At 32.6% G+C, this 69,314-nt stretch overlaps 3 protein-coding genes and 1 long non-coding RNA gene across 4 annotated transcripts; 1 reads left to right on the top strand and 3 right to left on the bottom strand.

Annotated features, from left to right (window-relative positions):
* Positions 1-10,592: 10,592 nt before the first annotated feature.
* On the bottom strand, positions 10,593-44,031 carry LOC132719968 (zinc finger protein OZF-like). Its single transcript, XM_060703936.1, has 2 exons — positions 43,951-44,031; positions 10,593-12,594 (listed from the first exon to the last, which is right to left on the bottom strand). The coding sequence occupies exon 2, from the start codon at positions 12,560-12,562 to the stop codon at positions 11,537-11,539; it is 1,026 nt and encodes a 341-aa protein (XP_060559919.1). The 5' UTR covers positions 12,563-12,594; positions 43,951-44,031; the 3' UTR covers positions 10,593-11,536.
* Positions 28,226-41,093, bottom strand: LOC132719971 (uncharacterized). The gene is made up of 4 exons (XR_009624293.1): positions 37,193-41,093; positions 35,907-36,029; positions 32,934-33,098; positions 28,226-32,636 (listed from the first exon to the last, which is right to left on the bottom strand). It is a non-coding gene; the product is annotated as an uncharacterized LOC132719971 (long non-coding RNA).
* On the top strand, positions 33,094-35,881 carry LOC132719970 (uncharacterized). The gene is made up of 2 exons (XM_060703938.1): positions 33,094-33,693; positions 35,087-35,881. The coding sequence occupies exons 1-2, from the start codon at positions 33,172-33,174 to the stop codon at positions 35,837-35,839; spliced, it is 1,275 nt and encodes a 424-aa protein (XP_060559921.1). The 5' UTR covers positions 33,094-33,171; the 3' UTR covers positions 35,840-35,881.
* A 17,057-nt stretch (positions 44,032-61,088) lies between the features above and the next one.
* On the bottom strand, positions 61,089-63,996 carry LOC132719969 (zinc finger protein 271-like). Its single transcript, XM_060703937.1, has one exon. The coding sequence runs from the start codon at positions 63,541-63,543 to the stop codon at positions 62,452-62,454; it is 1,092 nt and encodes a 363-aa protein (XP_060559920.1). The 5' UTR covers positions 63,544-63,996; the 3' UTR covers positions 61,089-62,451.
* Positions 63,997-69,314: the final 5,318 nt, after the last annotated feature.

The raw sequence follows: 69,314 nt of genomic DNA, 5'->3' as shown, positions 1-69,314 counted from the left end.
TTAAAGTTTGGTTTTTTTTTTTAACAATTAAGTTTGCAAAAAAAGTGATCTTTATTTAACTTTTACAGTGGTCTAAAATTGGATTTTGTCATCAAACACAAATTTAAATGTAGACATCAAATAATGGATGGTGAGTTAATGTAGCTATAATTTTTTAATTAGCCTTAGAAATATAATTTTTTAAATGTCAGATATGGTTTAAGAGTCATGATAAATTAATTTTAAATGTCTATCCCCTATAGAACTTTAATTTGGTAAACATTTTCCATGATTTCAGAGAAAATGGTAAATTAGAATAAAAAATGTATGTTTTAAGACGTTAAAAGAGAGCTTAATTTGGGCCATATTCTATAAAGAATTTTCTGATTATGTTGCGGCTGAAAAAAGTTTATTTTTTTAAATTAAAAAGGTTCCAGTAAAAAAAAAAAATGCTTAAACATAATACATAAAAATACATAACAGTATCAATATCATAAAAAATCACATAATATTCAAAAAATTTTAACAGAAATTTTAAAAATATGTATTGCAATATGTTTTTTAATAATTTAATATTATGTACAGCAAAAATTAAACGTTGGGCATTGTCAAATGTTGAAAGAAAAAAAAAAGAAGGAAAATGTAATTGATCAGTTTTTTTTGCATTACCACATTTATAATTTTCATAAGTTGAAATTGTGTTTGAAGATAAAATATTAGTGAAATAATTATTGCAAGATACGTATATTAATTGTCTATATGTGATGAGTGTGTGATTACACTACTTTTTGGGGAAAAAAATTCTGAAGGTTAAAAATTTAACACTTATGTTTGATGACTAGTGTGTAATGTCAAAATTTTAGAAAAATGTAAAACTCACATTTTTTTTCCCTTAAATGTTTGATAACGCTAATATGTTTGTGTAGAAATATTTATAAATTTTACATCTTGTTTCTTCTCCCCAGTATGTTTTTCCATGTATTGAAAAAACAAGAGGGGGCCCTGATGGCCCTAAGGTCCTCACCTTATGTAGGGCCCGGAGCGGGGCCGTTTAAACCCCCGGGCTTTTTTTTTGAACAAAATTTTTAAAAACACTATAAGAAGAAGTTTCATGATGTCGCCTTATAATGAAAAAAATGATCTGCCCCCCCCTCCCCCGCAGGGGCCAATTTTAAAACCAAGGGGTTTTATTTTAAACAACTTTTAGACACCCCTAAGAAGATGTTTCATGCTAAAAATCTAAGCTGTAGCTCATTGTGTTTTTTTAAAGAAGATTTTTTAAGTTTTTTTTCTATACCTAAAAGTTAAAAACAATGACACCCCCCGGGGGGGGGCCAGTTTTTGACCCCAGGGCTTTTATTTGAACAAACTTTGTAGACCTACTAGAAGTTTCATCTTAATATTAAACTCTAGCATTTGGGTTTTTTTAAAAATTTTTTTTAAGTTTTTCCTATACCATAAGGAAAAACAATGACCCCCCGGGCAGGGCCAATTTTTGACCCCGGGCTTTTTTTGAACAAACTTTGTAGACATCACTAGAAGATGTTTTTATGCTTAATATCTTAACTCTAGCTATTTGGGGGTTTTTTCAAAGAATCTTTTTAAGTTTTTTATATCCATAAAAAAAGGAAAAAAATGACCCCGGGGGGGGGCCAAATTTTGACCCCCAGGGCTCTTATTTGAAAAAACTTGGTAGACACCCATTAGAACATGTTTCATGAAAATATTTAGCTCTAGCTTTTTGAGTTTTTTAAAAGAAGTTTTTTTAAAGTTTTTACTATATGCATATAGGGAAAATAAATGCCCCCCTGGGGGGGGCCAATTTTGCCCCCGGGGCTTTTATTTGAAAAAACTTGGTAAAACAACCATTAGAACATGTTTTCATGCTAAATCTTTAGTCGGCCCTTTTTGAGTTTTTTAAAAAAGAAGATTTTTTAAGTTTTTTACTAATGCATATGGGAAAAAATCAATGACCCCCTGGGGGGGGCCCAATTTTGACCCCAGGGTTTTATTTGAACAATTTGGTAGAATCACTAAAAATGTTTCTGCCAAAAAATATCTAAGCTCTGCTCTTTTCGGTTTTTTTAAAAGAAGATTTTTAAAGTTTTTTTTTTTGGGCCATGGAAACCAGAGTTCTGCATGGAAAATTAAATTCTTTGAAAATTTTTAAAACCACCAAAGGAAATTCCTGTGATTTTGGTGAAATTGGGGCTTAGTGGTTTATAGGAGATGCATTTAAAGAAAAATTTTACGGACGGACCCCGGACGAAAAGTGATCACAAAACCACCCTGCCCCTTTTGGACGGGGTAGTAAAATAGAAATATATAAAATCACATTTTATTCATTTCATTTTGCCAATTGTTGATAAAGGGGGCCCTGGAAACTTTTTTTTAATTTATTTTTTATAACACTCTTTTAACTTCTTCTTGGAGTTGTATTGCAATGTTTGCACCCCCGTTTCTTCTCGCCGTTGAAAATATGTACTGTGTCTCATAAGTTAGCCTGTTAAAAGTTTTTTACATTATCCAATGTTTTTTTTTTCACCCAAGTGTATTGTCATATGACTGGAGGTTTAAAATTCTTTCAAAAAAAATGCTTCTTGAAGATTTTTCTAACCAAGTTTATTTTTCATGTGTAAGAACTTTGGTGTGAAAATGTTTTTATCACCATGTCCATCTAAAATTCGGTCGCCAGTGTGTTTGTCATATAAATGATCAAATTTATTTTTCGTCGAAAAATGTTTTCCACATACTTTACATTTATGACTGTTCTTCCCTTGCATGTGTTGTCAATGTTTGAAAAAATATCGTTATTGAGGAAATGCTGAAAACATATTTTATTTAATGATTCATCTCGCCAATGTGTTTGTCATATGTGTGATCAATTTACCTTCGTGAAAAAATGTTTTTCACATTTTTTTACATTTATTTGTGTTTTTTCTCGTCAGTATGTTTTTTGTTACAAATTACTTCTATTAAAAAAAGTTTCATCAAATATTTTACATATATTATAATTCTTGCCAGTGTTATTGTCAATTTGCGTGATCGAATTATTTGATGAAAAAGCTCTATTTCATGTCACATCTATGTTTTTTCTCACCAGATGTATTGTCATATGCTGATAAAAAACTTTGTTGAGAAAAGCTTTATCACAAATTTTATAAAATGTTCTTCTTGCCAGTATAAATTGGGTATATGCGAGAAAAAAATTAATTCGTAAAAAAAGTTTTATCACATTTTTTTACACATATTATTCTTCTCGCCATTTGTGTATTGTCCAATTCCTATCAAAGAACTTCGTTGAAGAAATTTTTACCCAAAATTTTACATACATATTCTTAGTCTCACCGGTATGTTTTGAAATAGAAAAGACCAAATTGTTTGAAAAGGGAAAAATGTTTTTTTCACACACTTGAAACTTTTTCACAACTCTTTTACCAGTATGTTTGGTCGTTTTTTTTTTAGAGAATAACTGTTTAATGCTTTACCACAAAAATTACATAAATGCCTATTGTCGCCAGTGTTTTTTTGCATATGTTAATTAAATGACTTTTTTGAGAAAATGCTTTAACACATATTTCACTTGATATTTTTTTCTCGCCAGTTGTTTCCCCTCATATGTTTGTTAAAATTATTTCCGATGAAAAAGCTTTCCCCACATATGTTACTATATGATTTTTCTCTCCATAGCATTGCCAAAATTTTATAAGTTTAAATGCCGTTTTAAAATGCTTTATCAAAAATTCTACATACATGATTCTTCTCACCATTTATAAAATTGTCATATGTGTTTTCAGAGAACTTCGTCGAGTTAAGTTTTTTCACAAAAAAAACATGTATGGTCATTTTGGGTTGACTGTCAGTTTCAGTTTTTTATTTCCTTGCTGGAAGTAAAACCGGGAAAATTAAAAAAAATCCATCACATATTTCACCTACTTATTTCACTTACTTATTTCACCTTATATTTACATATCTTATCATTTTTTTAAATTTCCCACAAACACCCAGGGTCTTAAGGTTTGCTTTTTTTTTGTACAATGTACTGATATTGGGAAATTTATCTTACTAAGTAAAAAGTATTTGGAAATGTTGAGGTCAATGACTTCAAACCATTGCCCCTTACCCCCTTGGGTTCAAACCCAAAAAGGGGCTTTGGGGTTCTTTCATGGAGGAAACTATCCGCTAGCTTTTCAGAACGTCGGTTTTTTCTACTCAGGTACCCATTTTATCCTGAAATAATGTACGGGGAATCACCGAGGGCTTCCTCCACCAAAAAAAAGCGGAACGCGCGTATGACCTATATTGTGTCGATGTACGTAAAACCCCCCAAAAAACAATAAATAAATGTATACATGTCATGCGATGACTATTCAGTTTTTTTAGTAACCCCACCCAGAGCATGCCCATTGATTGGCTCATTTTTGCTGGGGTTTACTTATTGTGACAGCAGAGAAAGTGAAAGCGACAGAAAAATGTCAAAATTAAGAGGCATGGAAAAGATACCTTGTTTTAGAATTTACGATCACAAGCCCTGACACTGAGAGTCATTTCTTTAAAGAAGATGACTTGTGGAAATATATCTTTTAGCAAAATTGAAATGAAAAGTCAACAATTAATTGCTGTTGAAATAGTTCATTTTAAAAAAAGAAATTACATAAACGAAAATCGAGATTAATTATCATTTTTAGAAAAAAATATGCAAAGCAGGTGATAATGACATTTTTAGTGGTTCAAATATACCTGATTATATCCTTTATCCGATTTGCCTTAAAGATGCAAACAGAAAAAAATTAAGTCAAATAAATAGATTTTAAATAATTAAAGTTTTTTTTTTAAAAATCTTGAGAAGTTAAGAATGGGTTTTTGGAAAAGATATAACACACATTTTTAGCCACTTCTTTGTAATACGTGTTATATTTTTTAATAATTACAACGTCACCCAATGTAGGTGCGAACAATTTTTCTCTTCTCAAAATCCATAAACATTGATAGGTGTAAAATTTAAAAGTTACATAAATTAACATTTTAATAACGGTAACTGATTAACTGTATCATGATATTTAAACCGTCCCGGTTGAATGAAAAAGCGTTTGACACTTGTCGCCTGACCAATCCAAGTTATTTTAAAAGGAAAGTGTACAAGTCGAAATTGTGTAATTTATGTAATACAGGGGTAATAAAATTTTATCTTTAACACTGTGCTGTTTTCAATTTAAAGTTACTGATGGAAAAGTCATCTAATAATACCTTAAGCAAAGACATGTGGTGTGCCCGTATTTTAGACCAGTTGAATTATTAGCTTTGTCCCACACATTTTCCGTAGATCTGTTAACAATAAATTCACGTTTTCAGTACTTCGCCTTAAGTCATCCCAAGAAGTTAGATGTTTTTTGGATTGATTAACATAAAGTGCATCTATTAAAGCCTTAAACATTGTTTAACTACAGGAATCGTTTATTGGGTTTTTTGCCCTATGCAGAATGCGATGTGCAAAATGCAATATTTGTTGGCTTTTGGAAAATTGTATTGAAAAGGTTCTATACTTATACAAACACAACATAAACAAATATAAGGATGTTATAAAGATGAAAACACTGATTCATTAATATGAATTTCCCCTTCAGAGATGAAAAAGACAAAACTTGAAAAATACAAAAAAATTGCAAAAAGGACAAAAATGTTTATTGCAAATGATATAAGCCACAAATGATATTAAATTTATGTAAAAAATAAACCAAACTTCTGTAAATCTACATTTTTTTCGATGTTATTGTTGATACGGGCCGGTCTAAAAACGCAGACGCTTATGCAGACAATATAGAATAATAGTAAAACGCAGACCAATATAGATATAGAAGATGTGAATTAGACTCTAACAGCTTGTCACCACTTTTTTTTTTCAGATTAACTTTTTAAAATAAGAGATTTATGAAGAATTATTATTTGATATAAATCAATAACTTTTAAATTAGAGATTAGAAACTGTTTTTTATTTTAAATGTTTTAATTAGTTATCATAATATCAACAATAAATAAATAAATAGTGATATAAGAAAAGGTTTTTTTATTTATGTTAGATTTTAATTAATGATTAATGTGAAATAAAATATTTAATACTAGCTGCTTTGCATAATTTGTAACATAAAAGAAATGTGGACAAGAAAAGTAATTAATGGCTAATGCTTTTTGGGCTGTCTTCTACTATACTGTACTTTATATCTATATTGTCTCACTCAATGCGTTTTTTACTATATGTTTCATATTGTCGCATTTATCAAAGTTGTACTATATATCTATAGCTGTCTGCATTTTTACTATACAATGTAAATATCTATATTGTCTGCGTTTTATTTATATGTTTCATATTGTATGCATTTTATCAAAAGTTGTACTATAATAGCTATAGTGTCTGCAATTTTACAAAGTGAATTTAATCTTAAACAAATATGTTCTCTTTTATATCTATAGTGTCTGCATTTTAGCTATATCTTTCATATTGTCTGCATTTACTATATATCTATATTGTCTGCGTTTTACTATATTGCTACATATTGTCTGCATTTATCAAAAGTTGTACTATATATCCAAAGTGTCTGCATTTTACAAAATGAATTTTATCTTAAACAAATATGTTCTCTATTATATCTATAGTGTCTGCATTTTACTATATGTTTCATATTGTCTGCGTTTTACTATATATCCTTTATTGTCTGAATAAGCGTCTGCGTTTTAGCCTGTTCCTGTTGATACAATGATATTTCATTTATTTTTTTTTACAAAAAATAATTGATTTATTTCATATTAAACCAAAAAGGCCAAAAACAAAATACCCCAGAGCTTCTACAAACGGCGTTTAGCTAGGTTTTTGAATTCATGAATAATGTTTATACTCTCACAGAAAAATAATATGTTTCTATCAAATGAAACTAAACCTATAAATTTTTACCTATTATTTCTATGAGTAAAAACTGTTAAACGAAATTTTTTGTGCAAGGCAATAATCTGTTTCATAAATCGGTGATCGTATCACGCTTATATCCCGGGACCCCCCCCCCCCCCCACACACACACACAAACTGTACCGTTACAATCTAATGTATCGGATCTTCAAATTCAATATGTTATTTTCTTCAAAGGCTTGTAGACCTTTCAAATGAAACTAAATCTATAAATATGAAACGTTCTTTTACCTGATATTATTATTAGAACCAAGGATCCGTGTTAGATTCAACGAACGTCGATGTCTACTTCGTTGATTGTGTCGAGAAACCCCGTTGAAGTTGAACTGTTTTACGATAATTTAGTGCAGGGTCAATGACGATCATTTACCAAAGGGGAGTAACTGTGCAAGAATTTAGAGGTCACGTACCATGAAGTATAAATAAATAGAGGATATTCAAGTTTTGTCTATAAATACATGATTTATTTTTATCGAGTGGAATGAAAATAAATATTTCATGAGTGGCGGTAGCCACGAGTGAAATATGGTAATTTTCATGCCACAAGATGAAAATAAATCATGTATTTATATACAAAACTTGAATTTTCTGTTTATTATATACATTTTTCTCTTTTTTGACATTAAAATTTGAAAGACTTTCCCTTAAATTTTGTGTACTGGCAGAATTTTAAAAAAAGTAGTCCGGCAAGACACCAGTGAAAATACGGAAAATATGTTTCACTGCAGTGAAAAATAAATTTTTACAGTGAAAATACGGAAAATGAAAATACGCATTTTATTTCATCAATATTTCTCAATATTTCATTTGTAAGTATATAATAAATGTATCTTTTTGGAGGTTTGGATTTTATTTCGGGTATGTGATAAAATGTTATATTATACTCATGTATGTTCAAAACTGACTTCACTTGTAGAATAACAAATAGTTTGGATGAAATTGCACCAGTAGTTTATGAGAAGTAGTCCGGACAAGTTTTGTGACGGACGGACAGACAGATGAAGGAGAAGTGATCCCTATATGTCGCCACTACTCCGTAGAGGCGACACTAAAACGTCATTTTTCCATTTTTAGTTAGATAGGAAAAATGACGGTTTTAGAATACTTCAACGTTAAAAAAATCGTTACATTCAATAGAATTTGAGCTCAAGTATAAACCTCTCAAAAAGGGTTTTTTAATCCCGAAACCAAGTGGCCTATGATATAAGTGTGAGTAAAGCATGTTGTATGAGAAACACAGGAATGACAAACATAGTTTATTCATTTTTGGACGATATATTTACCATACACTAAAATCAATATTAAGTGTAAAAACAAAGTATTATCTGCAGGACCAGATCTAAAGTTCACTTCATATTAGTTAAAACATTTTCACGATATCACGTGTTACCAATATGAACATTTACCAACTATCGTTTGAACATGATAGCAATGGCACAAATCAGTCGCTGTGTATTATAGAGTACATGTATTATAAAACAAGTAGCCGGGATATTATCTAAGCTCCGTCTATATTTCATTTCCAAATTGACACATGTTACAATCGTTTTTATGAACTGACTCACGGATTTATATTACATCATATAGTTATATAAATCCGTGACTGACTGTAATCATTGAAGAGCAGATCTCGACTTTCTTGGAGAATCCTGTGAAAAATTGACCACGAAAAGTAAACTTAAAGTTCTGCCTATTCTTTTAGGCAGCATACCTTAAGTAAAAAGGTTTTTATATTTAAATGATAAAATCATCTTATCAGTATTGTCAGAGGTTTGATAATTAAGATGAATTTGTTAAGAAAACGCTAAAACACTGCAATTAAACTTCTGTTTCTCATCGCCAGTGTGCATTGTCACTGGGACATAAGATTATGTCCCAGATTGTCATAAGTGTGATAAAATGAATTTCTTGAGAAAACATTTAATCATCCTCTTCAAACTTACGTTTCATATCGCCAGAGGGTATTTTCATATGAAGGTTCAATGCACTTTGGTGAGAAAATGTTTTTTTCACACACTTGAAACTTTTTCACAACTCTTTTCTACAGTATGTATTGCAATATGTGTTATCAGAGAATATCGGTTCGAAAATGCTTTATCACAAAAATTGCATAAATGCTTATTCTCGCCAGTGTGGAATTGTAGGACAAAAGCCCTCCCTTACAAAAGCCCTCCCGTCCTAAAATGACATGGCGGACAAAAGCCCTCCCGTTAAAATTACAGGGCGGACAAAAGCCCTCCCATAAAATGACAGGGCGGACAAAAGCCCTCCCGCAGCAAACACATATATGTACATGTGCGTTGAATAGTTTGTATTTTCTTTTCAATGCACTCAACATATTAAAATTGTAATCATGAATATTATTGTTTTCCATTGGCTTAAGCATGTTTGTATAATCTTGAGCACATTCCTGACGGGCATCGGAATAATAATGCTAAAGTCTGTTAATACATATTTATTCACGTAAATATTATGTGCAGTTAAGATTAATAGAGTAATAAATGATGAAAAGAAGTTTAATTTAACTAAATTTTTTAACTATAACAAAGACATTTACAACGTGCCTTGTAATGAGTCAATTACCTTGTTAAACATTTCAGAAAAGTATATTCAGAATGAAAGGTGGTTCTAGCTCATACACATACTTAGGCCAATTGAAAACAACAACAACAAATTAATATTTTAAAGCTTTAAATTGTTGAGTGCATTGGAAAAATAACACAGGTATTTAACATACATATATTTTTTGTTATGGGAGGGCTTTTGTCCACCCAGTCATTTCCACAGGAGGGCTTTTGTCCGCCCAGTCATTTCCACAGGAGGGCTTTTGTCCGCCCTGTCATTTTCACGGGAGGGCTTTTTGTCCGCATTGTCATTTTTGGACGGCAGCTAGAGCTTTTGTCCGGGAGGGCTTTTGTCCGTTTCCCATAAAATTGTCATATGTCTAATTAAATGACTTTTTTGAGAAAATGCTTTAACACATATTTAACATTTATGATTTTTCTCGCCAGTATGTGTTGTCTTATGCCTGATCAAATGACATCGTTGAGAAAATGTTTTGTCACATATTCCATATTTATGATTATTCTCGCCAGTGTGTATTGTCATATGCGTTATCAAATTACTTCGATGAGAAAATGCTTTATCACATATTTTACATTAATGATTCTTCTCACCAGTATGTGTTGTCTTATGCCTGATCAAATGACATCGTTGAGAAAATGTTTTGTCACATATTCCACATTTAAGATTCTTCTCGCCAGTGTGTATTGTCATATGTGTGATCAAATTACTTCGATAAGAAAATGTTTTATCACATAATTTACATTTACATGTATGTATTTTCTGGCAAGTTTTGTGACGGACGGACAGACAGACAGACATATAGACGACGGAGAAGTGATCCCTATATGTCGCCACTTTTAACTCCATAGAGGCGACACAAAAATGTCATTTTTCCATTTTTAGTTAGATAGGGAAAATGACGGTTTTAGAATACTTCAACGTCAAAAAATGGTTATATTCAATTTGAGTTCTATAGACTTCTCAAAAAGGGTTTTAAAAACTTTTTAATCCCGAAACCAAGTGGCCTATGATATAAGTGTGAGTAAAGCATGTTGTATGAGAAACACAGGAATGACAAACACAGTTTATTCATTTTTGGACAATATATTTACCATAAACTAAAATTAATATAAAATGTAAAAACAAAATATTATCTGCATGACCAGATCTAAAGTTCACTTCATATTAGTTAAAACATTTCCACGATATCACGTGTTACTTAGAGGAACATTTACCAGCTATTTGTAATGAACTCTGTCAGAAAATGTCCTTTTCCAATCTCACTCGTTCTATTTTTCATTTATATTTGGCATTAAACACAGGCACTCTTTTATGCGGATGTACTTTATGATTGGGGCCAACGAAAGGCAAATAACTGTGGGCTGATTCCTATTTAAATACTTTGGTCTTGGATGGTTTTAACATGAATAGCAATGGCACAAATCAGTCGCTGTCGTTTATAGAGTCCATGTATTATAAAACAAGTAGCCGGGATATTATCTAAGCTCCATCAATATTTCATTTCCACATGTTACAATCGTTTTTATGAACTGACTGTAATCATTGAAGAGCAGACTTTCTTGGAGAACTCTGTGAAAAATTAACTTACGAAAAGTAAACTTAAAGTTCTGCCCATTCTTTTATGCAGCATACCTTAAGAAAAAAAGGTTTTTATATTTTTAAATTTAATAAAATCATCTTATCAGTATTGTCAGAAGTGTGATAAGATGAATTTGTTAAGAAAACGCTTAAACACACTTCAAACTTCTGTTTCTCATCACCAGTGTGTATTGTCATAAGTGTGATAAAATGAATTTCTTGAGAAAACGTTTTATCACACTCTTCAAACTTACGTTTCATATCTTCATATCGTCATAGGGTATTTTCATATGAAGGTTCAATGCACTTTGGTGAGAAAATGTTTTTTCACACACTTGAAACTTTTTCACAACTCTTTTCTACAGTATGTATTGCCATATGTGTTTTCAGAGAATACCGGTTAAAAAATGCTTTATCACAAAAATTGCATAAATGCTAATTCTCTCCAGTGTGTATTGTCATATGTCTAATTAAATTAATTTTTTGAGAAAATGCTTTAACACATATTTTACATTTATGATTTTTCTCGCCAGTATGTATTTTCATATGCGTTATTAAATTACTTAGATGAGAAAATGCTTTATCACATGTTTTACATTTATGATTCTTCTCACCAGTGTGTATTGTCATATGCGTAATCAAATGACATCGTTGAGAAAATGTTCTGTCACATATTCCACATTTATGATTCTTATCGCCAGTATGTATTGTCATATGTCTAATCAAACTACTTTGATAAGAAAATGCTTTAACACATATTTTACATTTATGATTTTTCTCGCCAGTATGTATTTTCATATGCGTTATCAAATTACTTCGTTGAGAAAATGTTATGTCACATATTCCACACTTATGATTTTTCTCGCCAGTATGTATTGTCATATGCTTGTTCAAAGAAGCTCGTTGAGAAAATGATTTATCACATATGTTACATATATGATTCTTCTCGCCAGTATGTGTTGACATATGTATTGTAAGATTTTGTTGTTGAGAAAATGCTTTATCACAAATTTTACATACATGATTCTTCTCGCCAGTATGAATTGTCATATGTGTTTTCAGGTAACTTTGTCGAGTTAATGTTTTATCACAAATTTTACATACATGATCTTTCTTGCCAGTATGAATTGTCATATGTCTTTTCAAATTACTTCGTTGAGAAAATGCTTTATCACAAATTTTACATACATGATTCTTCTCACCAGTATGAATTGTCATATGTGCTTTCAGGGATCTTTGTTGAGAAAATGCTTTATCACAAATTTTACATACATGATTCTTCTCGCCAGTATGTATTGTCATATGTGTTTTCAGGGAACTTTGTTGAGTAAATGTTTTATCACATATATAACATCTATGGGTCATTTTACATAGGCTGAGCATCTTATTTCTTTGAACACCACTTTTTTGCAAATCAGGTGATATTAACTTCTCACAAAATGTGTCTTTACTGTCCATCATGTCAGCTTTTATTTCCTTGCTGAAAGTTAGACCTGGAATTAAAGAAATCATCACATAATTCACTTGTAAAATTCACCTTATATTAACAAATTTTAACATTTTATATTTCTTCAGACACACAGAGTATTAAAGTTGCTTTAATTGTACAATGTACAGGTATGAGGATATTCATCTTACTAAGAAATGCATATGGATTTGTTAATTTAAATCGTTAGAGTAATTAAATAATAAACAAACATGCTAATTTAAAACTTTTTGCTGATGTTTCAATTTATAGCTTTCTCAAAACTGGGCATCACCCTAAGCACGCAACTCCTTCATAAAAGAAGCCATAATTTAGTCCTCAAAAAAAAAGCAACTTATTTTATTTACATGTAAGGAGAGGTGGACAATAGCCCTCTCGGGCAAAAGCCCTCCTGTCTAAAATCACAAGGCGGACAAAAGCTCTCCCTTGAAAATAACAGGGCGGACAAAACCACTCCTGCAGCAATAATATATATGTATGTTGAATAATTTTATATTTTCTATCAATGCACTAAACATATTAAAATTGTAATCATGAAATTTTTAGTTTTCCATTGGCATAAGTGTGATTGTATAAGCTTGAGCTAGCATATTCCTCAGGAGACGGCCCACTGTCGAATTTTCGTACTATATATCCTATAGCAAATCCATTACATTTAAGGCTAAATTCTGGACAAAGCAAATCCAGTACCCCTTGACCCCAAAATCAATAGGGGTCATCTGCTGGTCATGACCAATCACCATTCAAAGCTTAAAGTTCCTAGGCCTAAGGGTTCTTAAGTTATTGATCGGAAACCGTTTTTACCTACAAGGTCAATGTGACCTTGACCTTTGACCCCTTGACCCTAAAATCAATAGGGGTCATCTACTGATCATGACCAATCACCATATCAAGTTTGAAGTCCCTAGGACTAAGGGTTCTTTAGTTATTGATCGGAAACCGTTTTTACCTACAAGGTCAATGTGACCTTGACCCCAAAATCATTTTGTCCCTTTCCCACATGTTAGATGAATGTTTGCTCAATATAGGAGAAGATCTGTTGCATGCTTGAAAATGGTGTCAAGCATTTTAAGAATAAACTGTTTTCTTGAGATGACCTCATTTTAGCTATTAGAAATAAGTTCTAATTCCATGCGTAGTCATAAGAAAATGTCATTCCTGTCCATTATAAGTATAATATTGAATCCAGGAACATGAAATATGCATTGTCTGTGACATAACTGAGAGGAATATCTGGCTCTCTGAGTACAATTAAATGGTCAATAAATTCCCTCAGGTCAAATTGTTAAGTCTGCACAACTTGTAGGTGTGCAAGGGTATTATATTATATAGCAAAATAGTTCAGACATTTAAATTGCACATAAAAGTTAAGTAAGAGTTTGCAGAGGATTTTTAAGTGCTAATCAAACAGTCTAATTCTATATGCTCGCTTTAAAACAACACAAGTATGACGCCTTTAATTATTGAATATTGCATTCTTAGATAAAACTAGAAATGTGTCCATAGGACACGGGTGCCCCCACCGCGACACTGTTCTGTCAATCTTTTTACTAAGTCAAGGGAAATAACTCTACAAATACTGGATAAATCCACAAGCGAAACCCCAGGTGCAAATCTAAAATATGCTGAGCAACCTACCCATAAGGTTTATTGACTATGTCAAATCCTTTTTGAGAAACTTGCGACACAAGTTGAAAATTGCAAAAATTTTCTAAGTGAAGGGCAATAACTTTTAAAATACTAAATAAATCCAGACGAAAAAACCTGGTGCACAACTGCACATGCTGATCAATATTCCTGTACAGTTACATGACTCTAGGTCAAATACTTTTTGAGTTACGTGCAACACATCTTGAAAATTGCAAAATTCTACTAAGTGAAGGGCAATAACTCTGAAAATACTTAAAATATCCAGACGAAAATACCCAGTGCACAACTACACATGCTGATCAACATTCCTGTAAAGTTTCATGACTCTAAATCAAATACTTTTTGAGTTACATGCCACACATGTTGAAAATTGCAAAAATTTTACTAAGTCAAGGGCAATAACTCTGAAAATACTAAAAATATCCAGACGAAAATACCCAGGTGCACAACAACACATGCTGATCAACATTCCTGTAAAGTTTCATGACTCTAGGTCAAATACTTTTTGAGTAACATGCGACACAAGTTGAAAATTGCAAAATTTTACTAAGTCAAGGGCAATAACTCTGAAAATACTAAAAATATCCACAAAAAAATACCCAGGTGCACAACTACACATGCTGATCAACATTCCTGTAAAGTTTCATGACTCTAGGTCAAATACTTTTTGAGTTACGTGCGACTAAAAAGTGAACGGACGGACGGACGGAAGGACGGACGGACAAGGGTAAATCTAAATGCCCGCCACTAACGTTGGGGCACAAAAATTACTCCAAGTTAAATATCGAAATAGAAATGTTCCTATCTGAAACATGATTTAAGTATCATTCAAGAAGAAAGGCCAAATACTTAGTGTTAATATAATTGCAACTGATAGGAATATTCGTCTTTCGGGTATCATACATTTGTAAGGCATCTTATGGCTGGAACTCGACATTGTCTTGTTCACACTTTATTTAGTTACCATGGGGCTAATTGCAAAATATCCAAGTTTGTTCCAAACTCAGTGTAAGATATTTGTGGTGCACTACCTGTTTAAACACTAAAAACTCCTGTCTCGTATGCAAGGAAAATTTATCTTAACCACATTTCAAAAAGCAAACAAATCAAAGGTTTATAAAAATCTTTAAAAATGATTTTAAAAAATGACCAAGTTAAGAAAAAATGACAAAGTTAAGAAAAATATAATCAAAATTTAATCAATTGATGGTCAAGGTCATTTTTTAGGTCACTGTCAGAGCTGCATTACTGGTACTGGTACTGGTACTGCAGTATGTACTGCAGCGATTTTGCAAGTACTGGTACTGATACTGAATTACTCTTACAAAATTTTGCTACTACTGGTACTGGTACTGTATTACTGTCTTAAAAAGTGGTACTAGGTACTAGGCAGTACTTTTGGTTTCGATAAAAATAGCATCAATTTTTCTCAAAAAATAAAGCTGTAAATTACATTATTTTATTTTTGTGAAAAAGTAAGTTATCAAATCTATAGATAATTTGCTGCATGTTAACATAGTATTCATCATAAAAAAAGCACCAAAGACTTTAAGTAAAAATTAAATTGAGATAAACAGACTCAATAACTATTTACCCTAAAATATCCTTATTAAAATCTGTTATTACTTTGTATTTAATAGTAAAAGAGCAAAATAATCACTAATTAATTGCTTCTGTTCTAAATAATCCTATTTCAAGTGATATTGTTAGCACCATAAAAAATTGTTATTTACTTTGGTATAAATTGAACAGAGGTGTGAAGGTGTGAAAGGCAACAAAAGACTGTTGTGTTTTAAATGAAAGATGATTGCATTGTATTACAGTTGACTGGTTACTAAACCATCAAATATGACATGAATATATGTTGTAAATATTGTTTGCAAAAACTATAAAGTTGCAAAAATGTTATGTTAACTTTAAAGTAAATTATGATTTTATTTCTTTGCTGAATAATATTTGCAATTATTTGTTTGACACTGTGTATTTATTCAAATGTTGATGAATATATAAAAGTAATGGTACTGCTACTTAATTACTTCACCAAAAAAAGAACTGGTACTGCAGTACCGAGCTAAAATCTAGTACTGGTACTGGTAATGGTACTGCATAATTTGCCAAGTACTGGTACTGGTACTTAAGTATTACACCCTTAGTACTGATGCAGCTCTGGTCACTGTCATATCTAAAATATTCAGGGGCGGATACAGAACATGGTTTCTTGGCGGGGGGGGGGGGGGGGGGGGGGGGCGGTTGGGGGGCTGACATATAGGTGGACACTTTTGACAAAATAATGCAACAGGCGAAAATTGTGCATGTTTGAAGATAGGGCCAATATCTTGTTCATGTGACAAAAATTATAATTAATGTGTTTTATAGCTCATCTTATGAGTGGCAATGTACTTTCGCCTAAATATGTGTAAACTAATTTTCAGTAAATATTTAGATGATATGAAATTAAGAAAATATATGTAATTGGGGTGGGCCTGGGAGGGGTGTCCCCTAGCTGCCATAGACTGAGAAATTTTTGAAATATTAGGTTAACAAGAGCCACCGCCGGGCGGGGGCAACGCTCGACTTTATACTTTTTCTAAACGCAAACATAGAAAGGTTTGAACATATCTTAACGTTTCCTTTTTATAAATTTAGTTGGTCTGTCTTGTCACATTAGTTTTGTTTATCTATGTTGTATATATATATGAACATAAACACACAATTCTATAAATAGAAACATTCGTCAATTTCCATCAATAGAAACATTAGGCAATTTCCATCAATAGAAACATTCGTCAATTTCCATCAATAGAAACATTAGGCAATTTCCATCAATAGAAACATTAGGCAATTTCCATCAATAGAAACATTAGGCAATTTCCATCAATAGAAACATTAGGCAATTTCCATCAATAGAAACATTATGCAATTTCCATCAATAGAAACATTAGGCAATTTCCATCAATAGAAACATTAGGCAATTTCCATCAATAGAAACATTAGGCAATTTCCATCAATAGAAACATTAGGCAATTTCCATCAATAGAAACATTAGGCAATTTCCATCAATAGAAACATTAGGCAATTTCCATCAATAAAAACATTACGCAATTTCCATCAATAAAAACATTATGCAATTTCCATCAATAGAAACATTACGCAATTTCCATCAATAGAAACATTACGCAATTTCTGTTGTTGTTGTTGTTATTGTTGTTGTTGATGAGGATGATGATGATGGTGATGATGATGATATATATATATATATATATACGCACACACACACACACACCAATAAATATATAATTTTGGTCATTTAATGCTCAAATCTGAGAAAATTCAGTAATTTAACCTTCAAGGTCAAAGTCATTAAAGAGCCCTAGCAAATTTGGGTTTGATAAACAACAAGGTCTGGTCCTTAAGAATGTTCTGTTATAATATGAAGTTGATCCCTTCAATAATAGCAAAGTTACAGTCAGTTACCGCCAAAACAATGAAAATTTCAATAATTTGACCTTCAAAGACAATGTCATTAATGAGTGAAGGTCAAGGTCTTTCGGTATATTTTTAACAGTTATCTTTGAAGATTATTATGTTCAAGTTTCAAGACAATCCATTCAAAAATAACAAAGTTACAGCCAATAATAGCCAAAAAAATGAATATTTCAATAATTTGACCTTCAAAGTCAAGGTCATTTATGAGTGAAGGTCAAGGTCTGTCTAGTTATTTTTAAGGGATATCCCTGAAGATAACTATGTTCAAGTTTGAAGACAATCCATTGAAAAATAACAAAGTTACAGCCAATAATAGCCAAAAAAATGAAAATTTCAAAAATTTGACCTTCAAAGTCAAGGTCATTTATGAGTGAAGGTCAAGATCTGGCTGGGATTTTTTTTAAGGGATATCCTTGAAGATTGTCATGTTCAAGTTTGAAGACAATCCATTCAAAAATAACAAAGTTACAGCCAATAACAGCATGAACAAGCAAAAATTGGACTTTTAACCTTGAAGGTCAAGGTCATTCATGGATGAAGGTCAAGGTTAGTGTGGTCTACTGAAAGGTCTTGTCCCAAGGGTTGTTGTGGCCAAGTACGAAGACAATACACCAAGAAATAAAAAAGTTATGATCCAGGTACAAGTTTGCGGACGGGAACGGCAACGCCAATGGCAACGGCAACGCCGACCCGACTATAACAATACCTCTACTTTTTTTTCAAAAAAAAAAAAATCAAGCTAAAAATTGTGTTATTTCCTTGACTTTCTAGTGCTTTTTAAGATACATTTTTGATGGGTTTGCAGGGTATTTCAAATAGAATTCCTGTGGTGTTTATTATTAAGCATTGACAAAATAACAGCACACTAACCAATGTTTGCGCGACTGTTGATAAAAATAATTTATAATCAATTGATCAATGTACTCATCTAAATAATAGACAATTTTACAAAGTAAAGTGATATTAAAGTACTGTCTTTCAAGTGTACAAAAAATAATTTCAAACACATACATAAATGTATATTCAACAAGCATTTGATAGTATTGCGGGCAATACAGTAGTCCCCTAACGGTCCCTCAAAAAGTTCTTTAATTGTCATACACTCCTGTGTATTGCCATTTATAATGAATTTGAGGATGAAGTCTGTATTTGAAAATATCGACCACAAAACATAATAAAATAAGTTTGTTTATATCACAGTAATGTGTTAAGTTTCCATGCTTAGTAAGGAAATTATGTTTATACAACCTTGTCATATTATTACGATGTGGGATTTTAAAGTAAATCCTATAAGGAATGAAGAAGTTGGAGGGAAAATACCAGTTTCTCGAAAAAAATCTAAGTTCAAGGGGGACATAATTCTGGAAATAGTCTTGCTAGAGTATTTAACCTTCTCAAAAATGTCGAGTGATAATAAGAAACATATATATGAAGTTTGAAGTAGATACATTAGGAAATAAAGAAGTTATTTAAAAAAGACAACATTTTTTCCCCTAAAAAATCTAAGTTCAAGGGAGGTAATATTAAAAATTTTTGTGCTAGAGTTATAAACCTTGTCACATATGATGTGGTTGATGACCAGGAACTTATATTTAAAGTTTGAAGTAAACACCTTAAGAAATAAAGAACATATAGTGAAAAAGCTGAAAAATTTAAATCAGAAATCTTGAAATTCAGGCTATTTGTTGCCATAGCAACCAGAATTTTCAACATAGGAAGAAAATAAAAAGATGTGCATAATCTCCAGACTGCCATCTACCCATATTTCAAGTTTCATAAAAATATTTTCAGTACTTTTTGAGTTATCACTGGATCCAGTTTATGTGTTAAATTTGCCATATTTTCAGACTATTTGTTGCCATAGCAACCAGAATTTTCAACATAGGAAGAAAAAAAAAAGACGTGCATAATCTCCATACTGCCATCTATCCATATATCAAGTTTCATAAAAATATTTTCAGTACTTTTTGCGTTATCGCGGGATCCAGTTTTGTGGACGGACGGACTGACGGACTGACAGACTGACAGACAGACAGACGGACAGACAGACGGACGGACAGACAGACAGACGGACAGACGGACGGAGGGTAAACCTAAAGTCCCCTCCGGTTAAACCGGTAGGGGACTAATAAAAAATTTCCATCAATGAATCCATTTTAGATACTAAAGAGGTCAGTACAATTTAAATTTCATTTAAAAAAAAAATGGAACTGCAATAAAAAAAAGTTATTAAAAGCAAATGACCAATTAGTTCATCAGAATAAAAATCTTAGAATTTATAAAACAATTCATTCAGTATAATCTTTATAAAACTGGTCACCTTTTTAATTTACAAATAATAATTTTCAATTTCTTAAATTATACGTCTTTCGCAAAGAAAATTGAAAAACAAAGATAGTAAAATATGGTGTACAATGGAAAGTAATGAAACCAATCAATAATGCAGTTTAAACATTGGAGTCATTCAAGCAAGTTGATAGATAAAGATCTCTGCCAAACCCACAGGCAGGAGATTAACAACTGGATGACTGCAAATAATGTTTTGATAAGGGAGTACACTACAGCCAATAAAGTTTGAAACTGACAAAATATTTTCAAGCCCAAAAAAGTATCTTTGGGCTAAGCTGGGGGCTGCAGCCCTGAAGCCCGTGCCTGAATCCGCCACTGAATATTCCACATGTTTGTTTGGTCACAAGTGTTGTTTTGTTTACACGTCATGAAACAAATCTATACATAAATAGCAAAATTATGACAACTTAACAAAAATTCAATACTTTGTCATAAAGATAAATTTCAATGTAAGTTTAACCTTTTAGAAGATCTTGTTCAAAAGGGTGTTTGTTCAAGTAAGAAAATAATCCATTGATAAATCATTAAGTTACAGCCAATTATACAACAATTAGTGAAAAAGAAAATAATTTGACCTTCGTGGTCAAGGTCATGCATGAGTCAAGGTCTATTTGAGTTTAATATACATGAAGGTACTGACCTAAAAGATGTTGTGTCTAATTTAGTAAATATGAAGTTAATAAATTGATAAATAACAAAGTTATAGCCAGTTAAAAAAAAAACAAGAATATTTTATTAAATTCTTATCAATGGACTTTGAAAATATTTCAAAAATCTAGCTAAACACCCTTTTGAGGTACGTTACAAATTAAGCTCCGGAGAATTACACCCAATGAAACAAAAATAATCTAAGTGGGATCATAATGAAACACGGATTTATTTTGTAATATAATTTCGTGAATGAACTTAAACCTTTAGAGATGAAAAAGACAAAAATTGAAAAATACAAAAATTGCAAAAAGACAAAAATGTTTATTGCCAATGATATAAGCCAAAAATGATATTAATTTATGTTAAATAAATATTTATTTTGTAATATTAATCCGTGAAATAAACAAACTTCTGTAAATCTACATTTTTTTTATGTAATTGTTGATACAATGATATTCAAATTATTTTTTACAAAAGAATAATTAATTTATTTCATATTAATCCTAATACTAGTAAATGTACTAAATGTATTCATGAGGGGCGCTTTCGTTCTGAGAATCATCTAAAACAATTAACATATGTGTAAAATATCAATTTATAATGTATGTTACGATTTTATGTTGTATTCCACAATTGATATTTTACACATATGTTTAACCTATTCCCTTATATAAGCGTGTTTCGACGGCTTTTTGCCCATCCCCCCTTTTTTGAGGCCTCAAACAGTGAAAAAATGCCCTATTTAGGCCCCAAACACTGTCTTTTGTTTGAGAAATGTTGTTAAAAAATGTGACCATTTTTTCGGCGCCGTCCCCTATCCAAATAATACATCAGGGGGTTGCCAGAAGGGGGATGTGCCCTCTTCTGTTTGGGGGGTTTGAAGGGGGGCAGATAATTGCATCAATTATCAATAATAGTATTAAATCTAATATTTTCCCAGATGATTTAAAAAGAGCTCGAGTTATACCTATTTTTCATCGGGGGATAAGAATGAAGCAAATAACTATCGACCGATATCAATTTTGTCAACTATATCCAAAGTATTTGAGAGCCATATTGCCAAACAAATACACTCATTCTTTGAAAAAACGAACATTATTCATAATAAACAATCAGGATTTCGTAAAAATCATTCATGTAATACTGCACTCATAAGTTTAATAGATACTTGGTTAAAAGATGTTGACAGTGGAAAAATTATCGGGACTGTATTCTTAGACTTAAAGAAAACCTTTGACTTGGTTGACCATGAAATACTTTTGCATAAACTTAAACTTTATCATTTTTCTGAAAATGCCGTTAAGTTTTTTAAGTCATATCTTTCTAACAGAATACAACTGGTTAAGATAGGTAATCTACAATCTCAGCCAATGAAAATATTTTCCGGTGTTCCACAAGGCTCAATATTAGGACCTTTATTATTTCTAATATACATAAATGACATAGCTTTTATTGGTAATGATATAAAAATTGATTTATACGCAGACGATTCTACTCTTTATGAGTCCGGAGAAAATATATCAAAAGTAGAAATAAAACTTCAAGATCATTGAAATAACATTGACAAATGGTGCAAAATAAATAATATGGCCTTAAATCCAGATAAATCAAAATGTATGGTAATAGGAACAAGACAAAAAGTAAATATTATGAGAAAATTAATTCTTAAGATAAATGAAATAGCTCTTGAAAATGTAACTGATCAAAAAGTCTTGGGTATTAGCATAGATAACAACTTAAAATGGCACTTGCAAATTGACAATGTTTGTAAAAAACTTAACAGAAAAATTGCCTTATTGAAAAAAATATCGTATTTTTTGCACTTTGATATGAAATTATTGTTTTACAATGCATATAATTATATTGCCCATTATGGACTATTGTTGTATTATATGGGGTAACTACATAAATAATGTTTGTAAGTTACAAAAAAAATTGCTAAAATCATTTTACAGCAACCTCAAAGATCTCCGTCAATAAATCTATTTGAAACTCTTAATTGGTTACCGTTCCTTGACAGATGTAAATACCACACGGCGGTGCTTGTTTTTAATACTTTAAATAACATGACACCGACTTATATGACAGAACTGATGACTTTATCCGACAACAAAATATATAACTTAAGATCTAGGTCACGAAAAGATATTGTATAATGGACAAGACCTAAAACAAATTATATTAAAGACACATTTTCTTATCATGGCATGAACATTTGGAACAATATACAGTAAAAACTCTGAAAACCAGACCCTCTGAAAACCGGAATCCTTTGAAAACCGGACGATTTGATAAGTCCCGTATTTTCTCTTTATAAGTTCATTGAAAAAAATCCTCTTAATACTGGAAGCTGTGAATTCCGAAAACCGGACGATTTTCTATGGCTACTAATGTTAAACATGCATAAAAAAAATCCTCTGAAAACCGGACAGCAATTTAAGTGTCAACTTTCTGTGTATTTTAATTTGGATTAAAACTTAATATCCCAACAGGTGACAATCTTCAATTACCTGCTTTATTGTTGCAGGTGTGAAAACACTTTTCAGTGTTTGTTAATTTCTTATTGGCAATTATTTTTTTAGCTCTTTCATCTTAATTGTGTCTGTCTCTGTATTATAAGTTAACATTTGTCCAAATATGTTGTTTTTTTATTGTATATATATAATGTTAAAGAAAGAAATGGGAAACTCATGTTAAATGATTCTTATTTTGCTTGCTTGAAATTTAATTCTTATGGTGTCATTATTAAATTTAGGTATTTCTTTTAGGCAAAAATAATAATAATAAACATCATTAATTACATATCTCAAAAGCCAATGGAAAAGTTAAATTTCAGGTGTGTTGCTTTAATTTCTAATTTTCTGAATTATATTTATGGATTTGCATAATAAAAGTACTCAAGATATTTATTGCAAAAAGATATTAACATATGACTGAGACAAAAGGTTTTAAAAGTAATCTAAAATTATTAAAACCAAGTCAGTGCTCAAATACATCGTTATTATCAATAAATATAGAAAACCTCTGAAAACCTGAATCCTCTGAAAACCGGACTTTTGGTCAAGTCCTGACAAAGTCCGGTTTTCGGAGTTTTTACTGTACCTTTAAATATTCGTAATGTTAATAACCTTAAATGTTTTAAAGAAAAATACAAAGCATATCTTGATGTTCATATGAAGGAATGAGTGAGTGAATGAATAAATGAATAAATATATGAACGAACGAATGAATGAACGAACGAATGATGCAATATACGTATATGTTTAAACAAATTGTTGAGTGTCTGTCGAAAGTATATGAGTTGTATTATTCTAAAAATTACATATTTATATACATTCATTTTTCTACCTATGCATGTCGGAAGACGGACAAAACCCCACCAGTTAAAACTCCACCACTCAAAATTTTATAGAGTGGACATAACCCCACCACTAAATTTTATAGAGTGGACAAAACCCCACCACTAAATTTTACAGAGTGGACAAAACCCCACCACTTCAGTTTTATAGAGTGGACAAAACCCCACACTTACCAATCATTGGGCAAGATTTGATGAATTAAAATATACCGTATATAATTATATATACATTTTTTTCACATTTTATTTTTTAATTTCAATATAACATGTGTGTAATATAAGAGTGAACAATTTTATTAACAATGCATGTACATCTTGCATGTGCAATATGCAAAAAAGGTGTTACAAACTGTACACAAAAAACTTAATCCAAATCCCTGAAGAACAAAACATGATAATTATAGCATATAACATTTATTTCAATAGCAATATAATACAATGAATGAGATTATACAAACAATTTACAAACTGTTAAATCAACATCAAAGAGTAGTCATTTATTTGAGACTGTGCCACATTTATGACCTTGAATTATCCATTATTATTAGTTTCTTCAAATTCATTTCTTCAATTTATTTATATAAAAAATAAACTACTTACTATTAATCAAGAATATAGCACATTTTCATCAATTAATGATTAAAAATAGCACATTTTGTATAGCACATTTCTAGTTTATTCAGTTGAGTCTATTTTCCTTCATTGTACTTAGTTTAAGCGGATACAGTGGCCGATAGCCTGAAGAAACTCAGGTACAGTCTTTTCCTTATTGATGAGTTGTCACACATTCTTTTGAGTTTCTGCTGATGCACAATTGTTTTGTTTTTTTTAACATGTTTACAAGTAAGTTTTGTCGACTATAAAACTGAAGTGGTGGGGTTTTGTCCACTCTGTAAAATTTAGTGCTGGGGTTTTGTCCACTCTATAAAATTTAGTGGTGGGGTTTTGTCCACTCTATACAATTTTGAGTGGTGGGGTTTTAACTGGTGGGGTTTTGTCCTACATTCATGCATGTCCTGTTGTTGTTGTTGTTTTCTATTTCAGAAGGCCACATTGGAAATAAGATATATATGATTGTTATTGTATGTTCTTAATGTGTAACCTTCTTTAAATAAAGATATTATTATTATATTATTATTATTATTATAGGCCAATAGCAAAAATACCCCAGAGCTACTACAAATAGCGTTTAGCTAGGTTTTCGAATTGATGAATAATAAATGTTTGTACTCTCGCAGAAAAAAAAAATATGTTTTTATTCAAAAGCTTCTATCAAATTAGCTTAAGGTCTTCAGCTTACCTGTTTACATTATATAATACATACATGGCGTGAACGATGAAGATAACCCTGTACAGCAAGTTCACCAATAATCGTGTCAGGAATCTGACACGCTCGTATTTATTCATCGAACATGCCATGAAGTAAAGTGAAGCATACCTTGATAAAACTTTATATAATCTGTTGATAAGCCAAAGATGGAGAAATAAAATTCGTATTACGAACATGTAACAGGGTCTTATTTTTAAGATCAGGTCTAAGGGACAATACTCTTGCTTAACTGTTGGATTGTATAATTTTGCAAAGGGAGACAAATCTGTCGGTCTTGTCTGATACCTTTCAAGGGAGATTACTCTATTGGTTTTAACTGATTTTATCGTATGTTTACATTGGTCAGTATTCTAAGAATTCAAATGATTGGTTCACGGATCGTTGGTTTTAAGCTGTTTTTATGTCATGTGATTTCTTGGTGGGAAAAAGTCATTGTGTCTTTGTTATGTTGTAAGGGGAGAGGTTAGAAAAGTTAGTGTTTGTGGTCAAGTTCTTTATTTCATAAGTTGGTATGTATTTATCCTGACTGCTGCTAAATGCTTTATTGTAAATATGTAGAATTGCATTATTGTGATTCTGTTGTATTTTGGTTCAGTCCATTGATTGTGAAATTTGTAAATAAGTATGAGTTTCAGAATGACATGTATCTATCAAATCACCTTTCATCTTTTATTCACTATTAATATTAAACCTTGCAGTTAACAGTCACTGGTGTGATAGTCAGAGCATAGGAACTCTGGAACAGGACCGCATATTGCGGCGCATAAATCCAAATCCGTACCAGCTTTACATTTAGTTTGTCCGACCTTTGAATATATTTTCATATTATGCGAGCGGGTGGTCTTTAATTATCTTATCTCAATTTAATATAATCTGCTAATTTAAAAATCAGTCAAATTAACGGTATATTGAAAAAAGAAAAGGAGTGACATCCACCATTTGCCGCAACGTTCGACACGAGTTATCCCCCTTCGGCTTCGCTTGATTACTATTTTTTTGTAGAACTTGTTCTCACCAACTAACCAATACCGGAAAGGATAGCTGCTGTTTACACGTTTTTGCCGTATATTGCACGTGGAAATGGATAAAACAGATTCTATAGCCACATGGTAATAAATTCTAAAGTATTATTATAAATGTTAAAATTTAGTTATTTTATTTATTTGAAAAGACTTTTTACGTGACTTTATCCACCTTATGATAAATGTGAACAAAATTGAAAAGTTAGATGAGAATATGAACGAAGTGGTCCATATGTGGACATGTACTTCATATCTGTCATAAAAAATGATTATAATAGCATTTGAAAATTTACATATTAATTAATATGCAATGATTTGGTTGGAGCAGAATTCATAGGATCTGAAACAAAGCTAGAAACACTAACAAATTTCATTTAGTGATCCATATGTGGACATGTGCTCCATATGTATAATGAAAAAAAATACAAGTTGAGAATTTACATTTAACTTTTTGAGTTATTACTTTGTGGTGGAAATTACAAGATTGCTTTTAGATATGACAGGATCTTAAAGTATATCTTGCATAGCGATCTTTTCATCACTTAGGCAACTGCTGACAAACAGCATCACAAACAACACAATGTGATCTCCTTGTCCATGACTTATTCCAAAGTAGTAATTGGATAGCAAGTCGGTTAATTTGTCTAAAATTGAAAACAGTGGAAAGGTCAATTGATATTTGAAGCAACAAAATCCAAATAAACTTTATAACAATAATATGGAGACCTTCAATATTGCACATCTTGTGTTAGAGCTCTCTTATTTCTTGCTTGTCAATGATCATGTCTATAGTTTGCAGTGTACTTATTACACATTTCATGCCAGTATCAGTCCTCTTTTATATCAGATAGAATTAATGGTAGCTACTGTTTACATTGGTGCTAGAAAAACATGTCGTACACCCCCATGTACGTAAGACAAGTAAGGTGTTTAAAATGATATCATTCCCATGCGCCTTTTATGAATAAATTGCCTTCTAAAGTGACATCATTGTTACTAATGAATAAACATATCAATTCACATGCCATTGTAAGAAAGAAGTGCTAAATGAAAATAATAGTTTTTGGAACCTCTTTTTGAAATATCCCTAATTTGTAATATGCAAGACAAAGATTTAAACCCTGCTGTCTACACAAAAGACTAGATTTCGGACAACTGTTTAGCAGAATTTGAGTCTGCAGAGCCTCATTACTGCCTTAAACAGTAACCCTCAAGCTAGATATTCTGGTCTTTACCAGGAGCGTTTTAAGATATAATAATATCTTACCTTAAAATATTGTATTACAATAATATATATGAACCACGTTTTTTTTTTCTAAGGCATGTTTTTCTAGCACCGGTGTAAACAACAGAGGCTGTAAGATCCTTATACAAATTTATTATTGTATTACAGACATATAATGATAGGAAATATATATTCTTTTTCCATTTTGATTTGGTTAAATGTAACTTAACCTATAGCTCTTCAGCGCTTCTTATGTAAAATTCTTCCAAGTATAATTTCCAATAACCGTAAATTATACCATACCCAGACTATGGTATAATTTTCAGTTTTGAAGATCGAAGGAGTAAGTGTTTCTGGGCGGAGCTATAGGTTAAAACAGATACACCATTGGTGCGTTGACGATTTCTGGGTTTGCGTAAATTATACCATAATCACGTGACCTTTCTTATGCAACCTCACTCGACTTCGTCTCGTGAGGTTAAGGCATAAGAAAGGTCACGTGATTATGGTATAATTTACACAAACCCAGAAATTGTCAACGCAGCAATGGTATATCTATTACTTAACTGTAAAGGACATATGACAAAATTTAAATTTTACCGGAGCGAGGTAAAGTGAGGTGCCTGTCCGGACACATATCAAACTGTCACCCAGGTTAGAACCACTGACATTCTGTAAGCTAGATATATCAAGGTTTCTAAAATGCCAAAACTGGATGTGAAACGCACAGGGGATTAGGATAAAGAACTTTGTGTAAACAACCTTTACCACTATGTCATAGAAGCCCCTGAACCTCATATGGATAACTCAATTACTCTTTAGCAAAATTTAACTTTTTCAGTGTACATTACAAGCTATAACTTGTTTTTATGAAAATTACAAAACCTGTATATTGTGTCTATCTATATAGTTAAAATGTTTGCTGTTCTGCCCCCATAGTTCAATGAAGAGGGCATTGAATTTGATTTCTACGGACTAATATTTTATTTCTTGTTGTTTTTTTGGTGGCACTTCCACAGTGACAGAATACATGTAGGTCATATGGAGACTTTTCAGTTTTAATGGTAGTGGAAGAACTTAGGGGTCCTTCTGTGAATCATTTAAAAAGGAGTACCTAAGTAAAACCATGGACATTCTTTAAAATAGCTCTGAAAGAATTCAAAGTCTCTGTCAGGATTTGAGCCAGGACTTACGTGAGGCGCAAATGGTTTAATCTTCAGAAAATGCAAATTCTCTGTGACAATTCATCTCAGACATTGACTGACACTCCCTGCTGTGGGATAAATAGCCAGGTGCAGAGAGATTAATAATTACTGATTACTTTAGCAGAAAAGCTTAAGTTTCGTGAACTGACTGCCAAGTCATGAATAGAAATGTGTTGAAATAATAAAAATAAAAAACAATGCAAACAATCTTTACATTTTTCTTAATGTCATCATTTTATATTAAGCAAAATGTGGACTTGATTATTACACCAAATGAATATATATGAAACTAAATACGGTAAAAACTTATGAACAAAAATGTCAGCTTTACCTACAGTATTTATAAAACATATGAGCCGTGTCACGACAAAACCAACATAATGGGTTTGCGACCAGCATGGATCCAGACCAGCATGCACATCCGCGCAGTCTGATCAGGATCCATGCTGTTCGCTATCAGTTTCTCTACTTGTTATAGGGTTTGTAAGCAAATAGCATGGATCATGATAAGACTGCGCCGATGCCCATGCTGGTCTGGATCCATGCTGGTCGCAAACCCATTATGTTGGTTTTGTCGTGACATGGCTCATATAATTGTTCTGCTTTTTTCTGTTTTATACATGTCACTTACTATTTACACCACACCATCACACTGTAAATTGGAATAAATATATCTGTTGTATGATTAACCTAAACATGCAAACAAATATTGTAAAAAATAATACAGATGTTTCAATATAGGTCATAAAATTTAATGCCAAGATTTTCTTAGTACCAGCAATTCCAAAAGAAATTATCCATCAATGTATTATCCATATGTATGTTTTCACAATTACTAGTACTCCTTATCACAAAGCTAGTGTTTGACACACACCTTAAGTAACCCAAACATAAAATATTCTCTACAGATACATGCATCAATGAATTGGTTATATAAAGGAAATATGAAAGTGACCAATATAAATCTATTCTTTTCAATAAGGGGGTCCAGTGCAAATGTTATTGTTTTTAAAAAAGTATAATTTTCTTTAAAGGGATACTCAGGCAAAATAATGACAAAAATATGAAACTGATCTTAGGTACTGAAATCACACTAGAATGACATTTCTTAAAGTTACAGGATGAATTTCTGTTTAAATCTATATATTTTAGGTTTAACGCGTAAATATATCTATTTATGCTGAACAAAATTTAGACGCCAATAGAATAAAACAAGTCATGTGACTTGAATAAACCCTTGAAGTTACAAAAACAGGTATTGTGGATATTGTATGATTGAAACAAATCGAAAACATTCATTTGACATGTTTTTAACGTTTCCAGTTCACTTTGACGACGATGATGAAATCCTAGCTCTGTAACCTGACCCACGCAGGTCATGTCAGGAAACCACCATTTTATATGGAGAAAAAAGTTGTTCCTTTGACTGTGTAATGTATTCATTTTGAGGGCATTTACAGAATAATGAATGAAAAATTCAAAACTAAGAAATGAAAATTTTGCCTGTGTCTCCCTTTAACAAGAGGGCCCCTTGATTGCTCCCCTGAGAAATAGGTCAAAAGGTTTAACTGGAGCCCCTTTCACCCCAGAAGAAACAGGGGAAAAAACAGGATTTACAGTACATATAAGGAAAATCAATTACCCCTTAGGCCGAGCCAATTTTGACCCTAGAGCTTTCATTTTAACAAACTTGGTAGACATCCACTAAATGATGTTTTATGCAAAATATCTAAGCTCTAGCTCTTTTTAATTTTCACAACAACTCTTTTAAGTTTTAACTATATACATGTTTATATATAAGGAAAATCAATGACCCCCTGGGGCCCATTTGAAGATGTTCCATGTTATATATCTAAGCTCTAGTTCTATGGGATATTTAAAAGAAGATTTTTAAAGTTTTTACTACAGACATATAAGGAAAATCAGTACACCCTGGACAGGGCCAATTTTGATACTAGGGCTTTTATTTGTATAAACTTTGTAGAAATTCAAAAGAAGATGCTTTATGCTTAATATTCAAGCTCTAGCTCTTTGACTTTTTTTGAAGTTTTTACTATATACATATAAAGTAATAATGACCCCCCACCCCCGGCAGGGCCTATTCTTACCTCAAAGCTTTTATTTGAACAAACATGGTAGAGACTCATTAAAAGATGTTTCATGCCAAATATCTTAGCTCTAGCTCTTTGGGGTTTTTCAAAAGAAAGGTGTTCTGCAAGGAATTAAATTTTTTGAACAATTTTAAAGGTGACCACCAAAGAAACATCACTGTGAAGTTTGGATGAAATTGGCTTAGCAGTTGATCAGGAGATGTTGTTTAAAGTAAAAGTTAATGGACGCCGGATGGACACTGACGAAAAGTTTTCACAAACGCTCACCTTGTCACTTTAGGACAGGTGACCTAAAAATTCAACAACATATACTCATTGTATTTGCTATAGAAACAAGTCAGGGCTTGCTATTATAATCACATTATAATGTAACTTACTTAGCTCTTTGAGTAACTTACTTAGCTCTTTGAAGGTGCACACCTGAACTTTAGAACAATATATCTTCAAATTTCAAACATCAATTATACATTTTGCAGTAAAAACAATTTACAAATATTTACTTTCCATCTTCCCATTATAGTTACATTATGCCAATCCAAGGGCATAAAATGAGTGAACAGGTGAATATGAAAATAAGTTCTCATTTTACCATAATTCCTTTTAATTTAATAATGTTCTTCCCATTAACAATAAATAATGCACAGATCCGAAAAATAATTTAAATACCGTATTAGAATTTACCTCTAATGCTCAGTTTATAAAATGAGGAAGGCAGTCTTTTTATATTTTAGGCAGATTTATAATTTTATCCTGAACGTTTTCCAATATCAACTCTTGGTCAAACATCATTTTAACAGTCAATCTTTTGAAATATAAAGTCAATTCAGCTCAACTGAACTATGAAAATATGAGCATAATTTCACTTTAAGTTAGAATCTGACATTTCTATAAAAACTTCATCTTGATTAAATTTTTTTCTTCTACAAATATAAGTAACATTTAAAAATTAACAAAAAAATATAAAATATATAAATCAAAAGCAAAAATGCTTAGCAGTACTAGATATCTTACAATTTTCAGATATAAAAGTCAATATTTTTTTTTTTAAAATGGCAAATAAAAATGAATAATTCATAGCTTTAAAGGTGACCACCAAAGGAACATTCCTGTGAAGTTTGGATGAAATTGGCTTAGTGGTTTATGAGGAGATGTCATTTAAAGTAAAAGTTCACAGACTGATGACTGACGGACGGACGGATGACGGACGGACGCCGGACGAAAAGCGATTACAAAAGCTCACCCGGACATTTTGTGACAGGTGAGCTAAAAAAATAATTGAGAAATAAAATTAGTAGCATTTTTTAGGCATAATGGCCTTTAAGTAACTAATTATAAATTAAATTATACATATCATTCCAAAAATAGGGAACTCAGCAATACTCAATGTGCATATTTCTTCATTAAGTGACTATTTTACTCCAATTTACCCATTCAATACATCACATTACAAGAGAATATAATTCCCCCTTTAAGCATAAATTAAATTCCCCTACTGTTTTTTAAAGTCCATATTTGTGCATCTTAAAGTCCATATTTGTGCACTTCCTAGGTGAATTCATGTTATTGCTGGAAAGTCTGATATAATACTTTTTTCTATTTTTACTCTGCAGGTTGAAAAACAATGTGGAATGCTGTGAAACTGGCTGCCTATATCTATGTGACCTAGAAAGAAAATTGAGAGGTCAATTTACTGCCACACAAATTGGAAGAGCTATTCCTCATGAGTTTTCCAACATTAAAGTGAAAATTGTAAGAACTAAAACTTACTGGAAAAGGTTTACAAAACAATATATTGGTTTACAATTCAAAGACAAAACCTCAGAAACTTCACTGATTGCCAAAGGACCTTGTGAGACAAAAACATATGATAATGAAGATGAAATTTTGATTTCTTTATCAACAGAAGACCACACAGACATGTTAATGTATTAGAGAAAATTAAAAATGATGAAAACATACCCGAAAAAATGATGATTTTAATAAAGTCTCAACTTCTTTCTGCTCAGCTTGGCAAAAAACATAATAAATGGGATCCACAGATCATCCGTTTGTGTTTAACATTATACTGTTGATCACCACAGGCATATCAAGACTTGTCAAGTAGTGGTTTTCTTCTATTGCCATCTAAATGACAAATACAGAGATATAAGAATAGAGTTGATCAACAAGTTTGTATTTCCAAAATAACTTAAAATGGATGCTGTCTGAGGCCAAAAAAAGATCATTGAATAGAGATGGATATGAGGGTGGATTACTTGTTGATGAAATGACAATCCAAGAAGACATTCAGCTAAAAAAGAGAGGAAATGAATTTGAAATTATTGGTTTTGTTGAATGTTGTGATGAGTCAGTCTACATGAATAAACTTATGGGAAAATCTGATTTAAAAATGGCTACACATGTTTTACAACTTTTGTTTTTGGGAATTACTGGTTTCCGTTTTCCAGTTGGACACTTTGCTACTTTACAAACAAGCCCAGCAGAATTGTATTCAATTTTTAGGGAAGCAGTAAAAATGTTAGGAGTTTTTGGTTTTACTGTACTATATGTTAGTATGGATGGTGCCCAAAATAATAGACTTTTTATGAAAATGCTACTGCCTGGAAATGAATTAAATTCTATTAAAATGAAAACAATGAAAATAAGAAATATATATGACCAGAATAAACCAGACATTTGCATTATCATGGACTATTCCCATTTAATGAAAAATATTAGAAACTAGAAATGTGTCATCATGCCACGGATGCCCCCGCATGCAGCCAAAATTTCAGATGGTGCATTAATTATTTTTTTCATTTTAAGTTCAAAGCCCTTAAAACTTTTCAATGTTAACACAAACCATTTTCATACAATGTTCAAGGCACTGAAATTATTCAGTCTTAACCTTTTAAAAATAGCATATTGCATATTTGTAGCCAAAATAATGGCTAAAAGTATGAGTGCTGAAACTGAAAGTTCAAAATTTTTTCAACATTCAGGAAAGATAAGTTTGTCTAAAATCATTGAACCACGACCAAATTCAAACTTAAACTGCTTATTCCTAAGATGTATCTATATTATTTTCAAAGTGAAAGGGACATAACTCTGCCAAAAAATCATCAAACCATGACCAAATTCCAACTTGACCTGCCCATTCCTTTGACATATCCATATGTCAAATTTAAGTTAAATATGTAACTCTGTTGGGTAGATAATGAACAGAAACTGTAAATTTCATATTATTTTCAAAGTGAAAGGGGCATTACTCTGCCAAAAGTCATTAAACCATGACCAAATTCGAACTTGGCCTGGGCATTCCAAAAACGTATCCATATGTCAAATTTCAGTTGAATGTGTTGTACCATTGGGGAGATAATAAACGGAAACTGAAAATTTCATATTACTTTCAAAGTGAAAGGGGCATAACTCTGCTAAAAATCATTGAACCACGACCATATTTGAACTTGACCTGCGCATTCCTTTGACACATCCATATGTCAAGTTTGAGTTAAATGTGTTGTAGCTTTGGGGAGATTATGAACAGAAACTGAAAATTTCATATTATTTTCAAAGTAAAAGGGGCATAACTCTGCCAAAAATCATCAAACCATGACCAAATTCAAAAATGACCTGTATTTTCTCATGACATATCCATATATCAAGTTTGGGTTGAATGTGTTGTACCGTTGGGGAGATAATGAACAGAAACTGAAAATTTCATATTATTTTCAAAGTAAAAGGGGCATAACTCTGCCAAAAATCATCAAACCATGACCAAATTCGAACTTGACCTGTATTTTCTCATGACATATCCATATGTCAAGTTTGAGTTGAATGTGTTGTACCGTTGGGGAGATAATGAACGGAAACTGAAAATTTCATATTATTTTCAAAGTAAAAGGGGCATAACTCTGCCAAAAATCATCGAACCATGACCAAATTCGAACTTGACCTGTATTTTCTCATGACATATCCATGTTCTTAAGATAATGAACGGAAACTGATGATGACGGAATGACAGAATGACGGAAGGACGGAAGGATGGAAGGACGGAAGGATGGAAGGACGGAAGGACGGAATGACGGAACAGGGTAACACTATATGCCCCGGCCATTACATGGCGGGGGCATAACAATATATCTAAGAGTGGCAATACCAACAAACATACTAAACATTTGATGTACAAGGGTAAAGACATTTTTTGGGAACACTGGTGTAAAGCTTACCTATGGGACACAAGCAACAATGCATTAAAAATTTATCAAAAGCTTACTAATGATCACTTTTTTTTAAATCCACAGCTTAAAATGAGAAATGCTTTAGCTGAGGATGTTTTAAATAGTGACATGCTACATCTAATGAGAAAATATCAAGAATCTCTTCCTGATCAAGAGAAGAATTCCTTAAATAGTAGTATTGAACTACTGGAAATAACATCCATACTGGTAAAAAAATTTCGCGATCAAAGACCTATCCATGAATATGCAGACCAAAGACTCAGTGAAAACAAATTACTACTATCTTGGTTCAGAACATGGGAAAATGCGGACGGCCTTTGTGAAAAAAATCTTATTTCGCAGCAAACAAGAGAAGACACAGTGTCCCTTTTAATTGGTTTTGATGAAATGTGCAAAGACAGATTTTCTAGGTCATGTGGGTCAATTATTGCCAGTTACATAAATAGTGACTCCATTGAAAATATTTTTTCTCAACAGAGAGGTTTGCATAATGGTGCAAATACAAACCCAAATCTTCTTACCTATAATCATGCAATAAATAATATAATTCTTGGTCAAACAACAGTATCAAGAAAATGTAACACTGGTGAATCAGGTGCTCAAGTGTATAGTGACCAAAGACAACCACTTAAATCTATACAATGAATGCTTGCAATGCTCAAAATAAATAATTGAAAAATAAATGAAAAAAGTGTTTTTCAAATACAGGTACCTGCAATCTTCAAAGCAAAACTGGTATCTCAAATGGTATATCTTAACTTTCTCATTGCTTCAAATTGTCTGTGTATATACAATTTCTGTTGAGGCAAACTTATTGGGAAGCCAGATGTTATACCTGAAATACATTGGTAAATGAGTTTTTCATCAACATTCAAAAATAATGTTGCATTGAAACATTCTTAGGCTATTGTATTACTTCTTAAAAGTTTAATATCTATAAAGTATTTACATTAAATGTTTGCATTTCATACTCCACAAAAGGAAATAATAATTGTACATGGACTTTAATTACAGAATTTGTAAAAAGTAATAACAACAACAAAACAAAAAAAACAACAACCTTTCAACCTTTTTGGGAAAAAAATTTAATAATCACTTTCAAAGAAAAATCATTATTTATGACAAACATGTATATCATTATTATAAATAGTTAAAGAATAAAGTCATAATGGTATTCATTAGTATACCTTAAATGAAATTACTTTTCATGATAACAATTTAAATAAATATAAATTGACATTCTGTAATAGTCCAAAAACAGAAGTATACATGTACAAATTAAAAGAAAAATAGTAAATTAAATGCTTTTATAAATTAATACATGTTAAAATATTGATGTTAATAAAATACAATTAGCATGATATCACTGTTTCTTTATTTTTTACATTATATATACAAGGGCTGTCATTGTTGAAAAATTTTAATGAACAAAGTACATATATTATATTTTAGAAATAATATATCCTAAACAGTGATTTCATCACTAAAACTGAAAAAAATCACTGTTTGGAGTTTGGATGAGCATACATGTAGCCCAACTGATATAATGATGAGCATCTAATGGCTGTACTTGATATTAAGCTAATTTGCACCTGATTTATTACCATACTTGTTTTCAGACGACTAATTTTTAATGGTTACGTCACATGTATAATGATTACGTCAGATGTACAATGTCAACTAAGATTTTATTGCATAATAACACACACTTTTTGCTCTTCTGTGTTCGTCAGGAAAAAATGATTTGTATAAATATTTCAAATTTGAATGTTTGCATGGAATTCCCTATTCTCAATGACAGCAATATCAAACACATGTACATGAATAGAGTATAATTTATGAGCCTTAAAATCATTGAGCATGTTATTTGTTAATTTTGTGCTAAATGTTTCAGGGATTTTTACATTTGGTACTGCAAATTTCTAGTGATAGATATTTTATATAAATGCTTATACATTTTTATGAAGAAAGTAGACAGTAATGATATAAATATATTACCTGACGTGGTTGACTATTTTTCACCAGCTTGCAACTACTTTTCACAGCCTAAGACTTGATATTTGGCATACAGCATAAACATCATTATTTGGTCCTATACAGTTGGATTCAATTTCAGGTTATGTAGCTCATCCAATTCCTGTTTACCAACCTAGTTAAATGGTTAATGGTGTCATCACAGCATCATGATATTAGGTATACAAATGCAACCTGGCCTATTCTTTCTTTGACCCATTTTCTTCAAAGATGTTTTGTCACTGACACATAGAGCAAAGATAAATGGTATCTTTCCCCAAAAAGTAGTTCCATTCTTCTTCATTATCCAGTCCGACACAGTCTCATTTTTTGACAAACATTCAAACAAATTTGAATCAGACAGAAGATTTTCAATAATATATTTGTAAATGTGCTTTGATTCATTCATCAATGTTACATAATTGTTAAACATTTCCTTGCTGTAGCTTCTAGAATGGTGAAAAATTCAAACACTGTGTCTGATATATTGGCTAAACTTTCACAAATATTTTGTCGGTGAGAGGTTTCTTCTAAGGTATCAATATATTTTGTTGAAGATAAAATTTCATATGCTGAAACTGTCATTTTATCCAGTAAACAGATTTGATCCATTAAATTAGCAACTTCCTGCTCCATTCCAACTGACACAATACATTCTTTCATGGATCTACATAGCCTATACCTAATTTTGGCAATACAGTATCCTGCTACAAAACTGATCTTTCCCTTCCCACCTGGTGATAACTGAGATGTTGTATCAGGAAGCACTGATAAGGAACTGTACTCAGATTGTGCTGACATTGATTCTTTGCACAACAATCTCTTTTGCATAATGAATATGACAGACATTAAAATATTGTTAGAAATTGGACATTTTAACAGGTGTTGACACTCTGTAACATATTCACTTGAACTGATATAGTTATTAAAAACATTGTAGAATTCTGTAAAATGCTTCTGTTTCAAATGACCTGGTGTGTCTGTACAGCTTTTATTATATATCTCTATATATTTCTAGTACCAATCTAAAACTTCATGTTTATGTAGTAAAATAGTCTCATAAGCTTGTCTTGCAGCATTTTCATCCGGTGTACTTTCGTAACTTTGAACATGTTTAGTAAAGATATAGTTTACTTCTAGAAATGAAGTTGATAAACAATATGTGTGGTCCCCATCAAGATTTGACGTTTTGGATTCACTGCAATAAGAGTGGTCCAATGATATCCTGTCAGTATCATAATTAGCCTTGTCAAAATTATAAATAGATCTTTCAAAGTCTTCACAATCTGTGTCTGAATAATTAGTATTATTACCTACTGTAATGTCTACCGTACCTGCATATTTACACCGACAGCATTTCAAATCTTCTGATAAATTTGCATTTATATCAGTAACAGAGTCATAAAAAGTGCTCACTTTTGATGGATGCTTTTTAACCAAAAAAGGATGATAATTAATTATTCGAAGTCCATCAGTTGACACTGCCCTTCCTACAGCCACTCCTAATTGGCCTGGGTTAGTTGCATGGTTGCAGTCAACTTCAAGGTATGGTATACTCATTCCTTGTGATTTATGTATGGTTATGGCATATGCTTTAAATTTCAGTGGAAACTGGTGTCTTTTAGCAATACACATATTTGAAACTGGATCAAACTTTGTAAAGTTAACTTTTGATAACTTAACCATTTTAAGCTTACCATTTATGTCAAAGTTCACTACCGCATTGTCTTCATTAAATTTGGATACAATTCCAACTAATCCATTGACTAGCTCTCTAGTAATATTTTTCAAAAGCATAACTTTGGCAGATACTTTTAGAGCTAATTTCTTTTGAACAATCATCTTTTTTAAGTAGAAAAAAGTCACCACTATCACTTGCTTCATATATTTTTATTTGGCCATCTAAACATTGCAACTGTTCATAATTATACAAATCTACATCCAAATTCATAGCAAACAATTTTATGGTGTTATTTTTATTTCCTGTAAAGAGTGGTCTTGATAAATTCTGTATGTAACAAGATATGTTTGTAAAACATGTATGCCCCCTGTCAGTAGCCAATAAGTCATGTGATCAGGTTATTATGCTTGACTTCTGACCCAGTGAACAAACAATTAATAAGGGTTATCTAGTATCTACTGGTCATGACTAGTCACAAGGTAATAATTATTGTGACCCTATAGGTTGTGTGCAGCAATTTAAGTTATTACAAATCTTACCAAATAATATATGCATAAATTTTATGAATCATGTAGGCCTCATTAATGACAGCTAAGTTGTTGACCCCTTGACCCCAAAATCAATAGGTCATCTGCTGGCAATGACCAATCATCATACCAAGTATGAAGTTTCTAGGCCTAAGCGTACTTTAGTTCTTGATTGGAAACTGTTTTTACCTTCAAGGTCAATGTGACCTTGACCTTTGACCCCTTGACCCCAAAATCAATAGGAGTCATCTGCTGGTCATGACCAATCATCATACCAAGTTTAAAGTTTCTAGGCCTAAGCATTCTCTAGTTATTGATCGGAAACCGTTTTTACCTACAAGGTCAATGTGACCTTGAACTTTGACCCCTTGACCAAACATCAATAGGGGTCATCTGCTGGTCATGACCAATCACCATACCAATTTTGAAGTTCCTAGGCCTAAGCGTTCTTTAGTTATTGATCAGAAACTGTTTTTACTTACAAGGTCAATGTGACCTTGACCTTTGAACCCTTGACCCAAAACTCAATAGGGGTCATCTGCTGGTCACGACCAATCATCTTACAAAGTTTGAAGTTCCTAGGCCTAAGCGTTTTTAGTTAATTGATCAGAAACCGTTTTTACCTACAAAGTCAATGTGACCTTTGAGTCCTTGACCCCAAAATCAATAGGGGTCATCTGCTGGTCATGACCAATCACCATACCAAGTTTGAAGTTCCTAGGCCTAAGGGTTCTTTAGTTATTGATCGGAAACCGTTTTTGCTTACAAGGTCAATGTGACCTTGACCTTTGACCCCTTGAACCCAAAATGAATAGGGGTCATCTGCTGATCATGGCCAATCACCATACCAAGTTTGAAGTTCCTAGGACTAAGGGTTCTTTAGTTATTGATCGGGAACCGTTTTTGCTTACAAGGTCAATGTGACCTTGACCTTTGACCCCTTGACCCCAAAATCAATAGGGGTCATCTGCTGATCATGACCAATCACCATACCAAGTTTGAAGTTCCTAGGCCTAAGGGTTCTTTAGTTATTGATCGGAAACCGTTTTTGCTTACAAGGTCAATGTGACCTTGACCTTTGACCCCTTGACCCCAAAATCAAAAGGGGTCATCTACTGATCATGACCAATCACCATACGAAGTTTGAAGTTCCTAGGCCTAAGGGTTCTTGAGTTTTTGATCGGAAACCGTTTTTGCTTACAAGGTCAATGTGACCTTGACCTTTGACCCCTTGACCCCAAAATCAATAGGGGTCATCTACTGATCATGACCAATCACCATACCAAGTTTGAAGTTCCTAGGCCTAAGGGTTCTTTAGTTATCACTCGGAAACCATTTGGTCTACAGACCGACGGACCGACAAGTGCAAAGCAATATACCCCCTCTTCTTCGAAATGGGGGCATAATTATTTGTTTCATGGCTTGGTTCACCTTTTTCCAATTCATTAATGCATTTTATTAAGTCTATATCAGTTTGTCTATAAAATTTTTCAAAGCGAAAATGTGTGGAAAACAAGTTTGGAAAAAGACTGCTTCAAAACAAAAATTACCACCATCACCACACAACATATCAGGAATTGGTGGAAGCTGATAAAAGTCTCCTGATAAAATAACTTGTATGCCACCAAAACACAATTAATTTCCTCTGATCTTGCGACACACAAATTCAAAACTTTCCAAAATCAGTGGTAATAATCCTACATTTAGTTTCATAAAACCGTTCATCATTACTTATTAGGGTCAACAGTTTTTTATTACAATGACGGCCATCTTCTAACCCTGCAAAGTGGTGGAGAGTCATGGGTTCAAAATTTGGAAATTGTAAACATGCTATACCCGTGTAGCAACAAATGGTAACAGACTTCCCTCTATTTCTAAGTTTTTGTACACTTTCCTTGATGGTGAAGGATTTACCTGTTCCTGCCTGACCAACTATGACAACGTTATGGCCAGAAAGTATGGCGTTTAACAAATTAATTTGATAATGATCCATTTCCAGTTAAATTACGGTAATAAACTACGTATAACTTCGGGAAATTTTCACATCCTGTGACTGGTACCGAAATTGTTGTGGCGCTTTCAATCACAAGATAGTGCCAGGAAAATTAATACAAAAATCAAGCGTATCCAAAGGGGAAAAACTCGTACCGAACGTTGCAGCAAATGGTGGATGTCACTCCTTGTCTTTTTTTATAATACCGTAAAATTTGACCAGTTTTAAAAGAGACAGATTGGGTTCAATTGATAATATATTTTTTGAGTCCATACACTCGGATAATACTAAAAAATATTTAGATGTAGCAGAAACGTTTTTAAAGACCGTTACACGATCGAAAATATACACCGCAATCTGCGGTCCCGTTCTCGAGTTCCTATGAGTCAGAGAGGTAATAATTAGATTGATGTACTGCACTCATCCCTCAGATGGTAAGTTACATGTGTGATGTATTGTGTATTGTTTAATAGGGAAAATATGTTAATTGTGTGTATAATTCCATAAGCTATGATATTATATTTAAGGACTGTTGCTGAGTGTAAAAAACTGAATTGGCCACTAGACATGTAATTGATTATGTTCTAAATTAGAACATATTATTAAGATATAATATTTATTCATGTAATGCATTGTTTCTATCTATTTTACTTTATATTTACATATTGTTATATACTTATTTCAGAGGGTTGGTTTGTACCTACAGAATCTACTTGTTTGTACCTTATGTGATGTAACAACCTAATATTTGAAGATTGGATCATTATATAAACAAGATACAACTTTACAGAACAGCTGTTTGTTGATTTGATTTTAAAAATCCCGAACTCATTTGACCCTTAGTGGCTCGGATAATTATATTTATATTGCGCCGAACCACCACTATTACAAACATAAACTATCTAATAGTTTCCGACAGGTAATAATTTCGGCACTTGGCCCCCATATTGCCAAAATGTTTGACCACGTGATTACGAGATTGACCTTTATGAACCCATGTGCCTCCAATATTTTAATAAATTACTTTTTATAAAGATATTGAAAAGGGTGATTTACTGACTTTTATATTCAATAAAATCATATTTAAGCACTAAAAAATTAATGAAAATAAATAAAATCATTATCTTGAATAAAAATATCAAAAACATGTCAACAAAATGTTCTAAATATAGTACACGACTCTATTCAAATCTGTTCCCGCGAATGACGTCATACGAGGTCTCGTGTCGTTATGCCTAAAATACGTAAGTGAGATTTTTGACGAAAGTGAGCGAAAGTGACTTTTACAATTTGAATTGTACCGTTTTAATAGAATTTTACAGTAAAATTGCTGTTTGTAGACGTATATTATAAGCAACTTATAATATGTATTTTCAAAAATTATCACTTTGATGATTTAATCGCCATTTATTTGCATAATTCTTATACACAAGTTCTGAAATCTTCCTTTCGCCAATTGTGTACCGGACGAAACCGACGTATAGAATATTAGCGAGCTGGACAAGCTGGCCCAAAGGGCCTGCTCGCAAAGTGAGCTTTACAGCATCGCGAGTACCTGATATATGATGGTTTTGAAAACTTTCGTCCGAAGTACCGAATTGGACACATCGCAACCTTTCAAATTTAAAGATAACGATAAAAACTGAGGAATTCTGACTGAAAACGGATGTGTAGACTGGTCACCCGCGCACCTCTGTGGGAACCATAATTGGACAGGAACCAGAATAACGGAAGATGTGTGTAAAATTGTAAATTGAAGGCGCCATTTTGTTTAAAAAATCTGATAAAAAATAAACAATTTTTTGTCGAATTTTGTTGTAAAAACTATCTAGAATGAAAGAAAATGGTCTACATAAGAAAATGAATCCGACCACCAATAGCTTTTATTCAGTCGTTAACGCTGTACAGACGTTTAAAGTATTGTTTACGTAACGTCACAATGTAGCGCCAAACAGCACATGCAAAACAAACAAATCAATGACGCTATTTTAATGTCGCAAACGTTTTAAGTTTTACATTTATTTAACCTTTAATAATCTTTATTTCGCTTGAAAATTATAGAGAGAAATAAAATAAACAAAGTTTTATAAACGTTTTCAAAACTCGTTATTCATTTAACGACATGGGCGGAGGCATTTTTAACACAGTACGTGTGACGTCACACGCACTCGTCACTGCATTTGAAATAAAATTGAGCTATTATTTCATACTATTTCACGTTAAAAGTGCATCGAGCTCGCTTTGAGGCTTTGCATTTTTCACATTAATTATAGCGTTTAAATGAAACTAAATCTATAAATATTAATCCTTCTTTTACCTGATATTTCTATGAGAGAAAACTGTTAAACGAATTTTTGTGCAAGGCAATAATCTGTTTCACAAGTCGGTAATCGTATCACATACATATCCCGGGATTTTCTCCCCACCACATCTACTGTACTGTTACAATATAATGTATCGGGTCTTCAATATGTTATTTTCTTCAAAGACTTGTAAATCTATCAAATTAAACTAAATCTTTAAATATGAAACGTTCTTTTACCTGATTATTATTATTAGACCCAAGGATCCTTGTGCATGGTCTATGACGATCATTTACCAAGGGGGAGTAACTGTGCAAAAGTTTAGAGGTTTCGTACCATGGCGGAAACGTACCACTGTATTAATGTATCTTTTGGAGGTTTGGATTTTATTTCGGGTATGTGATAAAATGTTATATTATATTCGTGTATGTTCATAACTGACTTCACTTGTAGAATAACAAATATCATGCTCACAAAAGGCTCGAATAACACTCGTATAATTTTGTTCATAATTATTGTTTAATGAATTTAGTATTGAAGCTTAACTCATCCTATACCCTATTATTCATATTATATATAAATGAAGCTTTTACTTATGATTATCTTGTGTCCCAGGTTATATATACTTCATATAAATGAGGCAAAAACTCAAAGCGAGCCCTTCAGAGAAATCTTAGTTCAAATACATTTCACTACAAGTTTTAGCTTACCAAAATTCCTTCTATAGCTAGGACAACACTAAAATTATATAATATGGTTTTAAGACAGGTGTTCAGGTATAGTAGCTGTGCGATACACGGATCTTAATGAAAAGTAGAATCCGACATGTTAAACTTATGATTATGTTCATAGTAAACTTTAAAAATCCTTAATGGCCAATGATTGTGTGTATGAAATGAAAAGATAAAAAGATATAAAACAAGAAATATCTTTAAAAAAGATAATCGGCGTAAATTCAGTGCAAAATGTCTCATAGCTTTAGAATATTTTTCAAAATTAATGATATTTACACTTTATAAACAATATAAAATGTCTAAATTGAAATATATATTTGGTGGTTACTAGTATAATCTACGACAGTTGTCTAAACTTAGCTGAAAGGGAATCTTTATAAATGAAGATCTAACCAGGGCAAGATCAAACTTACTTTACCAGGCTAGACAAATAGTTAAAAGGGGCTCAGCAGAAAGTGCATGGTCTCACGATGGCACAATATTGATTAGAGATAAAGCTAAAAATGTGCGTCGTATCAACAAGGAAGATGATCTGAAGATTTTTGACAACACTAGTGGTGGGTTTGAATGGCGTCCTATTAGACAAAATGATTTGAAATGAAGTTGACTGTTCGTGTAGGTACCGTAGATTAATGAAAAAAACAAAAAAATATCGATGCGCGCAGCTTGTAATAGCATATATATAAACCAAAATCTGTGATGGTAGATAGAGGAGGAAAACCGGTTTTTTCTTGACGAATTTGTAGTACAAGAATAACACTCCACTAGTCTAGACTAAGTAAGTATAAAATAATAACCTATGATGAGATCGACATGTTTGACTTGTACTGCTTAACACTGGTTATGATAATCATTCCCTGTTATTGATTTTCTTTATGCTGATGACAAAATAAAAGCGGTGAAACATAATATTTTGATTTTTATTGGATATAATTAAACATAAAACATGAAGAGTTACTTCTAAAATGAAAGTTTTTAAAAACGTTGTAAATGATAGGACGGATCTGAGTGAGAACGGGAAGAGCACGAAAGAGAAAATAGAGATATGCACAGGCACAAGAATGTAACCGAGGGAGTAGAGTGAGCGATATTGCGCTCATACTCACCTACCCGGCTCCGCAGCCCTAACTGAACGACAGAGGATGTACAGAGTAGGGTGTGTTGAAAGAGTAGTGAGCGTGATTTTTGGTTATGTATAAGGTGGGAAGGTGGTGTGGTGTGGGTGGTGTGGTGAGATCTCTCGACCTGTCGTCGCGAGATCGTGCCTTTCTCTGTGTGGTTAGTTGCGTGGGTGTGAGTAGGTCTAGGCAGCAGAGTGGTGTGGAGTGATGGTGATGGATGGTAATTACGTGATGTGGTGTCGGATAGTAGTAGGTTGGTGTAGTGGAGATTGACTCGTGAGTTGGTGTTGTGAAGAGATGTTGTGTGTGATGGATGATGCAGTGCGTTGTGGTTAAGCGTAGCTGGATGGGGTATTATGGATGGGTGAGTGAGGTGTGTGTGAGCGTGTCGGTGGATGTGCGTTGTTCGAGATCTCTGCAAGAGGGTTAGGTGTTGGGGTGGTGTGATTGTTGTGTGTGTGTACTGATAGTGCTGAGTTGTTAGGTGGGAGGAGAAGTAGAGTAGACGAAGCGAAAATTTGAAGGACCGTATTTTCGGTTGTTCTGTTTAGTCTGCAGAAAGGAAATAAATACTTTGTAGGGAATATTATCCATCGGCCAGGCACATCGATGGATACTGGTGAGGTTCGACGATGCGCATGAGTGGTGGTTGTGGGTGTGCGTGTTGATTGTGTGGGGAAGGTTGTGATGTACGCAGGCGTGTGAGTAAGTGTGGGGGTGAAGTGTGTGCGTGGTGGAGGTGGTTGTGAGGTTGTGTGAGAGTGTAGGTGTGTGGTGTTGTGAGGAGTGAAGTTGTGAGTGTAGTGAGTGAGTTAGTGAGTGGTGTGTTGTATGTTGTTAAGAGTATGGCTGGTTGAGTGGGATGGTGGTGAGAGTGGAGTGGAGTGTGTGTGGGGTGAGTGTTGTGCGTGTGGTAGGTTGGAGATGGTGTATGTGGGATGGGAGAGTGTGTGTGGAGTGTAGGGGGAAGGTATATGTTGTATATTTGATTATTTCAATTTGCTTATTTTCTTTTCTTTGTTTTTAAGTTAAGTGTTGTTCATGATAGTTTATTGTATAATGTTTGTCCATGTTTTTTTAACTATATATGTGATTGCTAAATAAGTTAGAATTTAGACAATGAATATTAGTCTTAGATTATTCAGAAATACTGGTGCTGAAAACTTAATCTGGACATAATATTTAATATTGGATTTTTCATTCTTTTTTCACTAGGTTAAGTATACAGTATATCACAGATTTTGAAATTTATTTCTTTTATTGTTTTTGTAAGTACCTTGATGTGATTATTTTGAAGGCAACTATTGTAAGGCGTTGCGTATGTTTCTACCTTTTTGTATTGTTCATTGTGAGCAAATAGTATAGATATAATAAATAAACATGTTAATATATCCGTAATTCCAATATGTAGGTATTATTAGTAGAACTTGATACATTATTTATCTTTCGCAAGATTAAGCTTAAGCAATTTCGTGTAGACCATCAAGTTATAATCATATTGGATCTCAACCAAAACTTGTCACGAAATAGTTACATTTGTATCGACAATAGAGATCTTTATTTACTTCATGCTAGAATATCTGTATATAAGATCACGACAAGTCTTACTGTGTTAAAGACGGTTGTAATGAATTTTCTTTTTCTATTTTCTTTTATTTTAACATTATTGTCATTTGTAATAATACAGATAACTTCAGAAGTCTCTTGGGGATAATATGTGTTTTTGGATATCAAACGTTTCTGGAATGATATAGCTACATCTACTCACTGAGGTGCTGTTGTCTTTTTTTTGCTTTGCTACCTGAAATTAGCCATTTATAAATGAAAAAACATAGAACTAATGGTCCTGTATGTCTGAACTGTAACAGAAATTTTTTTGTTTCGCTTATGCAATTAATTAATATCCTTTTATTCAATATCTCCGTTTATTAATATGTAAGTGTATGTATGTTGTCAGATAAATTGTACCATAATAAAAATAAAAGTTAAGGTTGTTTTCTTCAATAAAAAGTACTCGGAGAACTGGTGGAAGTTATCAAGGCTTGGTATTCTGCGTCTCGTTTGACGAAACTTTATTAATGGCTTTAATGTTTTACTAAACAATGTGTGGGATATTCATCCAGAATGCCGGGACAGAGTATCTCGATTCTTTCGTCGGGTGGAGTGGATCAGTTCTTTTTGCTTGATATCTCAATGATTTTTTTAGATTGTTCAAAATATCTTGACAGTATGTGTCATATGATGTTTCAGGAGCAGGTATTTGCTAAGCTGAGCTGCTTTATGCTGGAAGGCTAAGTAATCTGATAGGTCTTGGGGGGCGTTTGACAGGGGAAAGCTGGTAGGGTTGACGCTCGGGTGTCTGGGACAGTGGATCTCGTTGGGTTTGCTGATTCGGCATGAACCAATTGAAAAGGATGACGAGAGGAGGTAGTCTTGGGGTGTGAATGGTTGGGTGGAGGAGTCATTGAAGAGTGTGTGAGTAGGAGTGGGAGTTGAGCTATCCATCTAGAATGCTTGCTCGAACGCTCAGATTGTTAGCGGTAAGAAGTTTGTTTGGCGTTTTCTATCGGCCTATTTGATATTTTATTATTTTCTTAATTGAAAGATTCTTGGATAGCTAGAATACTGGCATTTCAGATGTGAACTTTAAAGGTGTTTAATTTTGAATATGATCCAGACTTTTCGAAGTACAAGCAATTTGTTTAACAAGGACTACCGCAATCATTGATGACACACCTTTTAGAATTTTCGTCGGAGGGCTTATTGCTGTTTTTACTACAAATGATGTTATAAGGTGGGGTTTGGTGATGCCGTTTCTGCAGCAACAAGTCCGGATATACTGCATCTTTGCCTGTTTTATACCTAATAAAACCAAGCTAAGTTCTTTTGATAGAATGTAGTGGCTCTATGGTAAGAACTATTGACTTGCTGGTAGAAGATGAGTCGTGTTAACTGGACGGAATTCAAGAATGAAGATGATTGATACTTTGTGACATTTACACATAATAATAACATATAAACTTTGTATTGCAACATGTAAATCGAAGCCTAATGCCTCGCGTTGGATGAACATTTCAAATTAAACAAAATAAGACAGAACGTAAAGCGCGTAACAGAAAAGCAGAAATTTTCAAATCAACGTCATTGGTTAAGAATTTGAAACTCGAATGAAAGCGTTGCTAGTAAAGACAGCAATCGGTCGTTACTTCTTTCATTGTCTGACAATCTTAAATAACTTCGATATCATCAAGATGGTAGGAAATCTAAATCTTCATATATATTCAGCAAAAAAGGTATTCTTTCTTATTGTCATTACTAATTATTGTATCTGAGAGTTGAAAGGCTATCAGTAACCATTTATTTTCGAAAGAACCAGAAAATAGGTGACGACATCTACAGGGATCCCCAGACTAGACATAGACATCAGAGCTTGGAAAGATTTATATATCTGCTCATCTGAATTGAGGCTGGTAGACTGAGATTTTAAAAACGATAAAGGCGTTTGGACTGACTAAGCTATCAGTGATCGAGTTTTAGTTGAAGCTACTCACAGTTCTCATCCTTTCACCAGCTTCTTTTAACTTCTACTACGATCCAGAACTGCGACATCCTGGAAATGTGTCAATGTTGTGCTGGTATAGTAAGAAAGAGGATTCTGCTTTTGTAAACAATTATGAGACGGTATATAGCTTTAGCTCAAACTATTCGAAAAGATATTTGAACGGATAGTCCTTTAAACTATCTTTTATTTACAGAGAGATTTCATTCTAATCCATCTCAGTTGGGATTTTGCAAGGTGAATCACTGTAGACAACTTGCGTAGCTGTTTACATAATTATTTGCAAGGTTTAGATGATGGCTGAGGCGGAGGTGTTTTTTTTGAGTATTAGTAAAGCATTTGATAAAGTTTTGGCACAAGGTTTGGTTAGGTGAGCTTCATGAATCTGGAAATTGGTGAAATGTAGACGATGGTTTCTGTTTATTAAGCATCGTAAGAAAAGTGTTTCTTCTGGTACGATGTCGGGCTGTGGTTTACAATTGCATCTGGAGTTCCCAAGGGATAATAATTGGGCCTTCTATTTCTTGTTTTATCAAGATTTTGTTCAAGATAGTTGGTTCCAACATGAATATTTTTGTTTGCAGAATGACACGTAGTCTCCGGTCTATAGTTGAAACCCTTGACAATGATACGATGCAGAAATGAATACAGAGATTTGTCTTTTGGGAATGATAAAGGCTATTTAACTTTAATCATTAATCGAAGTAATGATTAATTAAGAAGAATCAATAACACATACAGGCCTTTCTCAATGTATGGACAAATTCGCAAGTTTTGATCACAAACATTAGGAGTTTTTTTTCTGATGATTGATCTGTGGCATTCCATATAATTATATAAAAGAGAAAGGCATGGATTGATATAAACATAATGCGTAAATTAAAATTCAGAGCGTAACAGAAAGTTCTAGGAATCATATATATATCTTCATTGTCTATTATTGAATATGCTGATATAATATGGACATTGTACATCTACGAAAGATTAGACAAAATTCAAAAGGAAGCAGCACGTATTGTGCGAGTTGCAACAAAGCTGACTATGTTTAGCTGAGTTATATACATTGATGTAATTGGGATTCACTTTGAGGGGAGAAGGAGAATAAGCTTGATTCAACTTTCAAAAGCTGAAAATTGGTCTCACTCATCCTATCGTATCTGTTTGTCATTTGTTGGTCCTGAATACAGCTATAAACTTGTCGTAATTCTCAAATATGATATCAATGTAGCAGACAGTCTATGATATATTCGTTTTCCAAGGCACTTTGTGAGATGGAATTCTTAGATTGACCCGTCAGTTCAGTCAGTGATGGGTTTCAAAGTTTTGAACGAAGACAGATAAAACTCCCGCCTTGTAATATGGAGATGACGGGTCAAATTCTTATCATACGACTTAGAACGATAATGCCAGACTCTCTTAACAACTATGTTCTTAATATAGTAATATCTCCTTTATGTGATTGTGGCATAATTGAAGACAAATCTTTTACTTGCAAGAATTATATACACAATATAGGAAATGCACTTTTTTTGCACTGACTTGAGCTAAACTGATGTGTTCCATTGAATTCTTCGAACCCTTCTTGGAAGACCGTCAAATGGATTTATCAGACACAATGAGATTAGTGCGTATTTGAATTATAAATAGGCAGCGGACGTTCCACTAGATGTGATTTTTTCCAACATTTATGTTGCAGATATGATCGCAATTGTGACCTCTGTTAGTTAGTCTGGTCTTTTTCCATTATTTTGTGTCTTTCTTATTGATGTATAATTTGAATATACCTTTTTTTTGTTAGGATTAAAATAGATTAAATTGTTAGGCTGTTATGAGCTTTTAAGTGCGTCTAAATAAAATTGATTTTTGTCTGGTTTTCTTTGCTTAGTACTATTGAGAATTGTTTATTAAGTTGCTTCTATTTCTTTTTCCTTTTTTTTTCATTGTTTTATGTTTAACTAAATCTTGCAGTTTCTTACTTAAATATTTAGAATGATTAGCTATCCTGGCCTATATATGTTTGGTGTATATCTTATGTTATTAGAGAGAGGAACTATATAAGTTTTTTTTCGTTTATCTTTCATTTTTTAACAAGTTTACACATTAATTGTAATATATGTAAAGTATTGAAATAAATATGTTTCTACTTAGCTGAAACATAGTATGCTGCCTTACATGTAACAATTAAGTCTGTTATTTATAGATGCCTAAGCTTTTTTTGTCAGCGTGACTTTTAGACTACTGTTTCAAAGTCGATACCAGGATAGATGACAACCACAATTCCAATTCTGAGACTGAAAGGCAATCGCTGAAACTTGAATTTTATTGTTAAATTATTATTAATATATGTTCTGGACTTCATTTTGTTAAGCACTTCTGATGCATGAAATGCTCAGATTATTTAGTATGAGTAATAACAAAATCTTTTGTGTTTATACTTGATTGATGAAATAAAAACTGCAGTAGGGAAACAATCAATGGCATTAGTTGAACTTTACTATTTTAATGGCTTCTTAGTTATCTGCAATGAAATGAGAGGATAATGTGAAGACTTAAAGTAAAAGGTAACTAACATTACTAGTGAAAGTTAAACATTATGGTATATTATAAAAAAGGATTATCGTATAAAAATTGACAGCTTGACTAGTATCTTGTATGATACCAGGGGTGTGAGGTGGAGGGTACTGAGTTAGTCACTGGGATGGCTACGTGTCGTCGACACAGGTTTATTTAAAATGTACTTTAAATGTGGAATGTTAAATTCAAAGTGTTGTTCATATATAAGAAATATAGTATATAATCTTTATCTTATAATAAGTACTAACTCATTTTTGGTAGTACCATCAATGACACACTGATTATCAGTGAGCCACATTTTCAGATTGAGGTAGCAATGGGGTGTATTTGTAAATTTCTACGGTTGTAACAACGCGAATACTATGATGAAATTAATTTGTGTATTACTATATCACAAATATAATACTTAAGTTTTTTGGGATTCTTTAGTGGATAATTTCGCTTTGAAATATATTAATTTTGCGAATGTCATATCACTTGGAGATATGTTGGTGTGATAAAATATCGTTCATGGTGTTTCATAGAAACGAATCTACGGAAATAAGGTACGAGTGAGTAGTAACTGAGATGTTTTAGTGGCTGAGGAACAAGAAGTTGGGTTTCGGTTGTTAATAGTTGAGTAACAAAAGATGTAATGTGAAATCATATGTATGTATATTTTTTGTATTGTTGATATATCTATTGTTTTTGGTCATAACGTTGTGATATTTAGTTTACGAGTTGTCATGATATTTTAATACGATTGGTATTTAGAGACGTAATAAAGATTACGATTGGTCTTAAATTTCAGTAACAGCAAGTCCTTTCCACAATGAAACCTCTTTTTAGGAGAGATTTGTAATAACGAATTTCATTTGTTTACGAATCCGGTAAAATCTTATTAATACAGATAGCCGAAAAAATCACATTGTTAAAATAGGTTGACATAGGATCGCTGGGTTAAGGTCGATGTACCTTACATCATAGGAACTGTTATGGTGAAAGAGAACAAATCTTATCTACATATACACATACATTGTATGTTGTTTTAAATCAGTTTAATACAGAGTTTTGACATCGTAAACAGATGTAGGGCTCATATGCTCATTATGGGGGAGTTGGACAGGACTTGAAATTAATGGACAATATATAACTTGGCTTTGATACGCACATTTTGTATGTAAAGCTATAGGCATTTAGATGTTTTTTTCTAAAAGATGGACAGTGATCAATGTGTCGCTCATGATGGCCGTTTTCATGTTGGAGAAAGTTTTGTGTAAGGGGAAAGACGACGAAAGTGCACAAGCATATTGGTATGGTCATGTACGGGTAATGATTGGACCAGGTAGTTTTATGAGGAGTATGAGTCTTAATGATATTGTGTCATGGATGACCAGATTTAAATTTAAAATGAAATAGCAAAACAGAAATCATCATTTATGGTAAAGGACATCAAGCTGAAGAATTGAAACATATTCCAGTGTCAATGTTGGTGGGGTCGAAGTCAACTGTGTTGACAATGGGAGAGACCTTGGAGTACAGATGAGGCCAGCACTTTTAAGTTTTTGACATCCATATTCAAAAAGAAGTGTCAGATTGCACCACATGCAGGTTAAGAAATTTGAAAGGCAATCCGAAGAAATCTCACTCAGGGAATCTGGCAGAAATCCTTGTTCAACGGTTTGATTCATTCACATTTAGACTTTTGCGCAATGGATTATCGCATGATATCCCAGTCTATCAATTGATACTAGTCAATCCAGTGCTGAAATTCTTAAATCATTCAGGCACTGGCCTTCCAATTCGAAAGCAAGAATCATGTACATTTATTGTCACTGTGTTTTCTGTTGCAAAATGGCACCGCTCCCAGTTGTATCTTCTTGAATTGTTGCAATAAAGTGCCAGAGTCAGTACAGGGAAAGGATGAGATCTTCATCATCAAGCAACAAATTCGTTTTGATATACATCAACAAAATTCAAAAACTTGCAGATAGATCTTTGGCTAGTTGTGGGACCCTAAATGGTGGAATGTCATGTGCCAGACTATATGAAGGAAATTACCAATTAAAATCAGTTTAAGGCAAACTTAAAACATACTTGTTTTGGGACTGTTTTTTCAACTAGAAGTTGTAGTTTGGTCTGTTGCCATCGAGACTGGGTTTGGGAGTGTCTTGATCAAGCATATGTGTATATAGTCTTAATACTGTGCAGCGCAATCGAATATTTAATACATTTTTGGGCTATATAAATGTCTTGTATTTGTATTTGAGTAGTCTGGACAATCTTTTGTGTATCTGGCAACACACAGAAGAAAAAAACCTTTTTATCAAAGGGCCATAACTCAGCCAAAAATCATTCAACTGGAAAACCTCTGCAATATGCGCAAGGACTTGAGATACAGATCAATCCTGTAATAGTGTTTCATGTCAATTGTATTGGTATACGCAAGAGAGTAGTCCGGAAAACTTTACAATAAAGTTTTAAGGCGAAAACTGGCCAAAAATTCATTGGATGATATTGTTACGGGCAGGCGTGAGCGAAAGGCCAGAACAGATCCTTGATTAACGATACAAATTTATAGGAAAAATTATTAGAAGAGAATTTAAAATAGAAAATAAGTTTAGAATTACTGAAGTCAAATAAGTGAAAATTCAATGTTAGTCTGATCCTGGAATGTCGTTTTTGCATAGACAGTTAAATCCAAGTTTAATTCAGAACAATTTAGAATATATTTCCAAAATAAATCATGAAGAATATTTTTTTAAATCAGCTCCAATATCATGAATTCCAAGTTGAATAGTCTTGTAAATATATTGATGATTAAAAGATAGATTGATGATTAAAAAGGTGAAAGGTAATGAAAAATGTTCTTAATATATACTGAAGTTCTAGAAATAGTCTTCCATTTACTACAGGTATCATAATCTAGCATTCACAAATAAAGATATTTCAGTAATTTCTTATTTAAATATAATGCGTAGATTTTCTAAACAGTTAAGACCGTTTCTATTATAGTTTATGTTCTAAAAATAACAATGATATTTGATAACCAAAACAGGTCAGATACACAACTATATACATGTATATTTGCATACACAACACTGTTCCTCCTCTTCAGAAAAAAGAAATATGAATGAAAGTGAATATTTTTTTTACCCCTAAATCCAAACAAATGTAAACTTACAAATAACATAGGGAGAAATTTAAACAATTTATAACATTCATTCATATTATATGTGTATTACAAACAATTAGCAATAACAGAGCAAAAAAAATATCAATCATATCATATACATTGTTTAATTTAAAATACTGCAAATATACAGTTTAGACACGTGAAAGTGCTCAGGATAAATTAGGGTCTTTCCCTTTGTGGTCTGGGAGGTGGTCAATGGACTTAGTCTTGAAAAATAGCTCCACCTCAACAACCTTGATTTTGTCTTTAAAGTTTATGCAAGAAAAGTGAGCGGGAATTGTGATCACTAAAGACAACAACAAGCAACTTTTGAAGAAGTTAGATAAATTTGAAGTTTATGTGTTTGTAATACCATAATATATTATGAATGAATGGTATAAAATGGTTTTAACACATTTTCTCCTATGTTAGTTTGAAGTGCTGATAGCAAGAATAAGAGCAATGACTCTTTCTCTATCGTGAGTAATTATATTGATGTTCATTAAACCCTTTAGAAAGTAACAAACAGGATGGTCAACACAATTGTTGTTTCTTTGGATCAATAACTGTCGCATCTATGTACTACATATTACAGGCTAAGCCAAAGTTTTATTAAGATCTGGTGAAAGAGAACTGGTGACTCTTAAGTATGGATTTAAGGCTATCAAATGCATTTGAGCACTTGTATTGCCAATGAATTTGTTTTTTTCTTTAAAATTTGTCAAATGGTTCATGCATAAACGCGAATAAATTATTAAAAATTACGATAATCTGCCCCATACAAAACGGTTGTTGGTCTTCTTTAACAAGTTGGCACACGGAAATTCAGAGATAGCTTGACTTAGCTTAATTGGTTTTTACTTTACATTCGACTAATGTTAAAATGTTAGAATTGCATGACAAATTCAGTTTGCACGATTAATGTCAATTTAGCATACTAGATCGGATCGAAGAATCTTATTGTTTTGAGATGTTCCTCCATCATAGAATAGATGATAGCGTAATATGTATGCGTACATCCGTGTGACAGATATTAATGTTTATAAGTTTGAAAAGTTGCCTGTGAGTTTTTTCAATCAAGGGCTGACTTTATTTGATTAAGCCGTCTGGTGTTCGGCTGATTTTCTTTAGCTTATAGTGTGGATGCCAAGAATTCTTTTAGAAGATCAATTTGGTTAACTACTTTGTTTTCCAATTTGTCAATACAATATAATTTTGTATGGAAATGAATAATGTTTTTGTTTAGAGTTTCTTACGAATATTTACACATTCTATATAGTTCCAATATTGATTCGGTACGCAGAATACATGGAGAGCTTGTAAACTGCTTTTGACTTGGTTCCAATAAAGTCAAGTTTATCCAATAAATACTGAAGCTTCTTGCTCTTCAGGTATTTTTTGTATTTACAGAATTCGTTAATATATGGAGTGTTGTTTTATTGGTTCAGAGTTTTCAAGAATGACGTCATGATGATATTTATAATAGTCCGTGTGCGGAATATCAGGAAATAAGTGTTCATATTTCATAAATAAAGCTGTGTTCAGTTCATCTCGTTTTCGACAGTTCTTAAATGAGCAAGTTTTTATCCACATTATTCAGAGATATCAGAGTTTTTCAAAGTTTGCTGAACCAGGATCAGACTTTTCAAAATTTTTCACACCTATTTAAGATTCCACTGAACATTGATTTTTGTGGAAACAGAGTTTACAAATAGATATAGGTTTACTAATTTTGACTATCGTCTGTCAAATATCATTCTTAACATTATTTATGTGACACATTTGTTTTTGCTTTCGCCTCCCAGGAGTATTAATAATATATATTAAGGTCACTGATTTCCTTCTCAATAGTAAAGGACCAAAGTATCTTTGCTGTACATGGTTTTCCAGGTATAGGATAAAAGAGCAAGTACTCTATCAGGGTTTAAAACTTTTTTCCTGGGCATTCTCATCATTACCTTGATTTCATTTTACTTTTTTGTTGATTTTAAATTGAGCAGCTAACTTCATGCATTAGTCCACACCTATTTCGAAAAAGTCTGATACATACTGAAGCAAATTTAAAAAGATTATGTCATCTTCCAGACAGGAATTTCTTTTTAGAAGTTTTTAAGGGTTCGACAGTGTGACCAAATACTAATTCAAAAGGAATGAAGCCAAGAAGATTCCTGAAAAGATTTCTTAACGACAAATAACTAAATGGATGCTTCATCCAGTCTTTTTCAAGTGTCTAAAACAATATTGACCTTATCATATTTAATTCAGAGTCTGGTGAAATCTTTCTAATGTAACTTGACTTTTGGGTGATAGGCATGTAAACCTATTATTAGAGTGATTCCTAACTCATGCATGACCTGCTGGAAAATACCTGACATAAAGTTTTGAACCCTTGATCAGACTGTTTTGATTTAGGTATAACCAACAAAAGTGAAAAATTTCACAAAGAGCCTTGACAATAGTTTTTGGCTTTAATATTTCCTTAAAGGAATAGCTTCAGGGAAGCGTGTAGAAGCACACATAATAGTAAATAAGTACTGAGAACCTGATTTAGTTTTTGGTAATGGACCTACACAAGTCAATAATAACTCTACTAAAGGTTCATCAAATGCAGGAATAGGCTGTAAATGAGCTTTAGGTTTTTGTCTGGTTAGGTTTTTCCAACCATCTGACAAGTATGACAAGATTTACAGTACCTAGATACATCTGCTTTAAGGCCAGGCCAATAAAAATGACTGAGAATTTTATGGTAGGTTTTATTAACACCTAAATGACCTGCCATGGGTGTTTCATGAGCCAAGCTTAATATTTCCTGCGCGATATGATTTAGGGACCACAATTTGGTGATTAACAGTCCACTCCTCTTCAGCAGGGACATTTGGGCGGTCGCCATTTATTCTCATTAAAATCCCATTCTTTTCATAATAAACAAGACAGGGACTTGTAAAGCTTCATCTTCACTAAAAGCCTTTTGAAAAAGGACAGAAATCTCAGGATCATTTGTTGTTCCTGGATAAGCTGTGACCTTGACATCGTATCATGACCTTGATCTTTAGACTCTTGGTGTAGAAAAATCAGATATTGAAAAATCTGTCTGAGGTTTCAGGCAGAGTAGGAGTAAGAGAAAATTCATTCATTATCAAGACTGACCTATAAAAGTTATAGCTAAGTCAATATCTGAACAATAATTATCTTCTTTTGAATGGCCTTCTTAGCCATAGCTCGAGTAACTGCACACGAAGGATAAAGGTCAGGAATTTCCTGCTCAATGGGGTCAGGTATCTGATCCACAAAGGAGTGTCAGTTCAAGTGGATTAACCACTATTATCTCCAGCTAAGTCATTACCGAGCAATAAATGAACACCTTTAAAGGGTAAGAAAGATCTTATACTACAGCCACCAGCACCAGTTACCAAATCTTGACAGGGCAAATAAATATTATGGTAGAGGTGAATTTGGACATTAGAAAAACCCACCACTCTACACCCTGAATAATGGACACTAGATCCAGAAGAAGTCTTTTCAGAAAAAGGCAGTGTATCTGCTAAAATAAGAGATTGAGAAGCTCCTGTATCTCTTTAAAATTGTAATAGGAGTAGGTGGGCAGTATCACCAATAAGTGACACGGAACCTTCCGAAAGGAAATGGTTCATAAATCTCCATTATAGAATCAGAACTTGGGTTCCTTGACCTTCAAAATTGCATTGTTATCAATACAAGACTGAGGTTCAGACTTGAAGTGGTAAGACCTGTGGGCTTGCTCATCACGTTGCTGTTGCCTCCTTTTTACAGGTAAAGCAATCAGAAATAAGATGTCCAGTTTTCTTGCAATAATTGCATGTAGGACGAGACAAGGGACTCTCATCAGATGACTTTGGTTTGTGAGTATTTGACTGACTAGATAAGCCAGATATATTACCAGAACTGAACTTGGAATTAAAATGTGAAGGTGTGGACTTCCCTTTACTTAGAAGTGAGACTGTGTTGGTTAAAGAATACTCATCAGCTAGACGGGCAGCTTCTTCTAAAGTTTCTACCTGTTTTTCATCTAAGAAAGATTTAACATCAGAGTGAATACAACGTTTTAAAACTCTTCAACTAACATGAGCTGTCTGAGCTTTTCATGGTTTTTATTTATTTTCTTAGATAGACACCACCGATCAAAAAGTTGTTCTTTTTCTCTTGCAAATTAGACATGGGTTTGACCAGTTTCTTTCTTAGAATTATCTGAATTTTTGCCTGTAGGCCTCTAGTACTAACTCATAACCTTTCAGAATTTAATTCTTTTACATTATCATAATTAGAGCTTTGTTCAACAGTAAGTTGTGTATAGATTTCACGAGCTTTACCAGTTAAGACGCTCTGTAAAAGTAATGTCCAGTGCTCTATTGGCCATTTTAAATTTTCAGCAACCTTTTCAAAATGAAGAAAATACTTATCAATTTCTTTTTCTCGGAAAGGTGTAACAAGCCTCCTTTGACATCAAATTTTGAATTTATTCTATGTTCAAACTGATTTGCTCTCTCTTTGATTTCTAATTCTCTCATTTTTAACTGAAATTCTCTCTCTTCTCTTTCTTTTTCAAACTGCCTTTCCCTTTCTTTTTCTTCCCTTTCTTTTTCTAACAGTCTTTCTTCCCTTTCTTTTTCTAACTGTCTTTCTTCCCTTTCTTTTTCTAACTGTAACTGCCTTTCTTCCCTTTCTTTTTCTAACTGTAACTGCCTTTCTTCCCTTTCTTTTTTCTAATTGCATTTTTTCTAGTTCAAATTTAAATTGAAGTTCAAGCTCTTTTATCTTAATTTCTGGGTTTGTTTCAACAATCAGAGAAAGTGCATCTTGTCCAAAATATCTTCATCCACAAAATAATGAATCAGAAGATTTTTAATTTCTTGTTTACGCATTGAAGATTTAATTTCTGATAAATTATACTTTTTGCAAGATCAAGCAAATCATTTTTCTTAGCCAAATCTAATACCTCCTGGGAAGGTTCAGCTACAAACTTTTCTAAATCAAAAGACATGACTGCTTGCTGCTGGTTTTAAACTTAAATGTGGTGTTTTTTTTGTTTTTTTTTGGTTTATTTTTTTTATTCAGAATTGAAAAGCACACTTAATAGAACAACTATAATATCAACTAAGGTGAGTAAATACGCTAATAATAAAATGTAAAATAAACGGTAATAATTGCCAATAATGTAGCCAAAATGAAATATTCAATCCCGGACGAGCCCCCAATTTCTGTTACGAGCCAGGCGTAACGAGAAAGAAAAGCCAGCAACAAACTTGTAACAATAACAGATTTATTACAGAAAAATTATTAAAGAAAAATCAAAATAACAAATCATGTTTACAAATACCTGAAGTCCAAATAAAAATGAAAATTACAAATGTCTAGTCTGATCCTGGAATGATCCTTTTTAAATAGCACAGTTAAATCCAAGTTAAATCCAAGAACACTTTAGAATAAATTCCCACAATAAAATCCACAAGAATAATTTATTTTAAAATCCAAGCTCCAATAAATCACTGAATTTCCAAGTTGAATAATACTCCAAATATATTGATGACTTAAAAGATTACTGATGACTAAAAAGGTAAAAGTAATGAAAAATGTCTCCTTATATATATTAACTAAGAAGTTTCTAGAATAGTCTTCCATTTACTACAGTAATCATAATCTAGCAACTTCACCAATAAAGATCATTCCAGTAATTTCTATCTAAATATAATGCATGAGTTTTCTACAACAGTTAAAAACGTTCTAGTACATACATGTAGTTTATGTTCTAAAAATAAACAATGATAATATTGGAAATACCAACTGGTCAGATACAAACTATATACATGTAATATGTTGCATACATAACAATATGCACAACTAGACTTGGTACTGATAATTCCTGTAAAGTTTGGATGAAATTGTACCAGTAGTTTATGAGAAGTAGTCCGGACAAGTGTTGTGACGGACGGGCAGACAGACGACGGAGAAGTGATCCCTATATGTCGCCACTACTCCATAGAGGCGACACAAAAACGTCATTTTTCCATTTTGGTAGATAGGAAAAATGATGGTTTTAGAATACTTCAATGTTAAAAAAACGTTATATTCAATTGAATATGAGTTCTATAATCCTCTCAAAAAGGGTTTGAAAACTTTTTTTAATCCCAAAACCAAGTGGCTTATGATATAAGTGTGAGTAAAGCATGTTGTATGAGAAACACAGGAATGACAAACAAAGTTTATTCATTTTTGGACGATATATTTACCATAAACTAAAATTAATATTAAGTGTAAAAACAAAATATTATCTGCAGGACCAGATCTAAATTCACTTCATATTAGGTTAAAACATTTTCACGATATCACGTGTTACTTATATGAACATTTACCAGCTATTTGTAATGAACTCTGTCAGAAAATGTCCTTTTCCAATCTCACTCGTTCTATTTTTCATTAATATTTGGCATTAAACACAGGAACTCTTTTATGCGGATTTACTTCATGATTGTGGCCAACGAAAGGCAAATAACTGTGGGATGATTCCTATTTAAATACTTTGGTCTTGGATGGTTTATACATGAACAGCAATGGCACAGAACAGTCGCTTGTGTTTTATATAGTCTCTTTTTTAATTGTAATAACATTCTTAAGTATGAGAATGAAAATTTATACCTTATAGTTTTATACAAGTCCATGTATAATAACACAAGTAGCCGGGATATTATCTAAGCTCGGCCAATATTTCATTTCCAAACTGACACATGTAACAATCGTTTTTATGAACTGACTCATGGATTTATATTACACAATATAATAATATAAATCCGTGACTGACTGTAATCATTGAAGTGCAAACTTTCTTGGAGAACTCTGTGAAAAATTGACTAACGAAAAGTAATTAACCTCGTTGAGAAAATGCTTTATCACATATGTAACATATATGATTCTAATCGCCAGTACGTGTTGTCATATACATGTGTGATCAAATCACCTCGTTGAAAAAATGATTTGTCACATATTCCACATTTATGATTCTTCTCGCTAGTGTGTATTGTCATATGTCTAATCAAACTACTTTGATAAGAAAATGCTTTATCACATAATCTACATTTAAATGTATGTATTTTCTCGCCAGTATGTATTGTCATATGTATTGTAAGATATCGTTTTTGAGAAAATGCTTTATCACAAATTTTACATACATGATTTTTCTCGCCAGTATGTATTGTCATATGCTTGTTCAAATGACCTCGTTGAGAAAATGCTTTATCACATATGTTACATATATGATTCTTCTCACCAGTATGTATTGTCATATGTCTGATCAAACTACTTTGATAAGAAAATGCTTTATAACATAATTTACATTTAAATGTATGTATTTTCTCGCCAGTATGTATTGTCATATGCTTGTTCAAAGAAGCTCGTTGAGAAAATGCTTTATCACAAATGTAACATAAATAATTCTTCTCGCCAGTATGTGTTGCCATATGTCTGATCAAAGCACCTCGTTGAGAAAATGTTTTGTGACTTTTGTCACATATTCCACATTAATGATTCTTCTAGCCAGTGCGTATTGTCATATGTGTGATCAAATTACCTTATTGAAAAAATGATTTGTCACATATTCCACATTTATGATTCTTCTCGCCAGTGTGTATTGTCATATGCCTGTTCAAAGTACCTAGTTGAGAAAATGCCTTAACACATATTTTACATTTATGATTCTTCTCGCCAGTATGTGTTGTCATATGTGAGATCAAATCACCTCGTTGAAAAAATGATTTGTCACATATTCCACATTTATGATTCTTCTCGCTAGTGTGTATTGTCATATGTCTAATCAAACTACTTTGATAAGAAAATGCTTTATCACATGATTTACATTTAAATGTATGTATATTCTCGCCAGTATGTATTGTCATATGTATTGTAAGATATCGTTTTTGAGAAAATGCTTTATCACAAATTTTACATACATGATTTTTCTCGCTATTATGTATTGTCATATGCTTGTTCAAATAACCTCGTTGAGAAAATGCTTTATCACATATGTTACATATATGATTCTTCTCACCAGTATGTATTGTCATATGTCTGATCAAACTACTTTGATAAGAAAATGCTTTATAACATAATTTACATTTAAATGTATGTATTTTCTCGCCAGTATGTATTGTCATATGCGTGTTCAAAGAAGCTCTTTGAGAAAATGCTTTATCACATATGTTACATATATGATTCTTCTCACCAGTATGTATTGTCATATGTCTGATCAAACTACCTCGTTGAGAAAATGTTTTGTCACATATTCCACATTTATGATTCTTCGGGCCAGTGTGTCTTGTCATATGTCTGATCAAATCACCTCGTTGAAAAAATGATTCGTCACATATTCCACATTTATGATTCTTCTCACTAGTGTGTATTGTCATATGTCTAATCAAACTACTTTTATAAGAAAATTCTTTATCACATAATTTACATTTAAATGTATGTATTTTCTCGCCAGTATGTATTGTCATATGCTTGTTCAAAGAAGCTTGTTGAGAAAATGCTTCATCACATATGTTACATATATGATTCTTCTCGCCAGTATGTGTTGCCATATGTATTGTAAGATACTGTTGTTGAGAAAATGCTTTATAACAAATTTTACATACACGATCTTTCTCGCCAGTATGTATTGTCATTTGCTTGTTTAAATGAGCTCCTTAAGAAAATGCTTTATCACATATGTTACATATATGATTCTTCTCGCCAGTATGTGTTGCCATATGTATTGTAAGATATTGTTGTTGAGAAAATGCTTTATCACAAATTTTACATACATGATCTTTCTCGCCAGTATGAACTGTCAGATGTCTTTATCACATATTTTACATACATAATTCTTCTCACCAGTATGAATTTTCATGTGTTTTCAGGGAACTTTGTTGAGTAAATGTTTTATCACATACATGTATATAACATCTATGGGTCATTTTACAGAGGCTGAGCATCTTTTTTTTTTGAACACCACATTTTTGCAAATCAGGTTATATTAACTTCTCACAAAGTGTGTCTTTACTGTACATCTTGTCAGCTTTTATTTCCTTGCTGGAAGTTAGACCTGTAATTAAAGAAATCATCACATAATTCACTTGTTAAATTCACCTTGTATTTACTAATTTTAACATTTTAAATTTCTTCAGACACACAGAGTCTTAAAGTTGCTTTCATGGTACAATGTTCAGATATGAGGATGTTTATCTTACTAAGAAATGTATATGGAACTGTTAATTTAAATCGTTAGAGTTATTAAACTAAAACTGCCACTATTTTGGCGTGAATACCCCCGCATACCACTTTGTCAGAATCAACAGTGGCCATTTAGAGCTCAAGGACAACATCCCTGCCAAATCTGAGGTTACTAAGCCAGTGCATTGCTAAGTTATGTATTCTACAAGCTTCAAATGTGAAAATGTCAAAATCAATACATTGCGGACAGGACATTCTTAAGCAATTGAGAAGAAAAGCTTTTTTTGTCAAGGTCCCTGTGACCTTGACCTTTGACCCAGTGACCTCAAAGTCAATAGGGGTCACCTTATAGTCATGATCAACATCCATGCCAAATATGAAGACTGTGGGTCAAAGGAATCTTAAGTTATTGAGCAGACAAACTTTTTGAAGTCAAAGCCCCTGTGACCTTGACCTTTGACCTCAAAATCAATAGGGTCACCTACTAATCATGACTAACCTCCATGCCAAACATGAAGACTGTGGGTCAAAGGAATCTTAAGTTATAGGGCGGACAAGCTTTATGAAGTCAAGGCCCCTGTGACCTTGACCTTTGACCTGGTGACCTCAAATTCAATAGGGGTCATCTACTAATCATGACTAACCTCCATGCCAAATATGAAGACTGTGGGTCAAAGGAATCTTAAGTTATTTGGCAGACAAGCTTTTTGAAGTCAAGGCCCCTGTGACCTTTGACCTGGTGACCTCAAAGTCAATAGGGGTCATCTACTAATCATGACTAACCTCAATGCCAAATATGAAGACTATGGGTCAAAGGAATCTTAAGTTATTGGGCGGATAAGCTTTTAGAAGTCAAGGCCCCTGTGACCTTGACCTTTTACCTGATGACCTCAAAATTAAAAGGGGTCATCTACAAATCATGACTAACCTCCATGCCAAATATGAAGACTATGGGTCAAAGGAATCTTAAGTTATTGGGCGGACAAGCTTTTTGAAGTCAAGGCCCATGTGACCTTGACCTTTGACCTGATGACCTGTGAAAATCAATAGGGGTCATTTACTAATCATGACTAACCTCCATGCCAAATATGAAGACTATGGGTCATAGGAATCTTAGGTTATTGGGCGGACAAGCTTTTTGAAGTCAAGGCCCCTGTGACCTTGACCTTTGACCTGGTGACCTCAAAATCAATAGGGGTCATCTACTTATCATGACTAACCCCCATGCCAAATATGACGACTGTAGGTCAAAGGAATCTTAAGTTATTGGGCGGACAAGCTTTTTGAAGCCAAGGCCACTGTGACCTTGACCTAGTGACCTCAAAATCAATAGGGGTCATCTACTAATCATGACTAACCTCCATGCCAAATATGAAGACTAAGGGTCAAAGACATCTTAAGTTATTGGGCAGACAAGAAAAAACCGAGGGACGGCCGGACGGACAAGCTGATTCCAGTAAACCCCCCTTACAACTTTATTGTGCGGGGGTATAATAATAAATGAACATGCTAATTTAAAAATTTTTGCTATGTTTCAATTTATAGCTTTCTCAAAACTGCTGAATGACATCACCCTAAGCATGCAACTCCTTCATAAAAGAAGCCATAATTGAGTCCTCAAAGAGAACGCAGGTTATCTTATATACATTTGTACATGTAAGGAGTGTTGGAAAATAGCCCTCCCGGGCAAAAACCCTCCTGTTTAAGTCGGGAAAACACTTGACTTGTTTACTTTTTCCACGGATTTATATTACATCCGTGACTTTTTCAAAAAGCAAACAAATCAAAGGTTTATAAAAATCTTTAAAACTGATTTAAAGGGAAAAAAATGACAAAGTTAAGAAAAATTTAATCAAAATTTAATCAATTGATGGTCAAGGTCATTTTTTAGGTCACTGTCATATCTTAAATATTCCATATGTTTGTTTGGTCACAAGTGTTGTTTTGTTTACGCATGAAACAAATCTATACATAAATATAGTCCGAGCACGATAAACAGAACACGTCATGTCTAAAAACAGAAGCACTGTGAGTCCATGAAAAGATAAACATAGGTTAACTACTGGTGATTAACCAATGTATTTCCATTAAAGATACAGAGAAAGTATTTGAAGACAATATAACTTCGAATGACTCTATAGCGTAGTAAGTTGAGCAACCTCTGCAAATGAAATTACTTGTGGGTTCGAAACCTCGTGGAACTTTTTTCTTTTTTTATTCCAGCTTCGCTGTAAAACACATTAATATCAGTTTGACAATGTACACAAATAAATATATATCCGTAATAACACAAAGACAAAATGACGCAGCTTAATACAAGTCAAATCAAAGAACCCGAATATCCCATGCAGAAAATATTTCACATATACATGTATATAACTTAACAAAAGTTTCGTTATTGTCTTTACTTGAATACTATTCAGACATGTTGAAAAATTTTGAGCCCCGACAAATTATAGAAAACGTTTTTTTAAAATTATTTTCGGCGAGAGAAAGATGGGGGAGAGCTGACGATTCCGCTTACTGCGCCATACGACAGAACTGCAGATGCCTGCGGAGTCAGTAACGATGACACCGACACAGAGAAACCGGAGAAACAATAGATACGGCAGATGAAAGTGAAATGTTGTATCTATTGCATATCTTGAAATACATTCCTTAAGAAAACAAGAGCTGTCGGTAGGACAGCACGCTCGACTATTCTAAGTGCTTGATAGTAAAAGAGCCTTGATAATGTTGGATTTTTTAAGATCACAAAAGGTCTAATTTTTTTTTTAATAAATTCATGTTATAGGCCTTAGAGAGAGTCTAATTATACAGTATTGGCTTGACTATTCGGAAGGTAATGTCACAAGGTTGTTTTATTGAGTATAATAATACTAATCAGTAATTACCTATGAATACATAAATTTGCCAGAAAGGGTACAAAGGCTTCTAATTAAGATGTTTTATCAAGTAAATCACTGCTTTATTATTATGAATGCATAAAATTGTCCCAAAAAAAAGGCACAAACCCTTCAGTAGTAATTGAGATAACAGCTTACAAGCAAAACTTTACTATGAATTTCTAAGTTGAAAAAGGGGTGAAAAATCAGCCTAAATGCAAGATAGAATTATGGATCTTTGTCAGTGACCTACAATTATGACCCTAAATGCATATGTGAAGTTTTAAATAAATATCTTTAATAGTTATTGAGATATGTAAAACTTGCATGCAAACATTAACCAAGAGACTAAGTAGAAAAGGGGATATGAATCAGCCTAAATGCAAGATAGAGTTATGGAACTTGGTTAGTGACATACAATTTTGACCCTCCAATTATGAATCTAAGTGCATGTGTAAAGTTTCAAGTAAATATCTTTGAAGACCTTTAACCTTTAACCAAATTTTCTAAGTTTCAAAGGGGCAAATAATTCTTCAAATTTTGCAGGCAGAGTTATGCAATTTTGCAAAGTGATGTACATTGTTACTATAAAAAAGTATTTTAAATTTCAATTGAATATCTCAAGCAATCATTGAGATATTTGACTTTACAAAAAAACTTTAACCAAAATTTCTAAGTTCCAAAGAGGCATAATTCTGTCAATATTGTAGGCAGAGTTATCCAACTTGTCAATCTGATGTACCTTGTTACTATAAATAAGTATTGTAAGTTTCAATTGAATATCTCAAGCAATAATTGAGATATTTGACTTTTAAAAAAAAACTTGAACCAAAATTTCTAAGTTAAAAAGGGGCATAATTCTGTCAATATTGGAAGCAGAGTTATCTTACTTGTCAATCTGATGTACCTTGTTACTATAAATAAGTATTGTAAGTTTCAATTGAATATCTCAAGTAATAATTGAGATATTCGACTTTACAAAAAAACTTTAACCAAAATTTCTAAGTTAAAAAGGGGCATAATTCTGTCAATATTGTAGGCAGAGTTATCCAACTTGTCAATCTGATGTACCTTGTTACTATAAATAAGTATTGTAAGTTTCAATTGAATATCTCAAGTAATGATTGAGATATTTGACTTTACAAAAAACTTTAACCAAAATTTCTAAGTTAAAAAGGGGCATAATTCTGTCAATATTGTAGGCAGAGTTATCCAACTTGTCAATCTGATGTACCTTGTTACTATAAATAAGTATTGTAAGTTTCAATTGAATATCTCAAGTAATGATTGAGATATTTGAGTTTACAAAAAACTTTAACCAACGCAGACGCCGACACGGACGCTGACGCCGACGCCGGGGCGACTACAATAGCTCTCATATTCTTCGAATAGTCGAGCTAAAAATACTAGAAAGTTGAAGATACTTCGCTTGAAAGTAAAATAATCATAGGAAAAACGAAAACAAAAAATATGTAAATCAAATTTAAATGTACTATTCATAAATGGTTGGAAACAAAAAACACAAACCTCGATAAAAAATTTTACCTAAAAGAGCTTGTCAGTCTTGTGTCATAAAACTTTTTGTGATTGTGGTGCTCTACCGATTGAGCTATTACTGAACCTACCACTGTCTATAACTATTATCAATATATTGGTTAATCAATCTGGAACCCTTTCATTTACCTTTATTATGAGCTTCAAAATAGACTGTTCCATACTATTAATAAACATGACGAAAGTTCTGTTTATCGTGCTGGGATTATAGCAAAATTATGACAACTTAACAAAAATTCAATTCTTTGTCATTGAAAGTTAAATTTCAATGTAAGTTTAACCTTTTAGAAGATTTCGTTCAAAAGGTTGTTTGTTCAAGTAAGAAAATAATTCATTGATAAATCATTAAGTTACAGCCAATTATACAACAATTAGTGAAAAAGGATATAATTTGAAACTTCGTGGTCAAGGTCATTCCCATGAGTCAAGGTCTATTGGAGTTTAATATACATGAAGGTACTGACCTAAAAGATGTTGTGTTCTAATTTAGTAAAATATGAAGTTAATAAATTGATAAATAACAAAATTATAGCCAGTTAAAAAAACAAGAATATTTCATTAGATTCTTATCAATGGAATTTGAAAATATTTCAAAAATCTAGCTAAACACCCTTTTGAGGTATGTTACAAATTAAGCTCCGGAGAATTACACCCAATGAAACAAAAATAATCTAAGTGGGATCATAATGAAGCAAGGATTTATTTTGTAATATAATTTCGTGAATGAACTTAAACCTTTAGAGATGAAAAAGAAAACAAGAGGGCCATGATGGCCCTGAGGTCGC

Source organism: Ruditapes philippinarum, unplaced genomic scaffold (assembly GCF_026571515.1).
Source record: "Ruditapes philippinarum isolate M1 unplaced genomic scaffold, ASM2657151v2 ctg7090_1_1_1_1, whole genome shotgun sequence".
In the NCBI taxonomy this organism is placed as follows: domain Eukaryota; kingdom Metazoa; phylum Mollusca; class Bivalvia; order Venerida; family Veneridae; genus Ruditapes; species Ruditapes philippinarum.
The sequence above is the reverse complement of the archived record's forward strand: the minus strand, read 5'-3'. Positions and strand labels throughout refer to the sequence as shown.

What these genes read in the sequence shown, in the direction of transcription:
- LOC132719968 (XM_060703936.1), bottom strand. Translation starts at nt 12,562, where the DNA reads ATGATGGACAGTAAAGACACATTTTGTGAGAAGTTAATATCACCTGAT.
- LOC132719970 (XM_060703938.1), top strand. Translation starts at nt 33,172, where the DNA reads ATGCTGTCTGAGGCCAAAAAAAGATCATTGAATAGAGATGGATATGAG. An exon ending in ATTTAATGAAAAATATTAGA is followed by an intron (nt 33,694 to 35,086) that starts AACTAGAAATGT and finishes TGGCGGGGGCAT; the next exon opens with AACAATATATCTAAGAGTGG.
- LOC132719969 (XM_060703937.1), bottom strand. Translation starts at nt 63,543, where the DNA reads ATGACAATACATACTGGCGAGAAAGATCGTGTATGTAAAATTTGTTAT.